We start from the raw sequence: 72,089 nt of genomic DNA, 5'->3' as shown, positions 1-72,089 counted from the left end.
CTCCTTATTGCGTACAAATTAAAGACATCGAACTAAGAGAGGTGTTAAACTTGCCCAAGAGACATACCTGCAGTCAGGTGGTGGTTTATCTTTCTCCCAGAGCTTCCCCCATCTCCTTCGTTGGATGCTTTCACTCATGCCTGAAGTTCGGGCCTCAGCCTCTTTGGGGATGGAGGGCTTTCGTTTGCATGCCTCAAACATTTCTGGGTAGGGTAAAATTTAGAAGTAACTAACTATCATGGTTTTAGCCAGGTTTCGCTTTGAATCGCTGGCTTACCTCAAAGCAAAACTGAGAAAAAGCCTTGGGCTAACTCTCATGATCTTAAACCTCGGACTATTGCACATCTTCACTTATTGCTAGAGTGAAATTATTCAGAGCCGATGCCAACAGCTATCGCTCCCATTAGAAACCAGACGAAACACCCTCGATTTCAGCAATGAAACTGAGAGCAGGATTTGTTTTTAGTGGCTACCCCCATATTTAGCTGGCGGAAATGCTGGTAGCAATCACCACCGACATCGAGCAAACCCACTCTCGCTTTTCACACCAGCACCCTCTGCCAAGCCGACGCTCTCACGATGCTGCTCTTTGGGGAAGACCTGGACCTGAAGCCCTGCGTGAGACAGGGAAATGCCACATGTTGAGGAGGATGGGGGCAGTTTTGGCCGGTGGAAGGCGATGTACGGTGGTGTACGGCGCCAGGGAGCCCGGTCAGCATGGCACGGCCGAGGCTGGCACTCAAAACACCTTTCCCCGTGAACGCCAAGCTGCTGCGGGGCTGTGAGGGGGTCACCCTCAGGAGCTCTTGCTGTGAAATTTCCTACAGAAAAATGCGTTTTTCTCATGCTGCAAATACTTGGCAGCACTGGTTTGCCTCAATGCTGTCACCGCATGTGGATACCATAACACTGGTAGGCAGGTTTGGGACAGGCAAATCTTTCCTCTCTGCAGCTCGTAAAACAGCGCTACCTCTTTTATCACACCTCAAAGGCCCCAACTGTTTTATTTTACAAATGAGTCTCACTTTCACTAGGGAAAGTTTAATGCACCTGCAGGACCAGGTAGTCACCCAGCTCCTGGTTTGCAGCCGCTCTCTCAGCTGCCAAGGGCTTGCAGGAGATGGAGGAGGTGGTCCAGGGCCCTGCAGCACGGGAGACTTGGCCAGGAGAATGCTGCTGTGCAGAGTACAGAGTCTCCCACTCTGAACCCCAGGGGCTAGCAGGCGTTTCCATGTCCCCAAAGCGTTATCACGAGCTTTGCAGGCACATCATAACAACCTGTGTTTGTACAGGCAGTCCCAGGGACTTCTGCAGCCAACTGGCTGCCCGGCACCTCCTGGGTCATGGCGGGAGGTGGGGGAGTGAATCATAGAATCAGAGAATCATAGAATCATAGAATGCTTTGGGTTGGAAGGGATCTTGAGAGATCATCGAGCCCAACCCCCCTGCAGTAAGCAGGGATTGAACCTGTGAATTTGGCATTACTAGCACCATGCTCTAACCAACTGAGCTAACCCGGCTGGTCTGAATGTTGCTTCCTGGTAAACAAAAAGGCACTGGTGCGCATGCTCTGGTTTAATTTCTTGTCAGAGACAGTCCTCGTTATACAGGGCCAGCTGTGGGGGCTGGGAGGAGGAGGGAGGAAAGAAGCCAACAGGAGGCGGCACACCACCCTGAAGGCAGCGGGACCCTCATTTCCGGAGGACACCCACGGGTGTCACGGCATTTAAAGGTGTCATCTGGCATTAGGGCCCGCATGGCGTGGGAAAGCCCCAGACCTCACGCCCAGAGTCAACGCTGACGCCTTGCCCAAAGCGCGGAGGAGATCTCGGCAGATGGGGAACGTAAAGCCAAGGGAGGCGAAGGTCCCGCGAGTCGCGGCCACCTCAAGCGTGGGACCGCGCTTTCCTCCCCTTGTAAGGAAATCGACACAGGCTGCGGAGAATCAATAAGAAACTCTTGATAATAAACACTGCGGTTCATCAGACTGAAATTATTGAAAGCCAGTGCAGCTTTACTGCGGTTTATGTCCATTTAATAAAATCTGCTTTTCATCTCCCTCCAAAGGCACGTGACCCCAGTGATTGAAAGCAGGCCAGGAGAAGCCCAAATGAAAAACCCGCCGTAGGTATGGGACAAAGCCCAGTGCAGGCAAGTTAGGTGCTGATTAGAGACCATAAACACTTGAATAGAAATAACAGGGCAAGGCAAGGTGCTAGAAAAGACTCCTGTGCTCGTAGGAGCCATAGGAGAAGGTGAACTGCAAACTGGTACAAGGCTCCGTCCGGCACCGGGTGGCCGTCGCAGGCTCCTTCACGTACCATTTGAGATGGAGGGAGGTCTGGGGTGTTCTTAAGGAACAAGCAAGGATCTCGATGCATTTCAGCTTTCCATCACTTCTGACTGCTCTGTTGACAACCGGTGTGGCAGGATCAAAGCAAGGCAGAGACGAGAAGATGGCCCAGATCCTCATTTTTGTTATTCAGGCATTACATGGAAATTTGGAAGACCTACTTGTACCCAGGAAGCAGGTACTTTCGAGAAACTTTGAAATGACAAGCTAGTTAGAGAAAATACGTACAGTAAGATGGTTCTGGACACCCAAGCTAACAAATGGTTCCCATAAGTGCTGTCTTTACAGATTACATACAACATCCAAGAAATAAAAGCAATGGATCCATATTCTTTTTTAATTTGGTGATCAAATGGTCAGGCTTTACTAATATTACCAATGGCATGTTGGGAAAGAGCTGCTGGTAAGATCCCTTCCAGCCTTGCCTAACTTTTGATAAGAGTTAGCGAACAACATTCATTGATTGGTAGAATTCAATTAATTAGAGGCAGGTTTTAAAGATCACAGACTTGCCTTTAACAGGGAAGTTAATCTTAGTTAACGCCTTTATCAATCTCAAAAATGAAGCGTCAGAGAGAAATGACAGCTCCTCCCAGAAATCCCCCAAATGCTTTAAATTCTTCTGCTTGCAGAGATGTAAATGGCCTCAGCATTTCGGGGTTTTGAATCTACTCAGGAAAATTAAATTTATGATATTTTGACAGACTGTGGATATTTTGAATATAAAAGTACGACATGAATATTTCTTGAATGAAATCATTGTGTTTGTGTGGGTGAGATTCAGGATCTCTGGATTCACCCACCTACACTGAGATGTCTGTAACGCAGGTGTATTCACGTGAGAAAAATATTTCAATTCTAATATTGAGACCAGCCAGCGGAGCTGAGGAAAGATAAACCTCTGGAATTTCAGGTGGAGAAAAAAGTAGGAAAAAGTTACAATCTGGTAGCCTGGACAGTGAACTTAAAAAGAGCACAGCTCCATTTGCTGTTATTTCTCAGATTTGGGACATAATCCTGCTCTGATTTAAGTCAATGGGAGTTTTGCTATTGACTTCAGAGGGACCAGAATCAAGCACTTTGTCTGCTCCAGACCTGACTGTTTCATTTGGAAATATAACTTTTTTAAAACACATACTTTTCTCTTAAAATGTTACAAAGTAGAGCAAGTAATTACGTTAGGCTCTACCTGAAGCTCCAGAGAATTAATACAAAGGCTGCTTGGCTCTTGCCAACTTTCACTATTACAATTTTACTAGCACCATATGCAGCACTACCTTACCTGCTTGTTTTACTTAGTGAACTCACTGGGGGTTTGTGTTTTTTTAAAGAAGCATGCAATATACACAGACAAAAGCTCCAGGGAGTGGGGACCAGCTCAGTGGCCCATATGGTCTTAGCAGCAAAGAAATCAGAGATGGAGCAGGTCTGTTTGCTTAGCAACTCCGTTCTTTTTGCAAACGTGTGAGAGTTAGCTCAGGAAAAAATGCTCTTTTGGCTGGTTTCTGTTGCTTGCTGTCATGCAAGAAATTGTGAAGTGAGATTTCCGGTGTTATTTTGAGCACCCTTGTGGCCAAAAAGGAAAGGAGCTGCAAGGTAAGGAGAGGACTAGTTGTGTCAGCTTCGAGACCGTGGAAAAGTTGGGGACAGTTTTCTGAGGGCAGCTGAGAAACAGTTTCTGTAGAGGAGAGTTTTCACCAGAAAAAGCTAATTCTGTGATTCTTATGTGACTAATTCCAATGCAGGAGAAGAACCGAATACAAATTATACATACAAGGCTTCACAAAAAGACCAAAATGGAGAATATCCTCCAACAGTTAGCTTTGCTAAGGCAGAGTAAAAGTTGACGAGGAATTTGTCACCACTGGACTTGAAAATAAGGTGACATCTTGCTGGAAGATGGGGTTTGAAGACCAAAGACTCTTGCAGCTCCCTCAGGCTTGCCCAGAAGGGACGTTCTGGTTGAGTTGGGTCCTCCCCTACCTCTGTGCATGGTAAATGGACAAGAACCTGGTGTGCCTCCCTTGAGCTGCCCAGTGGTGTCAGCTGTGCAAAGGGCAGCCCATGAGGTTTTTTAGCCCTCAGGATTGCCAGCCATGAGATGGGCAATGAGAGGGTCTGGGACTCCAACGGGTGTTAGGAGGAAGCAGTGTTAGATGGAGCAGGGAGGTAGGGAGCAGAAAAGGGAAGAAAGGGCTGGAAAAGGAAGGCAAAGGTGGTAAACTCAAGGAAGTTTCAAGTTGCTTCTCCAAGATGGGTTTCGTGATTGAGTACAGTGTATGGATAACTTCTGCCCACTAAACAGAAGATTTACTGTATCAAAGGGCTCCATCATTGGCTCCAGCTTAGTTCAGGCTGTTGTAAAACAAGGTTTTGTCTTCAGAAGACAACTTTCGTTGGCTACTTCTAGAGTCAGAGAGAAAAATCAAAGTATTTGTGAGGAAAGGTTAAAGGTTTTAAATTGAAGGGGTAGCTTTCAGCCTCATTTGGAGTCTCCTATGGCTTAGTCCACGATGAGATTGGAGGGGGGGAGGGTGGGGGGGTGGTTACTGCCAGTAGGCTACCTTGTGATGCACAAGTACATTGAGCCGTGACTGCTACAAGGCACAACCATGTAGGGAGTCAGACACTGGAGGCTTTAAGACACTGGCTAGCTAAGGCTGAATGGTTTTGTTGCAAACTTGTTTCTGAACCCCAGCATAGTCTAATGCACACTTATGCGTAAGAGCTAGGCTGGCACCAGCTCTCAGGAGCCAGGATCTGGCAGAGCTGCCCGCTCTCTCTCTGACTGGGTGAACTGGCTGATGGACGTGCTTCTCCCTCGTTCTGGGGAAAAGGACCACAGAAGCACAGAAATGTTGGTTGGATGGGACTGCTGGAGGTCACCTAGTCCAATCTCCCATCAAAGCAGGACTACCACCAACATTATACCATTAGGTCAGCTGTGCCTTTATCTAGCCAAGTCATAAAAAGCTGCCAAGGAAGCAGCTGCCACCACCTCTCTGGAGCACCTGCTGGAGAAGGTTTTCCTAATGGCCAGCCTGAACCTCCCCATCTGCCCTGTGTGGCCATTGCCCATTGTTACGTCCTCTGGCACCACCAAGAGGAGTTTGGCTCTGTCATCTTTGTACCTGCTCTTCAGGCAGCCGCAGGCTGCTGGTCCATCACTCTTCCGGCTCCTCTTCACCAGGCAAAATGAGCCCAGCTCCCTCCACCTCTCTCACAGCACACCTGTGCTCCAGACCCCGGACCGTGGTGGCAGCCCTCAACCCTGACCTCTCCAGTTTTTCCACATCCCCCTTGAAGCAGGGGTCCCTAAAGAGGACGCTGTACTAGAGCTGTGGATGCACCAGCGCTGGGAAAGGGAAGTGCATGGTGCCAGCTCTTTCAGCCACAGCCTCATTTTGTGGGCCAGTGCATGGTGCAGGCACCACCGTGCCTCCACCCATGTCCCCACCACTGGCTGTCAAAGGGGTCTAAATGGTTGATATAAACTAGGAGAAACAGGGCAGTTTCAGTTACAGGTAAAGCTTTGGTACCAAAGCACCAGAGAGCCCTCTCCTTGGGATCTGCATATAATTAGCCATGTTTATTCAGTAAATCAGAGCAGCGCCCAACTTACGTCCTCTTGTTCCTCAAGTTCGTGTTTCAGTCTAAGACTTACCAAAACATAGTTTTATATGCTAATTTCCTTATAGTAAACCCCTTACTGTATGTCATTCATCAATACCAAGCGGTGTACATGTAAGAGTAGGCTAATATTCTGTGTATATTACCAACTTTATGAGTTCAAGAATTACAATGTGCTTGCTTTATTTAGGTGGTAAACTTTTTTAATGAGTCTGGAGGGTCCTTTACATAAAAGTAGTGACTCTAGCTTGGAATCTCTTTCCATGTTTATTAGAAATGTGTTTTACTTTACCGTGAAAAAAGCCAAGGAAACATGCAGCCTTAAAGTCTAATGAAGTAGTTACTCATGCAGTCAAAGTTCATAAATTTTAAATACATTTAATTTATAAATTGAAAACATAGCTTGCACTGGCTTTTTCAAGATTATTGCTTGCCACAGGGGTTTTAGGATAGTTGCTGGGCCATGCTTGTTACCTCTTTCCTTTCAAGGCCAAGACTGGATCTTCATGATTTGCTCATATTCATTCTGATTTTTTTATTAAAAAAAAAAAAAAAAAAAAAGTATTTTCAGAAAGGGAGCTCTTTAAAATATTAAAAGCTCTAACCCAGCCAGCAGCCTCTTTGTTCTCAACTCAGATAAGATTTGCTTTCGAACTGACACTTCAACAGTGAGCGCTTTCTTGTGGTGAGAAACCCTTTGTCCCTCTGGAGACCTCTTTTCCAAGCTAATTGCGGAGCGCAGTCCCTGCAGTGGCAGTCTGAGCCAGATTCCAGTCTCACACCAATAAAACCTCAGTGCCAGCCTGGGTTAGGAGCCCAGCTCCCAGGAAAAGGGAATTTAGGGATGTGGGGGAAACGAAGATGCCAGCTGCCCACTTTTGCCCTCTGCAGTCCTGAAGTTGCTCATCTATCCCTTCTTAGCAACTCCGGCTGCACAAGCTCTGCCATAATTTGTCCTACTTGCAAAGCAGTCTCGGGTACAAAACATGCCATAGGGATGCCTGGCACTCGGCAGTGCTCTGCCTGCATCAGGAGGAGGCAAGAGGAGGGCACCAGCCTTATGCCAGACGGGATTTCCACTAGGCACCTCGCTGGGCACCCTGCCTCATGCCAGTGCCGCTGCAATGTGAGCGAGCAGCTAGCCGATGACTGCAGGATTGCTGCTTGTTGACCCAGCGCCACAGGAGGTCAGTTCTGGAGCTTCAAATAACTTTACGTGGATGTTATAGAAATGGGAATGTGCCTATGATAAGGGAAAGCATCAAGCCCACAAGACCTAGAATAGTGGCGTTGGTATTTAGCTGTTGTATCTTTAGATTTATATGGACAATCCCCTCAAGCTTCTTTTAGCAATACAGCAATGCAGCTGAATTAAAAAAGAGTAGCAGGGCTTGCCCTCCCTGTTTCCACGCCCCCAAAACAGTCAATTATACCCAAGCCATTTCAGAAAGGTATTTCTATCACCTGGCCTCCAGTTGCAGACATGCCACAACATCCTTCACCCAGGTACTCGCCGAGTCCCTGTCCTAACACTTAGAAAGATTTTTCCTACAGGTAACTCACATAAGGGCCACTTCTGCGTGGTTCATCCGGACAACCCCATCCTCAGGCGTGCAGGCACCTCCAAGGACTTCTGCAAAAGGCAGCTGCGAGATGATGCCCTCCCAGTGACTGATGCACGTCCCTGCTCTGCCCCACTGCTTCTCCGTCTCCTCCCTCCCCAAGCCCCACAGCCCCCACGTCCTTGCCCAGACGACGGCACACGCCAGGCCCAGCCAGCACGGGGAGCGGGGCCGGTAATTGGAAAGGGGAACTGCAAAGCACCAAAGCTTATCAACAGGCAGCAGGGGAGAGTTCAGCAGCCGTCCTCGGGGGCCCGGCCCGAGGTCTGGAGCAGGTTGGCAGCCTTTTGTTCGGCAGCGCGGGGCGGACACGCGTGGCTGCTCCACTCGGAGTGGGCACCGCTGCAGCTGAAGTGGGGACCGCTCGCCGGCCGGTACAGCCTCCTCTTTCTGCCGGGGCCAGCGAGGATGCGGAGAGCAACATGGAAGCAGGAAACTGGCACAGCTCAGGGTGCCCACGCTCCCCGAGTGTTTTCAGGGTAGCCTTAGGTATGGCTTCTTGGCCTCTGAAGTGCCACCAAGTGCCGTCACTACGCACACAGAAGTAGCAGCTATTTTCTCACATATCTTTTATTCATTAACCGAATAATCTAAATATAGCCCCAACTAGCACTAGCAAGAGATGGTGGGTGCCCTCTGTGGTCGGGTCTTCGCTGCCTGCCTACCTGCAGTGCTGGTTTTCTGCACCAGATCCTTCACTTTGCCAGTGCCACGTCAGGTGTTCTCTGCTCTCAGCCCTGGGGCGGACGGATAATTTACATTACAGGTTCCTACCACGGGTGCAGGAAAAGCATACAGCTTCAGGAATGGAGCCAACTCCTCCCGCGCTCCTGCCAGCCCGCCATGCCCTGTGCAGTCCTGCCCTCCATCCCTGCACCGACTCCTGACCAGATGATATCGCTCCTGTCTGGCTGTTTAGACAAACCAGGCTCTTGGTGCAGCCAGCATGGGTAAAACTCAGGAGTTCAAAGCCTGGCTCCTTTTGCAGGAGTTGTCCTCACTCATTACACAGGATGGGCCCATCAGGAGCTCCCCAGTCCCAGCAGGGGACAATTTAATCTTACCAGGGAGGTAAAATGGAAAGTATTGCCTTTTCTGGGGGCTAGAAAACTTTCAGGACATATCAGGAATATCTGATATGTTCATAGTCTGTGTTCCTGACTTCAGCCTCGGCTTGATGCCAGGTAGTAGTATCTCCACACCTGCCAATCAATATTATTGATTTCATTTTTTGTCCATTCCTAACAAATAGGCTTTCCAGTGCAGTGAAAATTCTAGATAGTCTCCAAAGCTCCTCAGAGGAACAGCCTACCATGAGACTTTGCAGTCTGTCTACAGGAATTCCTCAGCTCATCTGTCTCAGTGCGATTTCCTTGGAGTAAATGGAAGACCACACTTCCCTATGGCTTGAATTCCTTCTATTATGATACCTGAGGCAGCACAGCATTTTACAGAGAGATAAAAGCTTGTAAGTGGCATGATATCCTCATCAGAAGTAATGTGCCTTTTAGTGAATGGCCTCACATCCATCCTCCCCTGCCCACAGATCATTTTTCTCAGTAGCTGGAAATCTAACTCTCCATTTCTTCTCTTGGGATAACAGTATGAGAAAAAAAAAGATGTCAGTGAGCAAATATTTGGTGGCAAAGCCAAAGGAATCACATTCTTTTGGGACAAAACTCTCTTTACTTACAGCTGAGTAGACAGAGATTAAGTTATAAGGAATCCGGGCTCCTTGCCAATTCAGCCCCATCCGCTTGTCAAGAACAAATGCTTCGTTATTTGGCTTGGTGAGGGCGCAAAGAGCAGGAGAAAGGGCAGTGGGCCATGGCCATGCCCTCCCGCAGGTGATTCCCCACCCACAGGAGCTGCTTTTTGCCTGGGACCTCCAGCACTAATGCTCCATGTTAGTGACAGAGGCAGGGCCAGGGTTGGCCTGCCAGCAGTTGGTGGGCACCATTCAGGGAAAAACACCTGGATAGAAGAGAAATGAATGAAGATGGATATGTGAAGCTTAAGAAAAACAAAGGCAGGTGTGGAAAATCAAGAAAGCCAAGAAGAAGAAAAGATCTTTTCAGTGTCCCTGCAAGACCAAGGCGTGTGGTGTCACAGAGGTACGGGCTGAGAGACTACTGGGGGCTGTGACCAACTGAAAGAGTTAGCAGATCCTGGAGCTGTGTTACTGCATCACCAGTATACTGTGAAAAATTACAAGAGCAAGCCCAAGAACCAGCTAGCCTTACCACAGCAACAACATCAGCTGTTTCTGTGTCTTGTCCCATGTATCAGAAGGCAAGCCAAAATGAGAAAGAGCCTTGAGTGAGTGGCAGACCACTGCATGACACCTACGTTTGGGAACTGAGGAAGTCTGGGCTGAACATCTGTTGGATGGTCCGATGCCTGTTAGGTGACTTGACAATTCCTTGGGCCATGGAGCTTGAAGGACAGTGATCAACATCTTGATGTCCAGTTGGCAGCTACTAACAAGCAGAGTGCCCCAGGGGTTGATACTGGTGCCAGTATCCTTCCTTATTCTCATCAAAGACCTGAATGAGGAGGCAGAATGCAAATCCGTAAATGTATCATCTTCAAACAAATCTGCAGATGGTACTAAAGGCGTGGCTGACAAGCTGAATGTTAGAGCGTCAATAGACCCCAAAAACCTAAGCACTGCACCAGCAGAAAGCCCATGAAGTTCAACAAGGAGACGTGAAAAGTTCTGTGACTGGGACCCCAAGCTGAGAAGAGCGAGCTCTGCTGAAAAGGCCCTGGGGGTTATGGTGGGTGACAAGAGGAATACGGGACTACAGTAGGATCCCATTGCAAGTAACTGCAAACTGCATGCTCAGCAGTGCTGGGAGGAAGGTGGCAGGTGGCCAGCAGATTGAACTGGACTCCTGCATGGCATTGGTAGGTCTGTGCCTGGAGTACAGCATCCTGTTTTGGGACCCCTGCTTCAAGGGGGATGTGGAAAAACTGGAGAGGTCAGGGTTGAGGGCTGCCACCACGGTCCGGGGTCTGGAGCACAGGTGTGCTGTGAGAGAGGTGGAGGGAGCTGGGCTCATTTTGCCTGGTGAAGAGGAGCCGGAAGGGTGGTGGACCAGCAGCCTGCGGCTGCCTGAAGAGCAGGTACAAAGATGACAGAGCCAAACTCCTCTTGGTGGTGCCAGAGGACGTAACAATGGGCAATGGCCACACAGGGCAGATGGGGAGGTTCAGGCTGGCCATTAGGAAAACCTTCTCCAGCAGGTGCTCCAGAGAGGTGGTGGCAGCTGCTTCCTTGGCAGCTTTTTATGACTTGGCTAGATAAAGGCACAGCTGACCTAATGGTATAATGTTGGTGGTAGTCCTGTTTCAAGTCAGGTGATCTCCAGGTCCCATCCAACCAACATTTCTGTGATTCTGTGATCTCATTTCTTTATGTAAAATCCATCAATTTAGGCACTGGCCTACTTCACTAGCATGGATGAAATTTCAGAGAAGTTGCAAACAATCAACGCAATGCTACATAGATGACTAGACATATAACTTGCTGCAATCCAAACACAGCACCCAACTCAGAGCACTGAATGCACAGGTCACATATTCAGCTGCAGGTATTTTCCATTCAGCCAGATCATACAAATATATAAGAATGTCCTTTATGAAGCCTTCCCACTGCACCAGAGGTGCCGAGGCACTATCAGACTCAGCTGTTGATTGTCTGTAATGGCTTCCAGATTCACCATTCTTGGCAGGCCAAGCCACCACGGATTGCTCTTTTATTTTGGCTTGCAAAAGTCCTAGAGCACGCAACATGCTCCAATCACAAATACAGCACTAAGAGGCACTACGGTCCATATGAATCCATAGACTGTACTGCCATATGCATTGCCAGCCTGCCAGACTACCACTCTGCACTCACTCACCTATATCAAGGGGCAACAGTATAGAAACTCATCCACATACCCTGTGAAACATCCACATACCATACACTGGCCAGTGCATCCAGTTTGAGTATCTGTGAATACAGCACAGCACCATGTAATGTCAGAACAGTAATCACCCTTTCCACAGTTAAATTTTCTATTATTTTAGTTTAGGATGACAAGTGTTCTGCACATGACAAAGTCATACTCTTTAGGAGACCACCTAATCTGAAAAAAAAAAAAAAAAAAAAGCTGACTTGCCAAAATCTTGGCCTTGGCAGATTTTGGGTTGTGTTACCTTTCCATTTTCTCAGCAGCATTGCACTGTATTCCTTCTCATGCAAATCCGAGAGCGGCAAATGAATGCCTCTTTCTGAGCAGTGCAAAGTAACCTTTGCAGACCTACTCACCATGTAGAAGTCTTTATAGATTATTTTCATTTTAAGTATCCTGAGATTCACGTTGTTAGCAAACTAACAGATCAGGTGAGATCTTTTCACTACAGCCTCTATTTTCTGCTCCTGCATTTATATATAGCACGGCAAGTGATTCTCCCAGGAAAAGTACTGTAATTTCCAGAGAGAAAAGGTCACCGAGAGAGCCATCATCTTTTCACCAGAACCTCCCAAGCATTTCTGTCTCTTGTCTATGTAAATAACATGCACAGATTTTTTCATATCTGATCAACCTTCCTCCCACCAGTCATAAATCAAAGAGGCAATTTTGTGTTTATCTGTAATCTGCGTGATCTTATTATCTTTGGTGGGGTGTGAGAGACATAAATCAGAATGTGATTTGAAATTTCCAGAATTCCTCTAGGTTACAATGAATTTACAGCACAGAATAACAGAGATAATAATTCTCCTAGCTGATGTTTTATATCAATTTTTGACATCCTAATCCCATTGATTGTTACTTTGATTAAGTTTTAGAGTAACCTCCGTCCTGTTACTGATTGGGACATATTGACAAAAATTTCTAGAGCATGTGAAGTAATGGCTGGGACAGGTTCTCAAAGGAGATCTCATACAAAAATCAATAGAAGGACCCCTCGCTCCTGCTGCACTCCTTCCCCTGAATTATCTAAGCACACCTAAGAAATCACCTTGCAAAGGGCAACCTAAGAAAGAAGTTTAGTTGCAAATGAGGGCAAATAACATTATTAAACCAGTTTGTGGGTGGGAGCTGGCAAAACTGCCTATTGTAGTCTACCCATTAGAAAAATGCACCTCTTGATTTTTTTGTTAATCATTCAAATTTGGGTACTTAAGAGACCCCACCCTCTGGAATATAAAAGGAAACTTCATTATGGGAGGAGTTGCAGTGGGTTTGCTTGCTTTTCTCCCTCATTTGAGAAAACAAAAATCTTCATGCAAAGGATCTTAATATTTTTGTCGGCATAGGGCAGGTTTGTATTTACTGATCTGGCAAATCAGGTTCTATTTAGTCGCACACCATTGCTATGAATACAAAGGCATTTGCATGAAACTGCAACACTAGATGTGTAATATTGTGTTTGGGTTTTTTATTTTGGACCTTTTTTTGTTATTTGCAGAGGAAAAAAGGTTACCCCATTTTGTGCCGCCTTCCCTCTCCACACCTCTTTCTTCCTCTTCTGTCTTCCACAGGCTTGCCTGATCCCTTGCCTCCTTTTTACCCCACTTTACAGTAGTTTAATGAAGACCACATGTCCCTAGTTTGCCCGTGAGAGTTTCATACGGGACAGCGTTAGGTTTCCTTGTACCGCCTGGCTGCAAGCCACCTTTTACACCATCTTTTTGACTTTCAGGTCATCCTCCTAGGTAGCCACAATGGCCTCTCCCCATTCTTGCTGCGAGCCTCCTGCATCAGGGTGGTTTTTCATCGCATCTTCGGTGCCTCTTTTAGGAGCCGACAGTTCTCCCGGGCTCCCTTTCCCATTAAAATTCCTTTCCACAAGACTGCATTTACCAATTCTTTGAGCGGGTTGAAGTCTTCTGGCTTAAGTTCATTAGTCCATTGCTTTTGCTCCCTCCTCTCCTGAAACTTGAGAGCTCTGCTGATTTGTGATCTTTTCCACCCAGATCGCCTTCCTCCAGCAGCAGCGTCTCAACCAGTTTTCCCACGTTAACCAGCAGCAAACCACCTGCCACCAGGTACAGCTGCGTACGCCTCACGTCACTGAAACAAAAAGCCACTCTTTATCCCCAAAACTTCAGGGACGGGCTACACGGTGCAGTCGGCTCCCGAACACGTATCTAGGACAGAGTTTCTGCTGCTGTCGGATGTATCCTACAGGAGGTACAGGCATCACTTCCCCGTGTCCCCTGCTGCACGCAGGGACCTGGCTCAAGGTATCAGCTCACCGCAGCTGAATCACGATGCTTGCGGCTCTGCAATCAGCCTCCTAGTCACCATGCAAGCAATTCCCCTAGGAGCCGGGAACCAGCTCAAACGCTTCGGCTCTGTGCTGTCCTCCACTCCCGTAAGCCCTAGGATGTAACTGGCTGGAAAGAGATGGGTCTGTGACCTTTAAAGCTGCGTCGACGTCGTCATTCCTGAATCAACGGGCTTCTTTCTCCAGTAACAGGCAGTCAGACGTTCACATGCGGTTACTGATTTTGCACGGTTCTCATCTTGGATGCTGAATTTCGCTCTGAAGTCAAGGGAAGTGTCATCAGGCACCCAGCAACACTGAAAGTCACACGCAGGTTGTCTTAAGAAAGGGCAACCAGAAAAAAAAACCAAAACAACCAAACCCCACAAAAATCCAGGCATATAAATCTGAAATGCAGACTTTAGAAAAACAGGAAAAAATAATTTTTGCCTAGATTTCTCCCAGAAACAGCCACTATAATTCTGTTAGGCTGAAGATAAAGAAAAATATCTTTTAGTTTTACCCACATCATTTTACATAGTATTTTAAACATAATATTATTCACCGTAATTTTTCACTTCTAATTGTAAAGTTCTTTTACTTCTAAGTGTAGAGCTTAAAAGCTCTTTTCAGTGTCAAATGCCCCCAGAATTAGAGTGCTGGGTGCACTGAATTACCATTACCATTTAACACACATGCCTCTTCTTGCTGCTCTCTGTCCTGTTTTTGCTTTTCTCTGTCCATTTACTACCTTCTTTTCCTTCCCCACTTTCTATTTCAGGCTGTCAAGGAGAGAGCAGAGTCCGACTCCCACAATGAAATGCTTCACCTGGGAAGCCTGCTGAGAGCAAAATTGATAAAGGACAGCACCAGCCCAGGCAATTTCACTCACAGCGGGCACTTGCAGGTGAAGCACTACCATAAAATGGAGCAAGGTTACTCGCCCGCTGCCTCCCAGCACAAGTCACTAGCTGATAGCCACTTCTTTCATGATCTTTTCACCCGTCTCCTGCCAGGCAGCACTTGCTCTGACCCCAGCACGAGAGGCAGGAATCGGCCACGTGGACTAGCGTTTGCTCGCGGGTGGATGAGCCCAGGTAAGTGCTCCAAACATTAAATGCTCAGCTGAAGCGTGGCCCGGCCGCAGGACCGCTGGAGGCCTTCCTCAGGCCACCTTCCCACTGGTGGCATCCCGGGGAGGATGCCCAAGGACCCACCTACCTCACCGGGTACAACAGCCGTCCCATAGAGCTGTGCCCGCTGCAGCTGCCTGATGGGGCAAAGGTGACTTGTAGCTGTTTCTGTAGCATCTGAGAAGGGTACCAGCTTGATGCTCGGTGCAGTTTAGGACAACCCATACATCATTTGAGCTGGTGGTTCCCACGGATCTACTTCAGCATGGGTTAGGGCCCAAGGGGTAGGGACACTGTAACTCCAGCATCGCTTTGTCCCAGTCCTGCTTTCTCTGCTATTTGAAAACCTTGTGTATTAGAGGATGCCTCTTCACCAGCTCAGGATATTTTTTATTTTGATAGGAATAGTCCTCGGAGCTTGATTGACACTGGGGCTGAGATTTTTCCCTCAGACAGGTTAGCATAAGGAGTAGTCATGAGAGATGCCTGGTGATGCAGAGTGGGGAAACTGGGCTCTGCCATCTACCCCCTTCTTCAACACTGGGAGTAGGGGATGAAACTTAAAAGCTCCAGATTTGAAACAAAGAAAGAGATTTCTCTTACATAATTCATAACTTGTTTATCAAGCGAAGATACACTATGTCATAACTGAGACCAAAGTATTTTGAAATCTAAAAAGCCTTAAGCCTTTAAGAGGAACAGTCATGGTTGCAAGTTAGATCACATTGATAAAGTAGGACAAAAAGTTACAACAGATAACCTTTCTCATGCTTCAGGGCATAAAATTCCAGGAACTGAAGGGATTCTTGAGAAACTCCCTTTCTGAACAGTGCTTCTTACGGAGCGCTCTGTAGTTGTTGTTAGAGACTTGAATACCAGGCAGTGCCAGATATCTGGTAGAGCAGTTCCTGCAGTACTGGGGGGCAGGGGGGGGTGTCATTACAACAAATACTCTTTCTATGTGTCAAAAAATACCCATCATACCATTTACAAAATTCAAGGACTGAAATTAAAACCTAAGAAGCACAGTGCAAACCCAGTGTACATGAACACTCGGCTCCTAATTTGGCACATAATTCCCAATTGAAATTAGTGGAAAAATAGGAGTCTCAAAAGGATTTAACTGCCTCATTACCATCATGGTTCTTGTCTAGATTTCCAGCAGCCACATCCCAAATCAGCTCTGCAGCCTTCACCGCATTGTTCCAGAAGGCTTCCCATAATCTCAATTTCATAAATGTGATTTGCTTTACAATGGTGCAAAGTTCACCACCAGGAACTGGACTCGGGGAAAGGTCTTTATCAATTAATGTGGCTGATTGCATGCGTTAATACATCACGCCACAGAAGGATACAGGGCAAGGACAGAATACTTGAGAAATGTGACCATTAGGTTAACTGCTAATAACCAGATGGTGTCTCTTCTGTGTGTGTCTGTGTGTCCCCGCTTACATTTTGAATCATTTTGATATAGATTATTACACAATTTTTTTCTTTTTTTTTCCTCCCAAAATCTAGTTTAAACTCTTGTCAAAGATCCTGAACAGTCTCTTCTTGAAGGAGAAAAGAAAAAATACAGATTCTTCTTTTCCCAGTTGATAGAAAACAGTGATCAGCAAGAGTGATATTTAAGTTTGGAAACTTGGATAAGCTTGGATATTTAAGCTTACAGTGAAACTATTAATTACTGACCATGCTCACTGCTGAACAAGTAACCAGCTCAATTGATTTGGAGCTCATAGAGCTATAAAAAAGAAAGCATTCCCCTTTGTTTTATCCACAAACATATTCCTGTACAAAGGTTTGTTTCTTCCCAATGCCTATAATTGGTACTAATGTGAACAGCAATTATATCACTACACACTGAGGGCTGAACAAATTGGTGCAGCCTGAACCAGACCCGCTCCAAACATGGCAGACATGGGCCAGGCAGGCAGCAATCTTCCCACACTTTCTTTTGTGCTGGTTTAAAATTCACCAGGGACCTCACAGAAACCTTACCTATAGCAAGTGCTGAAGAGAGTCATAAATGCAGCTGCTGCCCAGGCCGTCAGTGCTCAGACCGCAGTAGCTGGGGCCACGTGCCCCCTCTCCCTCCTGGAGGGAGTCTGGTTTGCATTTGCTGCAAGGCATTGGCAGGTCCCTCTTGGCACACTCATTTCTCCAAAGGCTCTGCCCCATTGCCTAGGCAAAGGAGTCAGCTGAGCTGAATTTAGCCTTAAATATATAGTGATGGCTGTATAATCATCTCAGCATTTTCTTTTGAGATGTAATTCAGTAGTGGTTTTTAACTTACAGAGCTCTTCTCTGCCTGTTTTATTCAGTCAGTCCTTTCTCTTTTTAGTTTGGGCAGTCAGGTATCAGACTGATTGCACATTTCTAGCACCACATGAAGTAGTGGGGAAAAGGAGATAGGCCTCTATACTACACCAAGAGCCTGAAAGGATTTGTGTTAAATATTAATTTGAAGCTGGTCATAAAGTCATGGGAGGCGCTGGATCTAATGTCTGAACAAAGATTAAAAAGAACAAAAGCCCCAAAACCAAACAGACTTGCAAGTCATAAAACCAAAGATACCAACAGCACAACCACATGAGTTTCTACATGCTGTGTGACTATTCCAAACGCTGCACTGTTTACTTAGGTAGTGAACTGGCTTTTGTTCAAAAGGATATACTTTTCCTGGAACACTGCAGCTCTACTCTGACCCAGAGGAGAAGCACACCTCACATGCCACCAAGCCCCGCAGAGTATTCGCAGGTTGCAACACGACTCCTGCTATGGGCCTGAGCTGCAGGAGGCCAACACCTACCCACCGGAGGACTGTGCCTTGGGAAAGAGGGAAGGAGACCAGCAGGATCTCTGCCCGGGTGCTTCACAGACAGTGCTGCCATCCATCTGCGTGGGCTGGGGGGTGCTCACGCCATGCCTCCACTCCCACCAGTCCCACAGGTAACGTGGTCAATAACACATTGCTATTGCCAAGGAAGCTTTGGATCCACAAAAGGACTGGGGCACTTGATGTACTCGATTTCCACTTGAGGCACAGAGCTGTAACCCTGCTCTGCTGTCATCTCAGGTACACAGCCCCCTCTGTTTTCAGGCTCAAAGTTCCCTAAAGGTTGTCTTCTGATCACTCGCAAAAGTACCTTATGCTTACCAGGACTGCACTGCTCAAATCTCCTCAGGCCAAAGCAGCATCAGCCTTCACAAACCATAATCCTTCACCTGTTTCATCTGTGAGAAGTTCTCAGACACACTTGATGCACCTGCTGGGTGGAAATTGTTACCAGCAATCATCCTTAGTACAGCCAACTGGGACTTTAATTCAACTTCCACCTCCACCTGATGAGGTCCTCACCCATACTTCTTGCTTTCTAGAAAAATGACCAAACTACCAGTCTAGGAGCTGCTCAACAGCAGGGGATTTCCCCCCAAGAATGAAATCTGTCATTAAGTTACTGGTGCCAATTGTCTTGGGAGAGAAAAAGAGCACACTCATTTACAAAACTCTGTATTTTAGTTGTTAGGGGAACGCATCTGCAAGAAGGGAGATTTGGGTTCCAGGCTGCAAACATATAGTTTATATTAAACATTAAAAAAAAAAATTAATTACTATTAGCAGTAAAGTGGATGTTAGATGTATCCAGTTAGCACCCTAAATGTTATGCAGCAGAGTATTCTTCTGCTCTTCTGGTACTAAAATCACAGCCACTGAATTGTAACCTGTGGCTGTAAAACCTGTAGCGGGGGAATCAATGGTGTGCTTGCATCTTCCACAGCAAGGAGTATTTATCTGTTCCACAGCAAGTGGAACAGCCCCACAGCTCAGCTGCTAAGGCACTATAGTGACAAAAGTGGGTTTCAGTGCCCTTGGGCAAAGGAGGGAATGTGCTGGGAGAAGGCACTAGTCACTGAGCTGGAGTATACAAGGGGCATTTAAGAGTTTGTTTCTGAAATGAAGAACTAAACTATGAGAGCTGTGAATCCCCAAATGAAGGAGGCACCCCTCACAGCCCAGACGTGAGTACCAAAAGTTGAGAACCACTACAGAAATAGCAAAAGTTATTCACAAGTTTCTGATAAAAAGAACAGTAATTTTTTTCAAGGAGTGACACTTATTTTCCCAGCAGTTTCTGACCACTCTATATTCTTATCTTTGTATTTTCTTATCACAAAAATTTCTTGGGAAAAAACCCCAGGCTTTTGTTCTTTTGCTTTGGCTTGTGTTGGTTCATTACTCTCTGAAACATTGTTTTCCTATGTTTTATTTCACAGTCCTGCATAACCTTGAAATTTCTGATGATAAAACCTGTGGTACTTGTTCTTCTGGTACTAAAACCACACCCCCTGAATTGTAACCTATGGCTGTAAAACCCGTAGGGGGGGAATCTAAGATGAGAAATTATCAAGCAAATTCCCACTGAAGTTCTCATTAAATTAGAGGAGGTGGGTTTTGCCCAGGCTTAAATTGGATCTCAAGGACCATGGCCATTCCTGGGATTATAACCCATGGTTATAGTTGCTATATTGAATTAATAACACAGCCTAAAAAATGTTTTTCCATGTCATCTTTGTAGAGCAGAGAGGAGAGGGCATCATAGCATACGGCATCACATCCACCAAAATGCTCTTTGCACCAACTGGCAGAGCACCCCTTAAAATCGCGCTGAGTCAGCAGGTTTTGTAGTCACAAAGGCAGAGTAAGATGAGGGACTTTGACAGATCACAAAGGACACCGCAACTCCTACGCATCGTGAGGCTTTTGGAGCATTCTCAAGGAAGATGAGGATTAAATGGGCAAAGGCTTTTAAATATTCTCTCATGCAAAGGAAAGGAATTAGGCCCACAGAAGTAATTTGCTTGGAATATTAACCTGGGAAATGGGAGGTATGTTTGAACTCCCTTGTGGCAGAAGAGAAACTGAACTTGGGTCATTTACTACCTGATTACCCTAACCATGAGCAATTTTAAATAAAAAGAGGGAACTGGGAATTCTTCTCCAGCTGCGCTTGTCACAGTGCTTGATCTTATAATTGTGCTCTTAGGATACCTACAGGATGAGACAAGTAGGAATTAGACCTAGGAACGAGAAAGGTAGATGAACAACTTAAATGTTAAATATAGAGAGTTCAAAAAATTAACATGTATATATATAAAACTAAGAATGGCTTATGTAATGTAGAAAATATACAAAAATATTATTCAAATAACCTTACCTAAGGATTACATTATGTGGCCCAGGCGCTTAGATGCTCAACACTGCATCCGGTCAGGCGCCACGTGAATTAACCCGCCTGGAGCTCCACACTGCCATGGACAGGCCGGCCACTGTAGCCAGGAATACTCATTTATTGCTTTCTCGGGCACCTGGATGTTGCATGACAGGACAGAGAGCAGACGTCCCTTTGGACAGCCCTGCTCATTCCTTACCAACTGTACTGTCAATACCTAAAGACCTGGGCTGTGGGTAGGATTGTGTGAACAACAGATGTATCCCCCGAACCCTGTAATAAATAGAAGAAAGGAAATAAAAGACATGTGAATCAAGGAAATTAGCGGAAACACTGCAACATTTATAAATTGGTTTTCATAAGAGGCTGTTATTTGGAGTTTCTAAAGCTGCACAAACCCAAACTGATGGAAAACATTAGGAAGTAGAGAAAAGTAAAATAAGAATCTGAGCAATGTCCTCTCCTACATTACCAAAACAACAGACTTTTTATGCCTGCCCTTTCTATAGGAGGGGTTTTTTTGGTGGGATTTTTTTTCAGTAAATGGTGCCGCACGACGGCAGCCACCAGCGACACTGAGGGAACACGGCCCCGGGTTGAACCCGGATGTTGAACCCGGAATGTTGAGCTGTAAGGAATATCCAGCACGGCCAACATCTGTCTGTCTGTCTGTCTCCTCCCCGGCTCCATTCAGCCGGCGGTAGGTCTCACCCCAAGCTCAGTTTGAAACCGGGGAGAGTTGTCCATAGCGAAACCCTTGAGAATTTAAAAAAAAAAAAAAGAAAGAAAGAAAGCAAACTATGTTTAAAAAGGAGCAATGAATGTTGAACAGCCGTGAAGCCCAGGGCAGCCTGACCGGGAGCGGGACCAGGCCTCGCTGGGACAACCGGGCGGGGGTCCCAAAAGGCTGCTGGGCGCCGCTCCCACCGCCCGTGGACGTTCTCCCGTCGTTCCTGGGCGGCCGGGGCCGGAGGGGAGGGGAAGGGAAGGGAGGGCCGGGGCCGGGGCCGGGGCTCGCCGCTGCGGGCGGAGGGCGCCGCGCTGCCATGGCAACCGGGGCAGGCCGGGCGCTACCCCGGAAGCGAACGGGCAAGCCTCGGCCTCGGCCTCGGCCTCGGCCGGTCGCGTGCGCCGGCCCCGCCCCCTCGCCCTACGCCAGGCGGGCCGCGAGGGGTGACGTGTCGCGCGCGCGGGCAAGCCGGAAGTGGCGGCCGTCAGGGCGGGGGGAGGCGAAGCCGCGACCGGAGCCCGGAGGAGCCCAGAGGCGCCCAGGGACCCCCGTCCCCCCCCGCCCCCGTCCCCCGGCAGGCCGCCGCCGTTCCTCCGCGCCCCCGTCGCCCCGCCATGGCTCTGCGGCGGCTCCTCGTCGCCGCGGCTCTGGCGGCGGCCGCCGCGCCCCCCGCCGCCGCCTTCTACCTGCCGGGCCTGGCGCCCGTCAACTTCTGCGAGGCCGGCAAGGAGAAGCCCGAGTGCAAGGTGAGCGGCGGGGCCGCGGCGGACCCTGAGGCGGGCCGGGACCCGCCGCGCTGAGGGGAGGCCTCTCGCAGCCCCTGCGGCCCGGGTTGCTGCGCGGCCTGAGTTTTATCCTTCTGCTGTGGGAGGTTGCGTGTGGGTTGTTTGGGGTTTTGCTGGGGTTTTTTGTTGGGGTTTTGGGGTTTTTTTTTTTAATTCCCCCAGGGGGGGTTTGTCGCTGCTTCATTGTAACGTAGCAAACGTCCCCGGTGGCGCGGGACTGTTGTTGCGGGGATTTTGAGCGTGTTTCGGTTCCCGCTGTAAGCGGTGACGGGGAAGGGGGAAAGGGCTATCGGCTCATCTCGTGAGCTGCGGTCAGGCTGCGGAAGTAGGAAGCCGCGGCCGCTTATCTCTCGGGCCGGTGTAAGTCCGCGTTGGAAAGCTGCGGAAAGTTAAGAATCGCCTTGACAGGTCGTGGCCGGGCTGTGTGTGTGTGATTCTTTGCAGGAGCGAGCAGCCGATGGCTGCAAGCAGACATAAAATCAAGGCAGCTTTTCCGTGCTGTGTCTTCCTGGCCGCAAGAATCTGAAGCGTAGGGGCTTCCTGGCCCCAGAGTCCCACATGAAGCTTAAACTTAACTTTCACACCTACATAAGTGACAAGCAAAGTTTGCATAACCAAATTACTTATTTGTAAGGGTGTCGGCTGGTAGGGGGTCTGTACTCAGAATACTCTTTGCTCCTTTGGGTGAGCTTTAGAAGTTGTTTGCTGCTGCTGTGATGGAAATTCTGCCAGACCGTGCATTGAGATTTGAATGAGAAAGTTCAAGACCAGTAACTTTTATGATCAGTTCCCTCCCTATTGTTGAAAGTGGCTCTCACACTTTGTGATCTCTCGGCTTCTGTATTGCATGAAACACTGGTCCGTGATTCTTCAGAATAAGAGTCTATTTAAACTGTATGCTTTTGGTAAATACCTTGCACTGACTTTATCCATTTGCTGTCATGAATCAGTAGAGCAGGTAATAAGCCAAACTGATCAGCGGGTAATGAAAGTGTAGTTGCAGTAAATGTCTTTTCCCTTCTTTAAGTATATTGTTCCATTTAGACCAGCCAAATCTTGCACCTAACATAGCTGTGGATTTTTTCACTCTTGTTTCTGTGCTGTTTCTGTTGTAGTACTGAAACGTTCTGTGGACATTCTTTTATAGGACCATAGAAATGGTGTTTGGAAGTGACCTCAGGAGGCCACATAGTCCAACCTCATGCTTGAAGCAAGGCTGTTGCCAACAGTAGATCAGCTCAGCTCTACCTTTGTTTAAACAAGCCTTGAAAACATCCAAGCATGGAGCATCTGTCACCTCCCTGGGTGACCTGTTACAGTGTTGCACTACCCTCCTAAGGAATTTTTTTTGTTCAAGTACCGGCTAAGACCTTTAAGCTGCAGTTTGTAGTTTTTCCCAACATCCCTGAAAAATATTGCTATGTTTGAATTATTCCTGTTTTAAGCTAAGATTATGGCAGAAAGATTGGTTTGGTTTTTTTTAAATCAAGTAAACCAGGTTGCCTACTGTCTTTTGTAACCAACCTGAGACACTTATGGGGTCATCTTTCTCGGATGTCTCTCTATTTTTTTTTTTCTCATATAACATGTACAAAATGTTTGTCTCCTTATCCTGAGAATTTATCATTTTGTAAATGTGAAGTGAGGTCCTTAAGTAATGTGGCTAGCCAAACATTTTAGGATAACCTCAACAGGTGTATTATTGCAAAAATCTCTTTCTGAAATTAGCCATCTCTTACATTCCTCTACCTCGTGCCAGCCATTTACGTACTAAGTGAGACATAGGCATGTGGAGAAGCCTAAATCACTCTTCATGTCTAGGTCTCTCCATGTAGTCAGCAACTGAATGTAGTCTGGTTCCTGGTGAGGAGAAACAATATGTTATCAGATAATTGCTACATCTTAATATTTACGTAAGTGGGTAAAACTAAGCTTCCCTGGACAACCTTAATTTTTTACATGTTCTTGCTGAGTTCTTACAATTGGCACTGATTATGATGTCAGTAATAATATTGAGTTTTCCTCTGCCCTGAGGATTTAGATCCACAGACCGGATCTCTAAATGGTACTGTTTGTCTGTTTTAACCTCTGTGGCTCTCCAGTCCTCTTGGTGAGATGGGATGGGATGTTGTTAGTGGGCCATGTAGCACAAGAATGATGAAACTCATGACTTTCCCCCTTCCTCCAAGCTGTCTACTAATCTGTTTGGGCAGACTCAGCTTGCCTACTTTTCCTGTTTCTGGTTGGAGTATCATCGGAAATGGGATGTGATCTATGCAGACTTTAACAGTAACTCTTGCCTGAACATTAAGAATCCTTACTGAGTTTAAAAAAATACTGATGGCTCCAAAGGGGCCTTGCCATTGTATGGGAGATTGTTTATCAGAGATGCTGATGTGCAGTAACGCATATGCTTGTTATGGAAAATTGAAGCATTCAAGTAAATCTCCTCCTCCAATGAAAAATAGCTAATCTAAGGCCATGGTTCTGTGACCAGCTGAGGCAGTCTAATTCCTTGCTGCTGGAAGGGAGAGATTTCATTCCTGTCTTCCTCGGGGTAATGTGTTCCTGTCCTCTGCATCATCCCAGCTGTGTTACTTGTTAAACCCTTTTTTGAGCTTATTAACAGGGCAGGAAACTATCCAACTTCTTGCCAGACTAGTTTTTTGCTGTGTTAGTGAGTTGAAGCGGCTTACAGAATTATGACAAGTGTGCACTACCCAGAGGTCAGCAGCAGGTCTGCATGGCTTAGGGCACAGGAAAGAGGAGCAGTAAGGTGTCTTCACTTAATGAGTCAATTTAACATCTCACAGGTGCCTACTGCTCGTGGAACTGCATCCTGACTCACACGTGGACAACTACAGTATCTCTGTAAAAGCATACCACCTGACTGAAGTATCTGAGCTCCAGACACATGTGAACAATTCCATCTTTTAATTTTTTTCCCTCCAGAATTTCTTGGTTTGGCTAAACTTGAGTGAATTTTCATAGGGAGGAAAAGCTCTCTTGTTGATTCCTGGTGAGAAAATAGATGCCTTGCTGTTGAAAGGGAGAGGTCTTATTCCTGAAAGCACTCACCTTCCTTTTGCTCTCTCCAGCTCTTGTCTGATTGCACAGTATGACAGTTCAGCTTGCTATGCTGCTGAAAACTTGTCTTTAAAATTTTTGGGGGGTAAGTCTTTTGCTGGTTTAGCCAGTTGAATTGGTTTACTGTGCAAGCAGATAACTGCCAAAAACAGGGTAAGGTGAACAGTTGAAACATATTGGGACCGCGGGACTAGAATAAGGGAAGGGATTTTGAGACTGAGAGGGAAGAGTGAGAGACCTCTGCCTTTCCATAGCAGCAGGCTACCCCATCTGTAATTAATGCGTATAGACCAAACTAGTCTGAAACCACAGCAGACTGAATTTCAGGTTCTTACTTGAGAGTTGCGAGAGTTATTGATAAACTTTTATAAGAAAGTAAATGTGGATATCCTTGCCTTCTCTTTGGAAAGGGCTTCTGTTCAAACTTAAACCACTGAATGTCTGAATACATTGTTTAAATCCTCATAGTTCAGTTTTCAGTTGCGACACAGATAAAATTGTGGAGCCGCGTAATTATAGGGAGAAGTACTGATCTCATCTGTACTTTCATTCATGTTAAGACTTTTATTACACAAAAGCTGTGGTTATGACTAATAGGGCTCTAACTTGGTACCTTAAAGTAAAACACTGGCAACTCTGGTAATTGTATTATTCTTGTGCATGATTTCTTGCTGTCTTGTAGTTTGAATGGTTATGTTAGCTTTAAAGTGGTTTTGTCATGTGGTTGCTGTTTTTGTGATGATTAGATAGCGTTTTTACTTATGCTCTCAGCAGATACAGTTCATTACACAAGATTCTACATTTCAAGATGTATAATTACACAAAGCTTACATTTTCAGCTTTCCTTTACCTTATTCACACAAATCTATATATATATATATATCTGTCAGAATCGAAGAAGTGCTTTAATATAACTGCTGATTATCTCCACTCTTTCAGTCTGGAATCGAGCTATTTGTGAACAGGCTTGACTCTGTAGAGTCTGTCCTTCCCTACGAATATACTGCGTAAGTATATTATACTGTTTGTGTCATTTTAGTTGTCAGTTCTTCCAAAAAGATGAATTTAATTAATCTTAAGTATTATCTACACCTTGCTACAGCAGTTTGCCAGTGAGAAATATCTGTTTATTTTGCTAACGCAAGTTTGCAAATACAGAATTTTCAACGAGCAGATGGATGCATACATTGCTTCCTTCTCAGTTGTTTTTGCTCGTACTTTAGAAGTAGCGCATGGATTCATAGGCCCTCATGTAGGTCGAATCACTGCTTTAGAGTAACTTGAAGTTAAAATGTGTGTGTTTAAGTAATATTCACTCTTCTGCATTAGTTGTCATTTTAGAGATCAAAGTATTACTGCTGTCTTTAGTAGCCTATAGCCAGATGAGTTAAAGTGGTAATGAGGTGTGAAATTCCCATCAATTATCTTAATGAGGTGTTAAGTGTTGTCTTGGTACACATCATAGGAGTGCACAAAATGTATCAGTGCCTGGCACAACTATGTAAAGTTGTTGCTTCAAAGAATATTTTGACTGTTAATATTGAAGAGGTTAAGCACTAGTTACGTCTACACTTTAATGAACACAAATGTGATATAGTTGAAATTAGGCTGGAAAAACTTGGAGGATGTACTGTTAAGTGTATTGGTGAATAAAACTGCAATAACCTGTTTGTTTAATAGTGCTTATTGTAAAGGAGCTCTGTGTGTGTGTATGGTGGGCTTTTTGGTGGTGGGGTCTTTTTGGTTTTTTGGTTTTTTTTCTTTTATTATCCCCCCTCGCCCAAGAACTGGCCTGCATGGTTTTCTCTCAGAGCTGTCATGAAACAATATGTGAAGTGTGTGAAGGTTTAATTCTTGGCTAAAATCCCTGTTCAGACAGGAAACTTTTATGCTACCATGTTTAATATAAACTAAGCTCTGAAATAGCTGATAAAGAGATTTGATTGTTGGTTTTATTTTGTTTTTTTCAAAATGGGACTGTGATTTTCACACTTTGCTTTGCAGGTTCAAGGAATAAACTGTTGTCTAGAAGGAAAGCTGTGTAGTTCCTTTGCTTGTGATGGTGTTGATTTGGGAGCACTGTTTGAGGTCTAATATTTGCAGCTGAGAATATTTTATTAACTTTTGTATTTTTTTCTCTAATTCAGGTTTGATTTTTGTCAAGCGGAAGGAAAGAAGCGTCCCTCTGAAAACCTTGGCCAAGTATTGTTTGGAGAGAGGATAGAACCGTCTCCTTACAGGGTTTGTTCTCTGACAAGGGGTGTTCGGTAATACGTATATTCAAATGTAACCAAAGGGGGTCAGAATCTTGAAGAGCCTCTTCACAAGGCCTTTATCTCAAAGAGCTTCAAAATCTGAAATTCCACATAACAGAAATCTGTCAATTTAACCTAATTGTAGCTATGCACTTTGCATCATGAAGCTGTAGCTTGAAATGCTGTGGAGGTTGTCTTCTCTCTTTGGAACCTGCCGAAACCTGATTCTTGCTCCTCAGCTGTCCCCTTGTTAGAGGGAATTGAGTACTCCTATTTCTTGGAACCAGATCTGAAAATATGGCAGTTGTAAAATGGAAGAATTGGAAATAGTGTTAGCCAGCTTGTCTTTTCTGCTGACTAAACTACATGTAGTAGGAGAGAAAGTTATCAACTGAATCTGCCTGGGACAGCATTGCTGCTGTGAGGTCAAATGACTTGTCTGGTAAATCATTGCAGAAAAGAGGTTTTAATCAGTAACAAGGAGCTCTTAGTGTAGGACTCCTACAATGAGCACAGGAGGGTTTTATAGCATGCACCAATATAAAAACCTCCACTGGACGGTGAATGTTGGTAATTTGTTAGGTGTTTTTATTATAATAGTATAAGCAATTATAAATGCATAGAGGAAACTTGTTAAATACTGAAATGACGCAAAGTTTGTTACAACCTTTTTGCTTATACGTCTTTTCATTTTTCTTAGTTCACATTCAAGAATCCGGAGACGTGTAAAACTGTTTGTACAAAAACATATGATACCACAAAGCCTGAAGATAAACAGAAATTAGACTTTTTGAAAAAAAGTATGCTCCTGAATTATCAACATCATTGGTAAGTTGATATCAAAATTCATAGATTGGTTAGTCTAGTATGTTGGTCATAATTTCGTTTATCATTTTGTATTTGCAGGCTAATACAGATTGAACACTAGGTGTTTGCACCAAATCTATTACCCTTCTGTTCTTGCAAAAGATGTTATATTGCTTGTTGTCTTCATAAAAAAATTTCCTTCACTTGAAGGATAAGCACCAGGTATAATGGAAGCAAGCCTGCTTCCAAACATAAAGCTTTGTGTAGTTTTTGTGCTGCCTCTGTGTTTACTGTAAGATACTGCTATTTCTTTGCACCTGTAAATGTAGAAGTTAATCCTGCCCTAGCTTGAGAAAAGTCTTAAGGGACCTTCATTCTGTTGCTGTATTGCCTGTGTTTTCCTCAAGAGCCTTTGCACTCCCCTTCACATGTTGTGTCCAGGAGATAGGATCAATGGTTCCGAGAGAGTTTTATACAAAGCTTGTTTCTCTTACAGGATATGAAAGTGAAAGGTGGCCAATGAAAATTAAGTAATGAAATAATTTAGAGGAACGCAGAAACACGTGCTCCTTTCCTATTCTCTGAGTCATCTTGGAGCACGCTGGGGTTCTGTTTCTGCTTGGACATTGAGGTCCTCTTCCAATGGGCATTAAGGGTGGGGCAAGGCTGAATGCATATGCTGAATCTCATGCTGATTTTCAGTTAGGATCTAGCCATGCACTGCACCCACATCCAAAAGCTGGGAAATGTTTATCAGCAGGTTCTGTCTTGACCTTGGAAATACCTAGCAATACCTACCTGTATTGTATAGTGTAGTGCTCTGTATGTTGATATGCCATGCTAACAGCAGCTTTTGGGTGCAAGGGTGGAACAACTTTGGCATGAAGTTGTCAGAGTTCCTGTGGCATGTCTTCGCAAGTAATACATGAGCATAATTAACTGATGTTGTCTGATTCCAGATATGTGCTCCCTGCTTCACAGAAACAAAGGTTTCAGTCTTCATATAATTAGATAAAAACTTTCATGATACATTAGTAAAAATACGGGTGAAATGTTGAATGTTGCCATTGTCATTAAATGTTTTTCTGTAATGTCACATTCCGTTCTTCAGTTTTGAAACAGCCACCCATGCTGGAAAGGCAGTGAGTGCTTTTTCTACTGTTCTTGGGAATCAGTATAGGATATCCTTTTTTAGGGATAAACTGTGGCTTGCTGATGTAAGTCTTTGTGGGAGCATCTTGAAAATTAGTGTCATTAGAAGTTGGTAGATTAGGTCAGAAGGGTTCATAGGCAATAACCATATGTTTATGTAAGTGAACCAGGAAGTGATAAAGAAACCCTGAAAGGTACAGCTACTTTTACTAGGATTTGGAGTGTATATGCCTAATGCTGAAATAAGTGGAGCTGCAAACGTGCTGGATTTGATTATATTCCTATTAAATACTGCATATATTTATAATATTTATACCACTTTGAATTTCAGTGATGCATGTTGGTGTGGCATAAAGCTTCAGCTTTAAAAGTTCCTGTATGTTTTGGTGTATAAATGAAAAATAGTTTCCCAAGGCTATGGCCCTGTCACTCTTTTTGAAAGAGATTCAGCTTTTTTAGGAAGGCCCAAAACTTAAGCTGACCACTGATACAGAAACTTAAACAGAACTGTGTAAAACTAATCACACAGGAAAGTACTTTAGACTGGTTTTTTCCCCTTAGATGAAATTGTTTTATAAATACACTTAGCATGTTTAAGTTTTTTTCTTTTTGCCTGTACAGCTAATTGATAGGACTGTTCAGATTTTAGTAAGATGTAGTTCTATTTTCAGTGTGAAAACTTCCCTTTAAATTTAGGTCACTCTATACATATTCCTGTATTCTTAGGTCTTTTAACAGCACTTTCACTATTTGTTTTTTGCTAGGCCCACTGCCTGTTGTGGTTTAACCTGGCAGGCAGCTAAACACCACACAGCTATTCGCTTACTATCCCCCTCCCCAGTGGGATGGGGGAGAGAATTGGAAAAAAAAAAAAAGTAAAATTCGTGGGTTGAGATAAAGACAGCTTAATAGGACAGAAAAGGAAGGGAAAATATTAATAATATATAAAGCAAGTGATGCACAATGCAATTGCTCACCACCCGCTGACTGATACCCGGACAGTTCCTGAGCAGCAATTGCTGCCCCCTGGCCAACTCCCTCCGGTTTATATACTGAGCATGACGTCATGTGGTATGGAATAGCCCTTTGGTCAGTTTGGATCAACTATCCTGGCTGTGCCCCCTCCCAGTTTCTTGTGCACCTGGCAGAGCATGGGAAGCTGAAAAGTCCTTGACTAGTGTAAGCAGTACTTAGCAACAGCTAAACCATCAGCATGTTACCAACATTATTCTCAAACTAAATCCAAAACACAGCACTACACCAGCTACTAGGGAGAAAATTAACTCTATCCGAGCTGAAACCAGGACAGTATCCACCCCTTATCCTGTGCTATCTGCATCTTGCCCAGGTCTCTACCCTTTCCAATAAATTCCGATTTAATCACCACCACTTTTCCTGTCTTTTGATATATACACAGATATCATTCCCTTAGTCTGTGGGCTATCCCTCTAAAATGTCCATTGAGTTCATTTAGTCCATGACTTTGGGCTCCATCTGTCATAAGTCTTTCGGGGCAGGAGAAATGGTGTGTGATATTGGATTGTTGCATGTTGAAACCAGTTCTGGTTCCATCACTGCTGCACTTTGCTTGGTTTTATTAAATTTCATTCTTCATTAATCTGGATGATTCTTGCTGTAATACTGCTGATAGGGCATATAGCAATCATAAAAGTGAAGCCATGCAGTATTATATAGCAATTAACATCATACAATTCCATTCATTGGCTATTTTCACCCAAAATCAAATCCCCTTGAGGTACACATCAGACTTCCCCATCCTTCTGCATTACCCACCAAGTGTACCCAGGTCCTTGAGCAAAAGCAATCCCACGAATGGGTTTGCCTTTGCCCGAGGCAGGAATAACCCAGACTGTCTTCCTCAGCATATTACTTACAGGCACTACAGGGACTTTATCTCCTTCTACGGTATATAAAAGTTTTAATTGGGCAGGGCCAGCTCGATTGGCAAATCCCCTAGTGTTGACTAACCAGGTGGCTTTTGCTAAATGTGTGTGCTAATGTTTGAATGTCCCACCACCCATTGCTTTCAGGGTAGTCTTTAACAGTCCATCCTATCATTTGATTTTCCTGGAGGCTGGTGCATGGTAAGGGATGTGATATACCTGCTCAATGCCATGCTCTTTGGCCCAAGTGTCTGTGAGGTTGTTTCGGAAATGAGTTCCATTGTCTGACTCGATTCTTTCTGGGGTGCCATGTCACCATAACACTTGCTTTTCAAGGCCCAGGATAGTGTTCCAGGCAGTGGCATGGGGCACAGGATATGTTTCTAGCCATCCAGTGGTTGCTTCCACCATGGTGAGCACATAGCGCTTGCCTTGGTGGGTTTGTGGGAGAGTGATAGAATCAATCTGCCAGGCCTCCCCATATTTATATTTCAGCCATTGTTCTCCGTATCAGAGAAGCTTTAACCACTTGGCCTGTTCGATCGCAGCACATGTTTCATATTCATGAATAAGGCAGCTCAAAGGCAGCTATACCAAAAGCCCACTTTACCCTTTTGGGTCCTTGAAATACCTTTTTCTGAGGTAGTCTGTGCCAAGGATGCGTGGAGCCTCTGGGCCAGTCACAATGGGGTGCTTCTGCCACTCATTCCCATTTAGGCTCACTTCGGCCGCCAGTACAGTTAGCTGTGGGGATCCCCCTGTCACTCCAGAAATACAGATGGGTTCTGCCCCTCTATAGCTTGATGGCATTAGGGTACACTGTGCACTGGTGTCCACTAGAGCCTTACACTCCTGTGTGTCTGATGTGCCAGGCCATCAAATCCACACAGTCCAGTAAACCTGGTTGTCCCTTTCCTCCACCTGGCTGGAGGCAGGGCCCCTCTAGTCCTGATCGTAGTATTTGTTGTTCACTTCTTGTGAATACGAATCAGAGTCACTTTATTGAGATCGGGGTAAGATCAGCCCTTCTACTCTGCAGAATTGCCCACTGGAGACTCGACCAGCAGTTTTCCTGGAAGAACCCTCCTTTTTGTTTTTCTTTGCAACTCACGTAGCCATGCCTCTAGGGCCGAGGTAGATTTCCCATCCTACTTCCTCATGTCTTCTCCATGGTCACGCAGGTAAAACCACAGGGTGACCCATGGTGTGTATCCACTGTGTCCTCTCTCTTGGGTAGAGGGATGCTTACTCCTAATGGCTGAGATACTGGCCCATACAGGTGGGGAGTAGGACATACCCTCTTTATGTTGCTGGAATTCTCGGGACAGTTTTTCAGACAGTCTTTCCACAGCCGAGACACAGGCCCATAGGGAAGAAGAGAGACTTTCTGCATATTGCGAGAGTTGGCCGGCCAATTCATCCACTGCTGGTTCCTCTCTGTCTTTCTATGTCATTACTGCCAATGAGTTTGGAGCGCACCATCGTCACATGCATACAAACTTCCACCACATGGGTCATGCGCATCTGACTTCATCTGGATCTTCGGATAACTGCTCGTTGTTCACGTCGTTAAATCATCTCTAGCGTAGCTAATTCCCTCAGGTACTGGATACATCTCTCCATGGTGGTCCACTTGCCTGGGCGATATATAACATCTTCCTTGAAGGGATACCTTCCCTTCACACCTGACAGGAGTTGTCTCCAGAGGCTGAGGGCTTGTGCCCCTTTTCCAATTGCTTTGTCAATGCCCCCTTCCCCAGAAAGGGATCCCAGCTGCTTGGCTTCCCTGTCCTCTAATTCCAGGATACTGGCCCTGTTATCCCAGCATCAGAGCAGCTGGGTGATGATGTGCTCACCTGGATGATGACTGAAATCTTTTTGCATATCTCACAGCTCACTCGGGGACAGAGATCAGGTGGTTATCATCTCATTTGTGGGTTCTGCCTCTTATTCCTCTTCTCGTGATGGCCCCGGTTCATCTTCATCCCTTGCTAAATGAGCTGATCTTCTTGTGTATTTCTTCTTGTGTATAGGGGCGACTGATACTGGCATGGATTGATTCTCTAGTTCAGCCGCAGTGTTTGTCACTGCGGGTTAGAGTCACTGCAGCACCTGTCAATGGGGTTTGAGTAGCTGCATTGTGTATTTTGGGAGTTGGAGTGGCCGCAGCGCCTGTCGCAGGGGTTGATCTATGGATCATATTCTTAAATAGTTGTTTAACCCTAAACAAGACCTGAACTGCATTCAGGAGACATAGCAGCAGGAAGATGCTGGTTTGAATGTCCCAAGGATATTAAAAATTCTCAAGAGCTGTTGTAACTAGCCTGAAGGAGAAAGGGATGGTGAAGGAGCTGGGGAAAGCCTCCCCTTCTGTGTCCCCCATAGATTGGCTCTCCGAGGAGAAGAGGTAAAAAGTGTAATTATTAATAGTTTCTGAGAGATGGCTCCTGAAGTACAGGAATGACGGCAGTGCTGAGTACAATCTCTGATAACTTTCATCATACCATAATAAATGACTGATAACTTTCATCATACCATAAACCAGTGTTACATAGTACAGCAAAGCGGTAACTTTCATCCAGCTCCCAGAAGTGATAAACAGCAGCACAGGGAGTGCATACAGCAAGTAAGGTGTTACAACTCTGAGAACAAGCACAACTACCCTGAGAGCAAATAAATCAACATTGTGACCGGTGACTATTAAATTAATATAATGAATGCTTATCACAAAGTTGTTTTAACACACTCTGGTCAGATATGTCGTTATCCTGAACCCTTTGTGCCCCATGTTGGGTGCCAAAAAGGACTGTTGTGGTTTAACCTGGCAGGCAGCTAAACACCACACAGCCATTCGCTTAGTCTCCCCCTCCCCAGTGGGATGGGAGAGAGAATTGGGAGGGGGGGGAAGAAAAAAAAAGGTAAAATTCGTGGGTTGAGATAAAGACAGTTTAATAGGACAGAAAAGGAAGGGAGAAGAATAATAATAATATACAAAATAAGTGATGCACAATGCAATTGCTCACCACCCGCTGACTGATACCCAGCCACTTCCTGAGCAGCGATCGCAGCTTCCTGGCCAACTCCCCTCAGTTTATATACTGAGCATGACGTCATATGGTATGGATGGAATAGCCCTTTGGTCAGTTTGGATCGACTATCTTGCCTGTGCCCCCTCCCAGTTTCTTGTGCACCTGGCAGAGCATGGGAAGCTGAAAAGTCCTTGACCTAGTGTAAGCAGTACTTAGAAACAGCTAAACCATCAGCGTGTTACCAACATTATTCTCAAACTAAATCCAAAACACAGCACTACACCAGCTACTAGGGAGAAAATGAACTCTATCCCAGCCAAAACCAGGACACTGCCCTAAAACCTTAGAACCAGTGGCATGAAGAATCCCTGTTTATGTCTGTTATGGTAATGACAGTCCCCCTCAGCCACAGCTTCACAAAGTGGAAGTGGCTGGGCTCTGTGATGAATGATGCATGGTTTAGGAGTATGTTGTACAGGGATCAGCAAGGTAGCATAAGTGGGGATTTAATAGAGGTTTATCATCCAGCTTCAATTTATCATAAAATTCCTGGGGAACACAGATGGTGCAAAGTACTTCTAAGGTTTTAAAAGCCACTTAATAAGATTAGGGATTGACATACTGAATTGGACTCAACAGCTATACTGATATCTTGGCTGACAGTGTTCATCACCAGATGTTCTTGAGAGACATATAAGAACAGTGTTGTATAGCACATTTGCCCCACATGTATAATCTCTTCAAGTCATTTTAAATTTGAAGATTAACTGTGAAAAATTACTTGCTGCTTAAACTATCAATTTGTTCCAGCATTGCTGCTTGAAGGCAGCTCAGTATGTCTTTGCTGTAGAAGATGCAAGGGAAAGCCTTTATCCCAACTGAACCCTTTAGCAGTAGGTTAGTGCTTTACCTGGTTTTGATTATGGAATGAAAATACTAACAAAAGCAAGAGCTATCTTTAGCGTATGTTATGGAGCTAAAATTCCAAATATGGTCCAAGTGTAATAAATCTGCATCCAGAATAGCTCCTAATCAGCAGCTTAATTGTGCCTCATAGTAGCATGGTGAAATGAGTAGGATTTGGTTGGTGCTACTGCTGTTCGCAACTCTGTGATAGTCTTTGGAATCTCCCGAGAACCTGGAAACTGTGTTTTTGGAGGGCCTGTCTTCAACTCTTCCACTGTGTCAGTATGAGCTGTGAACATTGCTAGTTATTTCTGTCCAGGAGCTAACAGTAGGGATAATGCAGATCTCCTTACATTTTGTGAAAAAAGGTGCCATGTACCACTCTTTTTACCCCCATGTATTGATGTGCTTTAAAAAATAGTGCTACCTCAGAGATTGTTACAATACACAACAAACTAAATAATGCTTTGTTGTTGTCTGAAGTTGTAATTCCTGTGTTTTATTAGGTATTGAAAAGTACCTGATGAGGTATTATCAGGTATGAGGTATTTGTTAACGTTAATAGCCTAGTGGTTGTAATGATGAGACATTTCGTTGTAAAGGCTATTTAGTAGCTTGATAAGTTTCACAAAAATGTGTTAAGTTTCAGTGGGATGTCCTTCTTTTGGTCTAGTGATGCACAAAAAGTGGCAGTTGTCTTCATGTGTGAAGTTTATTAATAGACCTTTAAAAACATACCTTGGAGCAATTAATGTTTCCCAAAGGGCAGCTACTGAATTTTAAGTCTTCTTTGAATGACTTTCTTTTGGGATTTATCTTCTGGCTAGTTAAAACACTTCATAACATAAAGAAACAGGTTTGTTGGTTTTTAGTAGTTCCTTTTACAAAGGGACAGGTGACCATGTTTGGTAACTTTCTTTATGTTTGAAAGTATATTTTTGTTTTTGACATTTGTACTGTTTGTAGCATGTTGGATACTGTTTGTATCTTACTGTCTTATTTTCCACAACTCATGGGGGTTTGGGATTCTGCTACAAATTTTTCATTGAAACTGAGCTATAAACCTACTGGGCTCAGGACTTTTAGGTAATATGAATATAAATCTTGTGAGGCAATAATGTAAAGGCAGCAGGTAAATAATGGAGGGAGGTTTGAAAGTGATTACTTTCCCAAATGTGGCTTACAATTTTTTGCTCATGTAAACGATCTAGTTAAAATATTCCGTACTCTCAGGGAACTGCAACTGAGGTTGATGGTTAGGAATTCACTTAAGTAGCAAAAAAACCACCCCAGCAAACTTGCATGTTAGCTTTAGTGCAAAACAAAAGTTTAAAGAGTGCCATGAAAAATGTATTTTCTAATGGAAGAGCAATGAGGAAGCTGGAGAATTAATATGTATGTGTGTGTAGGCAAAATTTTTCATTTTGTGACAAAATAATGAAATGTTAAGTTGTTATCACTTTGGAGTGGGAGAGTCTTATGTATTGGACTATATTTGTAACGGGAGTTCAGAAACTAGTCCAGTGAATAGAATGTTTTGGTAGTTACAGAGTAAGCCTCCTATTTCCAAGCCACCTTCTGAAGAAATAGACTGATTTTTTTAAATACTGTTTTTCTAAAAAAGGAAGTTTCAGTTGAAGAGCTAGATGCTTATATCTCATTTGGAAATTGGATTGGCAGTTGGTGCAATTCCATGGGTTAAGATCTGAAAGAAGTATTATTCTTGTAGTTAATCTTCCAATAATGAATGTAGCAAAGTTAGATTAATAATAATCTGGTTTTGTTTCCATTACACTGTGTATTTCAAAAGATTGTGGAATGTCACTGTGCCATTTACAGGATTGTAGACAACATGCCTGTGACCTGGTGTTATGATGTTGAAGATAGCCAGAGGTTCTGCAATCCTGGTTTTCCTATTGGCTGCTATATTACAGAAGATGGCCGTCCAAAAGATGCCTGTGTTATTAATGTATGTTTATGTAATTATTTTTTTTTACTATCCCCTTTTTACTAAAGACTAGCATTTCTCCTATGTCCTGTTTCTATGATGGGTCCTCACTATCTTAAGAACCCTCATTGCCTAAAACTAGGTATGTGTTTTGATATCTCTGCCAGTACCACAATTTGTAAGCCTCATCTAAGCCTAAGAACTTTGTCTCTTCTGTTGCGTAATACAGAAGGGCTCTAAAAAATAGAGGGATGAGATGAACATGCATAACATTTAGTACCTGCAAAAGGTGAAGCAGAAGAAAACCATGTCATCCTTCATTGCCTAAGAAGTCTAAACTTTCAAAGGCTTGGACTCCACGTTTTTGTGGGATAGAAGTATTTTCATGGAAGCAAGTTTGCATAGACATGTTTGTACCTCTGTGTGGAAATTAACACTTCTTGAAGGATTGCTTTCCCTAAAACTGTGTGGGCTAGTGAAAGAAGGCAGAATATAAGATTTCTGAGTGAACAAAGCTTCTCTGGTGAGAGACAGACCTATTGGATTAACTGGTGGAGGTCCAGATAAATGCACTGTAAGTATTATGGAGATAAGAATGCAATAGAAAATCCAGGATGTTTTTAGATTACCGCAGACCTCTTCCATGGAGAGGTCACTGAGAACCTGGAATAGGTTTTTGGTTTTACCAGAATGGTTGGTTTTACTTAATAGAACTTACCAAAGATGACAGTTTCTGCAGTTTCTAATTTTGTTTCCTTTCCTCCATAATGAATTGATTTCAGAGGCTCCATATGAATGGATGCTGGAAACACATTTATGATCAAATATGTAATCTGGCAATATTCTTTTAATCTTGTTTAAATACTTGTTTTTAATAAAAGGAAAATAACCTTTGAAGGAGTAACTGAAGGACTGTAGAAGAACACTTTGTTTATATAACTATTTTTATAATTAGGGTGCTTTGTAGAAAGGGGTGGGGATAGAACCCTGAAGAAGTACTAATTAAACTTCAGTAGACCTAATGCTTGTGATTTAACGACCTCTTTAACTGACTAAATTCCAAGCTGATGTTTCCCTTCACCTGAGATTTATATTCAGCATTCTTGCCTGCTGCTTGCAGTTCATCCCTGTGCATATTTGGTTTCAAATGTCAAGATGATTCTGTCACAGAGAGCAATTATTTGCATTGTCTGTCTTGGGAGGTTCTGTTTAATCAATGAAAAATATATACATTGTTTTAAAATAGGTGATGTTTATGAAACGCTTCTGATATGAAAGTTGTCACAGTTATCTATACAGTTCGCTACTTCAATTAAATAAAATGGGACATCTTCAGTTCCTGAGATATTTTAATAAATACTTATATTTATAAATAAATTTTATATGTAAATAAGCTTTTCTACTTTTCAACTGTAGTAGACAGTTCTTAGCATCGTATTTTCTAGTTTGTCTTTTTAATGCAAGGCTTTAATGTAAAGACTTTACTGTCTTTGTCTTCCCAGAATCCCGCATTCATCTCATAGGAGAACTTCTTGACAGAAAAACTGTACACAGTCTAAAATTCTGTTATGTAAGCTTCTGCCTAAGGCCTTTAGATGTCTTTGTCTTTTTGATTGTTTCACACCATCTTTTATCATTGCAGTCAGAATTTCACGAAAAAGATACTTTTTATATCTTCAACCATGTTGAAATAAAAATATATTACCATGTTGTGGAAAATGAAGCTCTGGGAGCAAGACTAGTTGCTGCTAAACTTGAACCAAAAAGGTTAGTACTTGAACCAAAAAGGTTAGTACTTGGAAATAACTTGTCATCAAACAGTGGTCCATCCTAAGATACTTAGAATCATAGAATAGAATTGTTTAGGTTGGAAAAGACCTTTAAGCTCATCCAGTCCAACCATTAACCTAACATTACCAAGTCCACCACTAAACCAATTAAGGGTAGAGTAATAATTTCATGTTTCCTGGCTTGGTGGCTGGATTATTTTTTAATGAAAGTAAAAACTAGGAATCATTAAGGTTGGAAAGGACCTCTAAGATCATCAGTCCAACCATCAACCCAACACCACCATGCCCACTAAACCATGTCCCAAAGTGCCACATCTACCCGTTTTTTTTAATACTTCCAGGGATGGTGACTCCACCACCTCTCTGGGCAGCCTCTTCCAATGCTTGACTACCCTTTCCGTCAAGAAATTTTTCCTAATATCCAACCTAAACCTCCCCTGGCACAGCTTGAGCCCATTTCCTCTCATCCTATCACTTGTTACTTGGCAGAAGAGCCCAACACCCACCTCGCTATAACCTCCTTTCAGGTAGTTATAGAGAGCAATAAGGTCTCCCCTCAGCCTCCTCTTCTCTAGGCTAAACAACCCCAGTTCCCTCAGCCACTCCTCATAAGGCCTGTGCTCCAGACCCTTCACCAGCTTTGTTGCCCTTCTCTGAACACGCTCCAGCACCTCAATGTCTTTCTTGTATTGAGGGGCCCAAAACCAAACACAGTATTCCAGGTGTGGCCTCACCAGCGCCAAGTACAGGGAAACAATCACCTCCCTGCTCCTGCTGGCCACACCATTCCTGATACAGGCCAGGATGCTGTTGGCCACCTTGGCCACCTGGGCACACTGCTGGCTCATGTTCAGCCGGCTGTCTACCAACACCCCCAGGTCCTTTTCGGCCAGGCAGCTTTCCAGCCACTCCTCCCCAAGCCTGTAGCGTTGCATGGGGTTGTTGTGACCCAAGTGCAGGACCCAGCACTTGGCCTTGTTGAACCTCATCCAGTTGGCCTCGGCCCATCGGTCCAGCCTGTCCAGGTCCCTCTGCAGGGCCATCCTACCCTCCAGCAGATCGACACTCCCACCCAGTTTGGTGTCGTCTGCAAACTTACTGAGGGTGCACTCAATCCCCTCATCCAGATCGTTGATAAAGATATTAAACAAGGCTGGCCCCAAAACAGAGCCCTGAGGAACACCGCTTGTGACTGGTAAGAAAGATACTTGCTTAGATCTGGGGACCTGTTGCTAGTCAGAAATGTTTTCAGATATGTGACCTGTAGATTAGCTTTCTTGTTGATTTGTGTGATCATGATTGTGTGATCATGCAGGCTAGTCTAAAATAATTTTGTTCTGAATTCGATAGATCTTTGTGCACTATTTCCTATTTGGGCCAAAAAAAAAAAAAACCCAAAAAAACCTGGAAGTGGTATGTGTTCAGTGAAGCAACCCTCATTTCCCTACTAGGGAACATTTTGTCTTCTGATGGAATAGGCTACCAGTGCCTGAGGTAGGAGTAACCAGTGCAACATTTGATGTCTTCAGCAATCAGGATTTGAATGGAATGATTTCACAAATACACTCGTCAGTTGTTCTGGTGTCTATGTGGCTTTTGCACAGCTGATGTAGGTTTTATTATTTCTTAGCATCTTGTCTTTCCTTTCTTTTGTATTCTTGGTATAACTGAGCTTGTTGCATTGTTGGTCCAGCATCATAATGAAAGTATTTTTTTCTGACAAAAGTTAGTAACTCTGTTGTAACTTTCTGAGTGTTTTGGAGGTTCATAGCAGTACTCAGACTTCTTCAGTTTTTGGTGCTTAGCTTTAGAGACTGTGCTCTCCGTGTTTTTCTTTTTAGAAGAGACAACTATTGTTGAACATGTTCAATTATCAGAAATTCCTGTGCTTATGCTACATTTTGTATGAGTTCTGAAATTTATGAGGCATTAAGAACAGTTTTTATATTTAAAGGAAGAATCTTGGATTAAACTGATGCTTGTGTAAGATCAATGAATTCTTTGAGTGGTGTTAGTTGAAGCAGCGTTCATTCTGTGGTTTTTCTTCCTGCAGTTACAAGCATACTCATCCGGACAAGCCCGATTGCTCAGGAGTACCTATGGATATAAGTAATAAGGCTAATGGAGAAGTCAAAATTGCTTACACATACTCGGTTTCTTTTGAAGTGAGTACTAAGCTTTCTGTGGTAGTTACCTCTTAAAATCATGCATTAATACTCTGAATTATAAAGATGGACAACTAAAATTATCTCAGAATATTAAATTTGTTATTTTAAACCTTAATTTGAACTGGAATGTCAGAGGTGGCTTGGGATTTAACCGCACGCTTTACAATTTTGCATACCACCCCACACACGCTGAATGTGAAATGCGTATGTGGGTTTTTTTAAAGAATCACACTTTCCATTTTTACCTAGGTTGTCTGATAGATTATTTTTCAATCCAAGCTCTAAGTCTGAGAAATTGTGTGTTTCAGCAAATTGGTGTTGTAGGTAGGTTGAAGCTGGTCATTTTCTGGTCTCCTGCTGCAAAAGCTTTCTTTTCTTCAAGGTCTTCCTCCCATGGAAATTTGCAAAAGAGTAGGAAGCTGGTATTCTTTGTTCTGCTACTCTCTATTTAAAGACAGAGGAGCAGTATATCAGGCAGCTATAGGGAGCGGGGATGCTTGAATATGTCTCATTCTGGTGAGAAGCAAGAGGTTTTGGGGTTCTTTTTAATGGAGTTTGCTGGAGGAACTGTTTCCTAAAGTTTCCCACTCTTTCCCAAATTGTTTATGTATTAGTCTAAGGCCTCAAATTGCAAGGGACTCTCTAAAAAGAGTGCAGATTATAACTAACTGAATTTCTTGACTCTCTATGTACTGAAGGGATAGCTCACACACAGCAGTTCGTATTTTCAACCTCGACAATTCTGTGATTCTTCTGGATATGAAGGAGTCTACGCCTTCCTTTTTGTTGTTGTTGTTATGGACTTTAATCAGAATCTTGGCAATTAATAGATTTAAAAATAGCAATAGGGCAATTTTTAATTTTGTTTAACATTTTTCTTGTTCTGATTGCAAGGCCAGTGGTGTCTTTCAAAATGATAGGCCATTGTCATATCAAGGTTGTTCATATATCTATCTTGATTCTAGATTTATAGCCTGCTGTAGGATGCAGTTCAGCTGTGGTGAAATGGAGACTACATAGTTGATCTTTAAAGTTAGTTGGGGGTAGTGTTGAGTTAGGGTGTGGGATCCACTGCTGCTGTCATAAAAAGTACGCGGTAAAGCACTGGTCTTACAATATTGTTATATCACCATGCTGTCTTAGGGATGAACCCCTTTTATCTCTTTGTCCTGGTTTAGCCCTGGCCAGCAACTAAGCACCACACAGCCACTCGCTCACTCCCCCTACCCCGATGGGATGGGGGAGAGAATCGGAGGAGTAAGAGTGAGAAACACTCCTGGGTTGAGATAAGAACAGTTTAATAATTGAAACAAAGTAAAATAGTAATGATAATAATAACAATATAATAATGATAATAATAATAACAATATACAAAGCAAGTGATGCACAATGCAATAACTCACTACCCGCCAACCGATACCCAGACAGTTCCCGAGCAGTGATTGCTGCCCCCCAGCCAACCCCCCCCAGTTTATATACTGAGCATGACATCATATGGTATGGAATAGCCCTTTGGTCAGTTTGGATCAACTATCCTGGCTGTGCCCCCTCCCAGTTTCTTGTGCACCTGGCAGAGCATGGGAAGCTGAAAAGTCCTTGACTAGCATAAGCAGTACTTAGCAACAACTAAAAACATCAGCGTGTTATCAACATTCTTCTCCTACTAAATCCAAAACACAGCACTATACCAGCCACTTGGAAGAAAATTAACTCTATCCCAGCTGAAACCAGGACAACTATTTTGAAATCTACCATGTAATCCAGTACATTACTAGAGTAAAGAATTGTAATTCTTCAAATTTTTCATGGTAATTCTTCAAACACCGCTCTAACAGCTTATAAGAGTGTCCTGGTTTCGGCTGGGATAGAGTTAATTTTCTTCCTAGTAGCTGGTATAGTGCTGTGAAACCAGGACAACAGTGTAAATAATATAAGGAAAATAGTCAGAAGGGGCTATGTTACATATGATTAATAATTATATTTTGAGAAATTATATCAGTTATGATGCTGAGATTAATTTGTATACTGAAAAGCAAGTACTTCTGGAAACATGTGAGAAGTTAGTATTTAAGAATGACCTTAGCTTCATGTTACTATATTGTTTATCTTAAAAAACAAACAAAAAACCAAAAAGTGACATGCCCAGCTGTGTGTGTGTTACTGTGCTGTGCACAATGTTACATGACTTAGAGGTCATTTTCCGAAATTCCTTTGGGTTGGCAGATCAGGTCATCTCAGGAAGACAGAAAAAAGGCAGTGTAGGTATGGGGAAAAATGCGATTATGTGCTAGAATTGTTGATACTGGTTTAGAAACTTGTTGCTTGCATTGAGACCTAGTTTTATTACCTCAGCTAACTAGATATTTGATCTTGGCTAAATTTTGTAACCCACTGTCTTTTATATTTTCAAAAACTGGCTTTACTGGAAAGCATTCGTGCTCTCATACGTTATAAATTACTAAAATAACACCCTGTTAAAAAAACACCTAGCCATTTTTATTAATTGATGCTAGTGTTTATGGTTTGTTTAATAGCCATCTTCAGGTTGATCAGCACTGTTTATTCCTTTTTTTCATGTTTATTCTGCAAAATAAAACAAAGAAATGCTCTTTGAAGTGTTTCTTATCAATGAATGTTCAGTCTGAATAAGTATAATCAGCTGAAATGCATGAAGGAATAATTTGCTTCCTTCTACTAACATGTAAGTTTTGTAGTATTGTCTCCCCACCTGTCTGGGAGTGTAAGCTGAATGTAATTGGATTGGTGGTTGGTACTGAAACAAGGTTGTATCAAAGCAAAGGATAATTTGGACAGAGCACTATCTAAACAGTGGAACATTATGCTGGAGACTATATAGCAGTGTTGAGTTTTTCGGTGTCCGTGATATTGATGTACATACGCTAAAAATGCATACGCTAAAAATGCATATTCTTTGTTACTCTGCTTGTCATTTGAATTCCAGATGAATTAGTGTAATTCTTGAAGGGAGGAAGCACAATTAAATTAATTTGATATGCCTTTACGTCCAAAGAAGACACGGGTGCTCAGTACTATTCAGAAAATATTTTTGTTTAGATTCTATGGTCAAATATTAGGTTTGTTTTAGGTAGTTGTTATTAAACTACTCCCTTTAAGGCATGCAAAATTAAATTTTGTTTGTCATGAAATTTAAGATTGCTTTGCATGAACATCAACTTGTAAATTTAAGTTGGATACTGAGTGTATCTGAAACTGATGTGTTTACTCTTTCAGGAAGAAAAAAATATAAGGTGGGCATCAAGGTGGGATTATATTTTGGAATCCATGCCTCACACTCACATTCAATGGTTTAGGTGAGAAGACAGTTTGTCTTTAAGTGTACTGTACTGAAGTGTTTACATGGCAATTTGAATGATGATTTTTTAAATTTTTTTTTTTTTTAATTCAGTATTATGAATTCCTTGGTGATTGTCCTCTTTCTGTCTGGAATGGTAGCTATGATTATGTTGAGGACACTGCATAAAGACATTGCGAGATACAATCAGATGGATTCCACAGTAAGTCTGAAATGTACCTCCTAAAATTTATTTGGAGTGTAATTTTTTTAGCTAAATGTATTTCCGTAACAGGCTATTTAAATGGCAATCTACTGTACTAAAATAGGTGTATTTTCCTTTACAGGAAGATGCTCAAGAAGAATTTGGCTGGAAGCTGGTTCATGGTGATATTTTCAGGCCCCCAAGAAAAGGAATGCTGTTGTCTGTTTTTCTAGGCTCTGGCACACAGATCTTAATAATGACTTTTGTAACCCTGTGTAAGTAATAAAGTGGGGAGGAGTTAGTTGAGTATAGATGATCTTTCATTGCTAATCACAAGGTATTAGTAAAAACAGCAGTATAGATTTTGTCTAGAAATTTCTTAAGTCTAAGATTAGAAACAGCTGAGCTGATACAGTAGACATGCAACTTAGTATACACAGATTTTAAGATAACTGATATACTGGCTTTAAGTCAAATATATAATTACTTTCCAAATTTTGCATCTCTGCTTCATAGTTTTTGCTTGCCTGGGATTTTTGTCACCTGCTAACCGGGGAGCTCTAATGACCTGTGCTGTAGTTTTGTGGGTACTGCTTGGAACTCCAGCCGGTTATGTTGCTGCCAGATTCTACAAATGTGAGTAAAAGTTATTTAAAATGACAGGGCTTGAGTTCATTAAAGTAAATTATCATCACAGAACTGATTTTTATTTTCCAGTACTGTTTGTAGTTTCCCTCAGGGCAAGATGGAGAAATGTACTTACCGTTACAACAGAAAATACATATAGAACACTGACGTGGTTACATCGGGTTTGATGCGATCATGCCTAAAGACCCTGAATTGCTCTTGCTACTATGTATTTATGGAATTGGAAAGCAAATTCCATTTTACTAATACTAAGCTCATTACATCAGACAGTTTTGTACTTCTGTTTCCTACAGTTGGGGGTTGGATGTTAACTTGCATTTAGTTTTAGCCATCAGTGTTGCTTGGTAGCATTTTTTTTTTGTTTTCCTCCCCAAATCATGACCCTCTATTCTTGCATGCCTGAGATTTGTCACCTATTTTTAGCTAGTTCCTAGGTCTTTGGGAGAATGGTGCTTACCAGACTGTGGCAGGGGCACAGGAAGAAGGATTTTTAGGTGTTCTGTAGTTGTAGAAATCAACCCAGTGGTGTTTCAGCACCTGACAGTAGTTAGTTGACACTGTTTTCCTTAACTGATCCCAGCTAGCCATTGTTTCAAGGCTTGTTTACCAACCTTAAATGGTTTGCCCTTCTACCCTCTGGTTTATTTTAAGGTGAAGCATGCCATTCCGCATACAGCTTGTTTTAATTACCTTACTCAAGGTACAAGACTCTTTATGACTGAGCTGGGTCTTTTGGACTATTTCAGTTCTGAACATACAGATCTATAGGAGTTTGTTTCTGAACTTCAACCTGGCAGTAGGCATTGGAGTTCGTTCTTCCAACCATTTTGTAATTTTCATGTGAGGAGAACCACTGGGGCTGTATTTTGTAGGGATTTTTTCCACAACGGTAGTGATCTGGTAGTGAGCTATTCCTTGTCCTTCTCTTCAAGCCAGTTAGACTTAAATGGAAGGAGACTTTAGGACTAAGAGCATAATTGAGGACAGAATTATTGTTCATATCATGGTGTATAGTACGTGTTTTGAAGGATATTTTGAAGTGTATTGATGGTAAATTGAATCTAGTATCTTTGGTGGAGATATAGCTAATAATAATTACATTTCATATTATACTTATTGGGAATCATTTAGTTGATACTTGAATATTGTGTTTAACTACTAAGACAGTGAGTGACTGATCTAGAGATACTCTTGTTATAACACAAGGTGGCTCCCTGTATAGAGCATGTAAACATGAATGTTTCTCCTTATGGTATACAAATAAAGTAATGTGAGACGTAAACCAAAATGCAACTGAAATGGATATCCAGTTTTAAAAGTGGGGGTTTTTTCAACATTGCATTTAAAAAGTGAAACCTGAGTTGAAACTAAATGGTTAACCTTAATAACTGGTGCCATGTTCTACCAAGATTTTATAAAGAAATAGAAACTTAATTAAAATCACTCTAACCATAATCACTTCTGACTCTTGAAGTAAAGAAGCATGTCATTATGGCAATGCTCAGATGAAATTGTCAGCTTCACTGAATTCCAGCAGGATATTTTAATTTGAAAGTATACTGACTATAATTTTTATCAGTGTAGTGCAAATTCATAAAGATTTTCTTAATAAAGCTATCTTTGGTCTTTTGGTATCAGCACTGCTTAATGCTGTTAAGACTCAAGAGAGCATCACTACTTTCTGTAAGCATGTTAGTCCTGACTTTCTTGTAAGATTCTTAGACAAGAATTATTTCAAGAAAACTGTTAAGCTTGCTTTTCACTTTTTTTTTTCCCCACCTACTGAAACCGGCAGTCAAATGCTGGAAAGGTTAAACTTCTTAATCACTCCAGGTTTAAACTGTTTTTTAAAGACTTAAAAGTACTGCAAATCTGCTTCCTCCTTTTAACAGCTGAAGTGGTCAGAGACCCGGTTTATTGAGTTGGGATAGTTTTCTTGACCTTGGTCTGAGGCTTTGCTTTGAAGCTCTGTGATTAAGCAATGTGAGAAGGGAGTTCAGTTTTATTACTAAAGATTTAGTTTACTCTTTCAAACTTGGGCATGGTAGCACATTATTTGAGTATTTGCAATCTAAGTATAACAGGTAAATGGACTGGAAAATTAATCGTTGTGAGCTTAATGCATGTTTTGATGACTGTCAAATGTTTTAATACAGCATTTGGAGGTGAGAAATGGAAAACGAATGTCCTGCTGACATCATTCCTTTGTCCTGGGTAAGTTGAGAATATCACCATGATTAAAAGAATTAAATTGTGCTTCTCTGACACGCATAGCTAATTTAAGTTTCAGCTATACAAGTAAGTCGTCATCCCTTTATTCCAGAAGCTACAAGAATATCATGGTGCTTTTGACAAAGATGAATATGTTAATGGCATATCATCCTTAGAATTTTTTTTTTTCATTAAGCATTTGTTTACTCTTACCACATGAAAAGGTTGATTAAGAAAGAGCATTATGATAGTAGTTAAGTTTTAGACAGGCAGACTTTTTCATTGCTTTCTTTTACTGTCTAGACTGTTTCTCTAACCACACTGTAGTTGGTCTTACATAGTGTCATATACTGTATAACCACTGTGATAAATTTTTCTACTTAATCACAGCAAGCAGTCTTACCCTGAAGTGTAGTTAAGACAAGCATGTATTTGAAATTGCTTAGCTGGAACGTCAGCTCCTGCTGGAGTCCAATCCCACTAGATTAACAAAGAATTGCTTGTTTGACCTCTTGATTTTGGTATTTTGTGTGTGGCGTTTCATTTTAAGAAAGATTTTCACTAAAATCTTAATACAGTGCTGTTGTTTGCTAACGTTAAATATTAAGGAGCATTTCTGTGCTTTAAGTGTGTTATGTATTTTTCAGAATTGTATTTGCAGATTTTTTTATCATGAACCTCATTCTCTGGGGAGAAGGCTCTTCAGCAGCTATTCCGTTCGGTACTTTGGTTGCTATTTTGGCACTCTGGTTTTGCATATCTGTACCGCTGACGTTTATTGGTGCCTATTTTGGTTTTAAGAAAAACGTAAGTGTTTTTGAGAAATTGTTTTGTAAGTGTGTGTATACGCATATACACGTGCATAGACGTGCATATTTTTCACTGTATAGACTATGACTGAGGTAGCAGCTAAGCTAGTTGCATTGTCAGCTTCAGTCCTGTTCAGTTACTTTAGAGCTGCATTAGATAGCCGATCTTGGGATTCCAAGACTTTGATATTCAGTTGGTTGGTGGTGATAATTCTCCACAACAGTTAGAGTTATCATTGTATTTAATTGAGTGATTGCACCAGGTAAAGCAGTGATCTGGGCATTCTTTATTTTAATTAGCATCTCTTCCATTACTAAAAAAATCAGTTGGCCCAGCCAAGCATAAGGGAAAGCAAGTTACGCATTTCTGGTTTTCTCCCAGAGTTCCAGCTCTCTAGCTCTCACGGAATACCTTCAGAGAATATATAAGTATCTTAGAAGGCACTTTTAAAGTTGATTGTAGTTATCCAGTTTTTCTTAACCAGAATTCAGCGGGTTTTTTCTGATAACCAGCTTGAAATTCCAGCAACCCCCCCTGCATTGTACAGAGGTAGTTCCTTTAAGAAAGGAGGATTTGATAAACTGTAAGGCAGTGTGACAGGTGTCACAAATACATTAAAATCAAATCAGAAAGCAAGTACCTAGCAAGTATGTATTGATGCTTTTGATGTAATCTTACGAAAGGAGAAAGATGGCAAAATATGCATTTATCTGCCTTAAATTTTTTTCTCCCGCCATGCTGATCTATGTATGCGTCTTCAGTTAGGATTTAATTGCCAGATTGAATCCTCTCAGTTCTTAAGTTTACCCTAATGTGCTTCTTGGAGTAAATCCTGAAAAACAATACACAGGGATTTTTAGAAGGGGAAAGCAAGAGTCTGTACTACCACTATCCCCCACCTGAAAAGTGAGAAATCAGCTCAGGCTCTGTAACAGGTCATAGATAGGTAATCATAAAAAGGGAAGTCCAAAATATCTGTTGCTATGTCTTCAATAAGAGCTGTCTTTTAGCTTGTTTGCCTAGCAAATGTTGGTAGCTAGGGTGGTAGTGAAAGCAAATGTAGTGGTAGCTGGGTATGCATGTGCTCAAAACAAATAGTAGACTTTTGCCACCATTCATTTCAAAAAGAAAGCAAAAAGGTGGTGCTGCAGTTTGACATGTTACTTATTTAGCAATTTCTTATTGTCGTTTAAAGGCTATTGAACACCCTGTTCGCACAAATCAAATTCCTCGTCAGATTCCCGAGCAATCATTCTATACAAAGCCGTTACCTGGCATTATCATGGGAGGGATTCTGCCTTTTGGATGTATCTTTATACAGTTGTTCTTTATTCTCAATAGTATTTGGTAAGTTAACCACAATCTATTTGAATTTTCTCTGTCATAAAATGTGGTAATTTCTTTGTAAAAGTTTTTCTTCAAGATATTTTGACTGATTTTTGGTGATGCAGGGTTACCAGGTACTGGTTCAATCAAAAGTTAAATGTTAACATCTTTTTAATATTTTGTGATTTAGAAGACACTCAGTGCCTGTTTTGCTTGTCGAGGTGTGTAGAGAAGTGGCTGTGATACACTTAGCAATTTACCGCTGACCTACAGTATTCAAATAGCTCGGTTTTGCATGATACTCCTCTGACTTCATGTGGAAGTGGCTCTGAAGCTGACATAGGGCATATAATTTTAACATACTTACTACTCTCAAGTTGATTTGAGGTTTAGTTGTAGAGCTAGGGAAGTATTACTACTCTTGGGAGAAAAAGGAAACAAGAACAAATTTTGTGAAAACTTTAGAGAGGCAACAGGGAGTAATTCTTTTAAAAAATAAAGCACCAAAGACTAGTCCAGTGTAAGTGAATTCTGATGTGAGCTCATAGCACACTGACAAACTAATCTACTGTGAGGGATTTGTCTTCCTTCTGGCACAATTTAGTTACTGGATCTTGTTAAACTGTTTCTGAACCTTGAATAGGTGCCTCTACCCAACATAGACAGCTACAGCATTTGACATTTCTTGTTATTTTGAAGCTCTGCCCCTTTGATTGAAATGTGAGGTGAAATCCAAGTTCTGCTGAAGTCAGTGGAAGAGGTCATGCTGACTTCACTGGAACTGTAATTTTACTCATTATGTCTAACCAGTTCTTTCCCTAAAATCCCAACCGGGACCATGCTTTGGGCTTGTTTTCTCTCTGTTTTCAGACTGAGCTGCCGAGGCTCCTATTCTTCAGTTAGAAAACAAATCACCCAGTTGTATGGCCACACAACTGACAGTACCTCAGTAGCAAGGGGAATACTTAAGGCGAAGGTGATACTACTGTGTATGAAGAAATAATATTAGCACAGTGTCCATCTTAAATTTTTTTTTTTAACTCCCCTTTATAGGTCTCACCAGATGTATTACATGTTTGGCTTCCTGTTTCTGGTATTCATTATTTTGGTTATTACATGTTCTGAGGCCACAATATTGCTCTGCTACTTCCATCTATGTGCAGAGGTAAGAAGTATTCTTCAGTATTCATACTTGATATGCTTCCAAAAAATGTTAAGGCTTTTGTAATTGGAAATAAGTATTCCAGAATTCCGTTACAAGAACACCGTTACAAGATGTCCTTAAATCATGTCTTTAGAAAGTGAAGCAGGCTGCTTTTGGCAAAGCTTGTAACAAATACTAAAAACCTACACTGAGTACCACTCAGTCAGATATCTCATCTTTAGAGTCTTAACTCCCTGTTTTCTTGCAGATGCTAAACTAATCCATTAACTTTGTTCAGTCAAAGTGCATTTTTGCACATGCTCAACCTTGAGAGCGGGGGGGGAAATCTCTGTGGCTGGCAGTAATAGGTCTGGCTTATTTGGATTTTTAGATTTTTGCCTATTTGATATTGATCTTTAGGTTTCTAATTGTTAATCTCTAATTGTTAATGGTGTAGTTAACGCAGTATTGATTTTATATAGTTTTTTTCCTGTAGATAAAAACTATAAAAACTCACTTTTTGATAAAGTAATAATAGAAAAAGTAGCTATGCATTGAGTAATAGGATCAGTGTGTTAGAGGTATATGGAATATTACTCATACATATTTTCTTTTCCCACCCCGTCTAGGACTATCACTGGCAGTGGCGTTCATTTCTCACTAGTGGTTTCACTGCAGTTTATTTCCTGATATATGCAATACATTATTTTTTTTCTAAACTGCAAATCACAGGAACAGCTAGCACCATTTTATATTTTGGTTATACCATGATTATGGTTTTGATCTTCTTCCTTTTCACAGGTAAGTGTATTGAGCCTTAATTTTAAATGTTGAGTCTACCTTTAGCTTTGCACAGTAGAATCCTTGGCAAAACTTATCTTGATACAGGATTATAAATTTATGTATGTCTTTGATTTTTTTCCAGTTAGTTGTGTAGCATTTTGCAAGTCTCTGATCACAAATTCTAGTGAGAGATTAAGTGAGGATGAGGCAAAACTAATGCTAATTTGAGGTGTGGCCTATAATTAGATCTTCAAATACGATGCCTTTAAATGTGATAAATACATCTCAGGATTTAATTCCTATGTTAGTCATGTGACAAACTAATTTTTTTTAATCAGTTGTCTTTGGAGAAACACACTTCAAATTGCACACAGTCAAGTCTAAAGTTATGGTATCAATTAAGGAAAAAAATGCAGCTTTTGTGGAATAGGAGGAAGGAAGAGAGAGGAGTAAAAGTTGACAGAGAATACTCCCCTTCCCCCCACTCCCCCTCATTTGCTCTCTTCTGGAACTTTTTTACCTTCTTTCCCAATTGCGTTGAAGTGGCAGGGGAAGCAGACAGAACTACTTAACCATTTTTTGATGCAGTCGTGTCAGAACCTTGTCATCTTTATTGTGAGCTTTTGGAAAAGCATCTGAATTAGGTGCTGCACTTCAATTTCTTCTTCAATAAGTGAGATGAGGTGACAAAATCTTCCTGTCATCTTCAGTACTAGAAAGGAATCTACGGTCAGACACACTTATCCCTTGTTTGGGGTGGAGGAATGGCAGCAAAAGATGCAAGAAGGCAGCAGCCACCAACTCCCCAAAAGTCTTAAAAACACTAAATTCTGTCCCAGCAGAATGTAATCGGTCTTTGTGGACTGTACCCTACAGAGCAGTATTTTTGAAAGTATTTTGAACTGATTGATGCTTTAAATAATTTCAAGCTGCACGTTTATGAAGAAGTTTAATGATTCCTAAGGCTTTGATAGGGATTTATGTATACAGCTATAAAGGCTATATTTTGAGGCCTGTTAGAACACAAATGGCTTGTCATCAGAGCTTTCAATACAGATCTTACTATAACTGTAAGTAGAATTTTCATTTCCACTTAACGTAGGAGAACAAAAAAAATGTAGTAGGAAAAGAACTGACATTTGAGAATGGTGTTCATTTTAAGCGTAAGTGAATATTAATTTCAAAGACGTTGCCACTTCAGCTTACGAAATATTGAAGCAGTTTGTGCACCGCAACTGAATGCAGATGATGATGAACAGGAGCAAGAGTCTGCAAGGAGTTTCTTGGGTCATTGCCTGTTAAAAGGAGGGAATGGGACTTAAGTGCATTATATAATCTCTTTGAAAAGTGATCAAGCTGTGTTCCAAAAGTGGTTAGTTCTATCTTCCATTCTTTTTAAGTCAGTCTAATGTGTCTTGGCATTGCTTGCGGATGTTTTGTAAGTTGCACATCATCTCTACTTTTATTTATATTTTGTGTACTGCTTAGCAAGTAATTCTGAGTGTGTCGATCAGAGATTCTGCCTCCCTTTCTTGCTCTGTCTTATTTCTTGCCCTGCCTTTCTCTTAACCTTTATTTGTGATCTGGGTTTACTAATGGTCTAATTGAACTGAAGAACTTAAGAATGCATGGTTGTTCCACTAGCAATGAATGTGTACTGCTGTATGTAGATCTATTCTAAATGCGGTGCAAACTTAGAAAGTAGCATGAAAAAATAATTAGGCCTTACATAAGTGTAAGGTCAATTAATTTAGTTTCACTAGCTTTTCCAATGGATATTCAGCATGTCTGCCTTTAATAGTAAACAGTCTTGGCCAAAACCAGAATTGTGTTTACCCTGTCTCCCTTGTTCAGTCTGTTTACTTTGGATGCATGTAGTATTTCTGGAGTGCACACATTCAAAATAAAGGGCATATACAGTACATTTCCTATGCTGAGACTTGGCTTAGTTGCCTTTCAGCACTTAAGGTACCCATATAATTTCCATCTTTTGCCCTTATTCTTTCAAGTCAGTCATGTCACACGACATCATCTAGAGGCATTAAGATGTGTCCAGTGCATCTTCCTTTTTCTTTGCTCACAAGTTCACTCTCAATTGATCAGTTGGCTGTGCAGCGCCTGCCAACAAATCTGGGGAGTCCTTTTCAGGGTAGGTTCACAAGCATGGAAAGAAGAGGTGATTTACTGTCAGACCCCTTGAGATGCTTTCTGTGTGGTAGTCATTTGTATGTAATTGGGACAGTGGAGATGTGAGTTATGCTCTGCAACTTGAACTAAGCTTTCAGAGTTTGTATGCTTTTGTTTTTTGAAATTTTCGGTTTCTGTATTGAAATTAGCAGAGAATATATGTGAGGTTAACCAAACGGTTAGAACTTTGAAACATCATATGCTTAGCAATATTTTTTTTAATCTACTTCCCACAAAATTAACTGCAAATTATCCTTTAATTTGAGGGAATAGTCCTATTTCTTAAGATTTAAGAATTATTTTGTCCATTTAGGTTGATATGCATTCAAAGGTGGATGTGTTCAGTTCTCTGAGATTTACTGAACTGCTTTGAGATAAGGTTTTACAGAAAAAGTTAGAGGCAGGGTAAGGGGACAGGCAGTTCTCCAGTTTCATAAACAAAAAACTGTATTAGCAATTTAGCAAAAACGGCTCCTAAAGGCAACTGGCTTCCTGTGTCAGGATAATAAAAAAGCTAAAAAGAGAAAATGATAATTGTTGTATCAAAACTATTCTGCTGCTGCTTACTCATCTGTTAAAAATCGTCAGTATCAGGAAGGGGTTTGACGGTGCCCTGCTGCTATGTCAGTGTAACACATGCTTCAGGCACTTGCATCCATACTGCATTCCAGGTCATTGATCAGACTCAGCAGGCAAAATACCGGGAGCTACATGACAAATCTTTGATTCACAGCTGGGACCACAACTACGTATCATAGTAAATGAGTCAGTTAAACATCAGTAGTTTAGCAAGCGTGAAGGAAGGGGGGGAAAAAAAAAATTACCGTGGTATCATTCATGGTTCCTTCCAAGCTCGTATAGTGAATGAGTTGGCACACAACTTTTGTTGTGCCTCTTATCAGATCTAAAATAAAGGTGATTTTTTTTCTTTGAAAGAACTGACTTGGCTCTTGCATAACTTAAGGCTATGATTTTAGAAGAGGTACTCAGGCAAAAATCAAATAATCTTCAGGGCTTTTTTCCTGTCCTGTTTTTTGTGGGAAATGAAGGTTACTGTAACAGGTGTTCTGAGCTGCTGTTTAGTCCATTATCTTTCTGACTGAGGCTGCATTTTTAAGTAATCCAGTTAAATTAACAAAGCCCAACTATATTAACTGCTTTGCATTCAAAAGAATATTTTTGTTAAAAACTTCTGTTGGACTTTTACAAAGAGAAAGGATGCAGGTATTTTTGTTCAGCTAAAAGGATTATAAGTTATCAGGGAAACAGTCTTTGTCCTAAATTTCAGTTCAAGTTTGCTTATACCTTTTGACTGCCTTAAGTATTTCAGAAGTGTTTATTTTTAAGGTATGTAACACATGTTTTCAATAGGAAGTACAAGTTGTGTAGTAACTACACTATGGTTCGACATTTGTATTAACTTGATTTACTCAAAAATGAAGGTAGTGCTCTAATTTTCCAAGACCTTGAAGTATAACTAAGAAATGGGAACTCCTTTTGATGCTGTCAATGTAATTGGTTTATTAAATGTAATGCAAATATTCTGACCAGCTGAGCAGATCAGGTAAAGCGTGTGTGGCTAGTCACTGAAGCAATGTGAAGGAGTTGGACTGGGGAATAATGAAACAACAAAGAACAAATATGTACGAAGGGAAATGACACAGAAACATCTTAAGACGAGTGTCTTCCACGTGATCAGCTCTATGATTGTGAAAATGAGATACTTTAGATAGTAGTTGATGCCTATAAAGACCAGGTACTGTCTGTAACTTTCTGTTATATGATATGATGGATGCACTGAAGACTAAAGATAGCAGATTGCATATACGTATGTCCTGATTTATGAACTCTACAGACAGAAATTGATGCCTCCTGTGTCAGTTTTCCTAAGTGTAACTTTTTTGTTTGTTTGTATTTTTAGGGACAATTGGATTCTTTGCATGCTTTTGGTTTGTAACCAAAATATACAGCGTGGTGAAAGTTGACTGAAGAAACCAATGTAAAGAATTAACACAGAAGAGGTTTAATCTTCATTAATGTAACTTAAAGACCTGGTCTAGTTGACGAACTTGAGCTTTATCAGAAGTATTGGCTTCCTATTCTTTGAGAATGATACTGAATATGCAGCTACTTTTTCCACTAACACATTTGTATTGTGACTTAACCTGTTTTCATTCAGATCGCAATGAAGATCAGAGTTACAATATTTATGCATTTGTAAATACAACTATACTTTAAAGGAAATGTTAAATTCTAATGGCAGAGTAGAAGTGGCTGTATTACACAACTTAATGATACTTCTGATCAAAGTACAACTGTAAATAGGTTTTTCTAGCTTGGTAGGTGGGATGAATTATTTTTCTTTGAGGGAAATGAGAACTTTTTATTATGCTAACTTTGAAGGATGACTCTCAAGTGTTGCTTTTAGTTTGGATGTGATTTTTATTTTTTACTGGTGTTACGTCCATAAATACTCTGATTTCTGTGACTTCATTAGTTTGGTGTTCTTGGCCTTTTAAACTATGTGCCTCCGAGTCCTTGAATTTATAAATTCATAATCTAATAAATATTGTAAAAATGTCTTCAGTGGCTTATTACATATTATAAGTTCATAAAAAAATGTAAATACAATTATAATGAAGATGGATGCTTAAAGATTGCATAGAGTATTTTATGGCATTTTCTATGGTTTAATGTATATTGACACACGCCAAGATCTGCAAGAAATGTTACTTGTGCTACATGGCTATAACACAGAAATGTGATTGTGGCGCATGAGAATTAAATTATACACTCATTTAACAAAACCACTCTGCAGCATTAATCCAGTCCTTCACCCAGATACGTTTTCAGAGATTGCTATGGAATTGTCAGTATGTTGACAAGATCTTATAATGCATGAGTCAGCATTCTCTGCTGATCTTGCTTTTAGATCTCGATGATGCATATTCTATACGGCAACTATGGCTGATTGTATGTATGTAGGTTAAAAAATAAAAGAAAATTACTATTTTTGCCTTATATTAAGAGACTAATGTCGATTTTGGATGACTAGCATTAAACCTACGTTTGCGTTTTTTTTGAAAATGGAGTATTTTGTGCATATCTTGTTCGGTAATTTTAGACTCGTAACACAATTGGGCTTTTGGCATGTTTTCACAAGCCTGATAAAATTTTATTTAAAATTAAACTTCATGTACCAATTGCCATTCATAAGGTTGGGACTTCTTATTTTTACCGGTTTACTTTTCTAAAAGACCTTAACCTAATGATGCTTGAATACTGAACCCAATAAAAATATCTTTGGTTAAGGTAACTTGTCGTTATTAACCTCCTAAAAGTTGGCTTCAGGTGACATTTCCTCAATTGCTGTGCTCCATAACTCCTCCCAGATGAACCACATCACTCTCGTGCTCCGCCTGTCTCCAACCACAGCTTTGTTCAGATGTTGTGGACAGGTTTGTTCTTGTGCCCCTCCCTACACGCAGTCACTAGGAAATGCTGATTTCAGATAAATCTTCCATGTTTTATGTTCAAAACAGGAAAAGGGTGAGCATGGTAAGCGTTTTGTTCTTTACTGATGCAGTCAGCTGTAGTGTGACTCTTGATTTAAATTTTAAAAAGTATAAAATTGACTTTTCTTAATATCCCTGGTTTTGTGATCAGCTACTGTAGGTATAGTCACTGCTCAAAATCATCAATAGTTATTACACAAATGGGAATGCTTAGTTTGAGAAACACGAATCAGTTGTCTGTTACTGAAATATGAATATAATATAGGTGCTCAAGAATTTCAGTATAGTCATATGAAAACAGATTTTTGTGATGCATTTACAACTGCTGTTTCAAAATCAGATTAATAGAAGTGAGATGGAGCTATGTGGTACATACATGGGTTTGAAACTGATGGGCGTATATCCCTTTGGTTTTTCTACAGACTAGTTGACAGGTCATGGCAGCTTCTCAGGTATCTTATTTTCACTTTTAAAGGCAGTTTGTGAAGTGTGTTATTGTCTTCTGGAATTTAAACCTACTGCATACACAATTTTTTAAGCAGCTTTGCCTTGTAATAATTGCAGCTGTTTTGGAATTTGAAACGGTTAGGTTTCAGTGTGCAGTACTTGAGACAATCTAGAAAGTTTAATATATCACAGATTTTACAGAAATGCTATTCTGAAGTTGTCTCCTCCCTTGAAACCCATTATTGCCTCAGATAATTTTAAAAGTTTTTCTAGCATTTAGGCTTCTGGAGCATTTTAGGGCATCCAAATGTTCTACTGTCTACTGTATCTGTTCTTCAGATCTCTTGGGAGGTCTGGGGTTTTGTCTAAACTTTCAAAATACCAGCCTCTTCCAAAATTTTTTTTACTGCCAGATATTTTCTTAAATGCACTTACTGCATGGATATCTGAGGAAATGTAAATTAGCAGGAAGGTTAAGAGGTAGGAACAGATTACTGAGCTGCATGAAGACACAGCAAATTTAGACAAAATGTAACACTTCAGTGTCAGTTGTTTGGTGGCTGGTAAATAATTTAAAATCTGGTTCTTAAGAGTCTGAAAAAAGGGACCATCATTGCCAAATTTAGTCTGAAAGTAATCCTCAGTCCAAATTGTCATTTGAAAACATGATATGAGAGTTAGTGGTGTGGTTTGGTTCTCTTTCTCTAAGAAAGAAGAAATAAAAAAGCAGCTTTACAGCAAGCTGCATCTCATGGCAAGCTACCTGGTCCATCTTTAGCCTGGTAGCTTCACTTCTTACAGAAACGCTTAGCTGTGTTTGAATAGCCCTAAGAGTTCTTAGAATTTTGCCATCATACAGATTGCGTGTGCCCTCAGCTGCTTTTCTGGAGTCTTGCAACTGTATTGCAAATATTAGTTGGCTGTGAGCTAGTCGTGGACAATATCTTCATGGGTTTTGTGCCATTTTCAGGTAAAAGGCAGTGAGGGATGATTGGGAAAGGCTGAGGTCGTTAGTGCAATCTCCTGCTTGCTGCTTACCTTACTCCCATTTTGCAGTGTTGTGTTAGGATTGCTTGAAAACAGATTTCCTCATGTTTCAACCCTCTGTCTTTCCTGTGAGTGCAAAGAGCAACAATTACCCTACCTAGCTCTTGCAAATAGCACAATCCTTTTGTATTTGAAAACTCAGCTACCCAGAATACGTGTGGTAACAGGTATGATGCAGTTGTAGCAACAAGCACAAAGGTGTAGACAGCACTGTGCAACCTGTAGGTGTATTCCCGCGTTTCTGTAATGCCACTTACTGTCCCTTTGGGGCTTGAGACGTTCAGAGCGATGGTGTCGCACAGAGGTCCATCGATATTTGCGGATGGAGGAGAAAGCCTGTCCTGTGTGGGGTGGTGAGAAGAGGTAGGTCAGCTGTCTGGTTGTTGGTTACTGAGGTGGAAAGAAGGTAACAAGAGCTTCTCTGTGATTGCCTGAAAAATGCTTTAAGTGGGTACTTTAGTCCGGTCGTGGGTGGTACCTGTATTTTCTTCAGGAAAAGTAACTCTGGAAGAGGGGGCGGAACAGAATTCAGGCAGGCATCCGAGGCACTCGGGAGTTACACTGACCCAAATAACCTGTTTGAAGGGACAGGAAACACAAATCGAGTCCTGTTTGAACTGACACACAAATCAAAAATGTGAAATGTTGTGGATGAGAAACACCATTTTACTAATGCTAGTGAAGGCAAAAATAGCAATCTCTAAATTAAGAGAAGTAGGCTGGACAACATCTGTACTTCAGGCGAGGTAGGGGAGGAGTGAGAGACCTTGAAAGGAGGGAGCAGTGGGGTTTTGGTGTCTGACTTTGGCCAGTAGAGTTTGAAATTGTGGCCAAGTATTTCTGCAAAACTTTGTGGGATTGCTGGGGAGCGGGTGCTGTAGCCAGTCCTGACTACATTAGCAGTACACAATAAATAAAAACTGAGGTTGCTTGGTGAATTATTGTTACATAGCTGATACAGATCTTGACTTTTACAGGTAAGGAAGGAGTCACACGAAACTATGGTAAGTCCTTAACAGCTGGGAGAAGTTTTTATATTTGATGGTTGACAGAAGTTGTCTGTTGTTGTTATAATTGAATGTTACTGCAGCGCTGGATTTGGTTTCCCTGCTACAGCTACCCCAAAAGTCAAATTGTATGAGCTAGAACTTTGATAAAGCTTAGCTGGTGTGGGATACACGAGACCATGACTTCATGCCATGAAGTTACATGCTGTCCTCGTTCTGTGCCTTACCAGTTTGGGCAACAGCTTCATTTCTGGGGGCAGCTGTATCTCCTCTTCATAATTTTTCTTTAAAGTTATTGCTTCTGAAATTATCTGTTCATCCAAGATAGCGCTCTCTCAAATCCCTGCTTGCTCCCTTGGATTAATTACTAATCATCAAGAAAGTGATGCATATTCTGCAAAGAACAATTCCCCTCTGCGTTTACATCCCTTTTTTCCTTTCAATTACTGTTCCTCCAAAAGCTCTCGCTTCTGATAATAGTACCAACTCTTGCTCTTGGACCTCATCACAACCAAGTATTTTCTTACAGGAAAGAAGATTACTTGTGCAGAGGTGTTCTAGTCTTCTCCCAAATATAGTTTCCTACAATTCACCTCTAATTTAATTTTTTATTCTCAGTATCCCGCTGTTTCTCCTTATGCCAGACAGTTAATGGCAGTTTACTTATCTCCATAAAGCTGACTCCTGAAATATTTTTCCTATTACCTCATATATGGACTTTGGGTACATGTGCATACACAAGAGTAGGACGCTTCAGACTAAAGCAGAAATCTTCAGGGACCGAGACTTAATTTATCAGTTGATTATCACAGAGCTGCCACCGTGCATTTTCTTTCTTCTTATTTGAAACATCTGGAACTCACTGTTGATGAGAGGAGTTAACTGCTTGTAAATTAGATGTGCCAGAAGATTACAGATGAAGCCTGTCACGTTCGGGTGATGGCACATTCTTGCTGCTTCTCAGGATTCCAGCACTTTCAATGGGAATTGCAGTTTAAATTCTGCCTGCCCTCAGAGGTATTTTAGCATCACCTGCTGGCCACGGCACGCATAAACTTACAAAGCGCAGGAGCAGAGTTAAGGGGATGATGGGAAGAGTTACCAAAGCACACTACTAGGGGGGCTTACCCTTAACATTATATCTTTAAATATGTATGCTACTGTTAAAGCTTCTGGGAGTAGGCAGCCAAAAATCAAGGCGAAAACCAGTAACAGTAATCATACGAAGAATTTATCTGTGAAGATGTTAAAAATGTGTCTCCTGTGTCTAGCACGGGCAGACGGCTAGCAAGGGGTCTTTAGAACGAGTTGTAATTCAGCCAGCTGTGCTTTGTAAGGATGAATTGTTCTCGCTCGGGCACCCACTCTGACACCTTCAAACAGTTTTTCCTAAGGTCACTAAAAAAGTGATGCTTCAGAGGGGGCCCCACGGAGTGTCCTGAAAGGCTGGCCAGCCCAGGTGCTGAGGCAGGCCGAATGCCATTTCCCAGCTTCATACTTGAAATAGTGTCAAGTCCTCATTTTTGAACAGTTCAGCACGAACATTGCTTTGCTACTGCTGGTGTGAGATTTACTTTGGCTTGGTTATTTTTTTGGGGGGGGTGGATTTTGGTTTGGGGTTTGGGTGGTTTTGGGTTGGTTTGTTTTTTTTTTTCATTGATCTTATCAAGTCAAGAAGACAGTAGATTGATTTTTAGTTTTCTCCTCTATTTTGGAGAAATTATTAAGGTAGAGAAAACATTCTTCCTGATATTCCCCCAACTTCCCATGACTATCTTTTGATTTGTTCACGACTGCTATTCAGTTGAGGTATGTAAAAACGGTAGAATAAACTGACTCGGCTACAACTACGTGAGGAAGACGGGGTGCATGTGGTGACCTCCCGAGATGACAGGCGCAGGCAGGCACGCAGCCCGGCCTCTGCTTGCCCTCGGCGCTGCTGAAGAGGAGCGAGCTCCTCGTTCACCGGAGGTCGGCAGGTGGGCCGTGCTCTGCTCCCGCCCGTTGCGTGCGCTGGGAATGAGCGGCTCTGGGACATGACCGAGGAAGTCGGTGGGCTGGCGGGGAGGTCCGTTCTCCCCCTTCGTGGCCCAAGGATACAAGAAGCAGTAGGGTTGAGGCGTTTCTTCTCCAGCCTTGCTTAGGAGCTACAAAGCGGAGCACTTGGGAGGTCAGACCTGTTTCCTACTTTTTTCCTGCAGGTTCTCACAAGGAGTCCTAACCACTCTTCGCTTGGAAACTGCTTGTCTCTGCCCATTGCAGCAAGGCTAGCGAGACAGCTGAGAAGAAATGGATGTTTTGTTCTGTCGCCCTTTTCCTGCTGTCTGCAGGCCGTAGCGACAGCAGCAGAGCGAAGTCACGCAATCATGCACGTTCTCCTGCTGCATAATGTCGGATCAGTGCAGCCCCGAGGCAGGTGGAGGGCAAGGCAAAGGGAAGCAGCGGGTGGCCTTAAATTTACTGTTTATCCCAGAAAGCAGGGTGACCGTAGTAACTCTGGACAAAAATTGCAGAGAGAAAGAAAGAAGCTTCCCTCCCTTCGAGAAGGACAATATCCAAACCCAGGGGGGGCAAAGCCCAAACAAAGGATTGATTAACGTACCAGGAAAATGCTGGTTTATTAAATCCAAGTCTTCTCTTACCAGTTTCAAGTGGGGGTTTTTGCTGGAGGAGGCATCTTAGATCCAGAACAGAATTTCTGAAGAGAGCAAGACAAGCAGACAAATTTAGGCAGATTAAGAACGTGATTCTAAATCCCCAGAGATCTTCTTGACCAGTGGATTATTTTACGGTTAATATGTCTTTCGAAATGGCTTTACAGACAGAGGTTCATGAAGACAATTGCTGCACAGAATGGGACAGAAGTTGCAATCTCAGTGTTTTGCTGGACAGGACACCGTCTCCTGTCCCACTCACCCATGACACTTCAGAGTATTGCTGGTAAAATAACCTCAGCAAGCTGTCTGCCTTGTAATTTGATGCAGAAGTATACTTCTGTGTGCTGTAAGATGAGTCCCGGTACACAATGTCCAAAGAAACAAGTATCTGGCAGAGAGAGTCTGATGGGCCATCTCTGTGCAGGACCGGGAAGGGAAAATTGTAGTCTTGGAGTCCTCAATGAAAACACTGCCAAAGATAAAGAGGATAAAAGGGAAATGGAAATTGCATGAGAAATGTTAGAGTTCTAGGGCTGCAAATAGATGACAGCAATGACAAATACTCCCTCTTGCACTTTTAATCAATTTTGAATCCTACAGCCTGAGCACATAGGGAGAAAGCTGCAACACTACTAGTTCATATATGGTATATAGCAGACAGGCATCTAAGTCAGGGCTAATCACACCAAAAGAAGTTCATGGAAGGATGAATAAATACGCTCTTAGAAAGTTTACAGGAGTCAATAAAAGAGCTCTATTTACCGCAGTTAATCTCCAAAGGAAAATCTGAGTTGACTGGAATGAAAGGGAAAAGGAACTGGGGTAATTTCAAGACTTAAGATGATGCAGAGTTTAAATTGTATTAAAATGATTTTATTGGTGCAAAGGATTTATTGAATGTTTTTGTTGGGTTTTGGTAAATTTGTTGGGAATATCAAGGAATTATGCATTTCTGGAAAGTCATGATGCAGAAGCTGATGTTAAGGAAGCTTGTTCTTGTTAATGGGATCAAAAGCATAGGACAGAGTGTAAGAAGAAAAGGGCTGTCATAACCCAACTTGGGCAAGACCGCTGTGCAGCGCTGACCCTCCAGTGCCTCCAGTCACAGGCACGCTGTTACACAGCTCTGTTGCCTCCTTGAATTACAAATCCTTGGAGACAATAAAGAACCTGAGATCATCCCCTCAGCCCTACCAAGCTCTGCTCTTCTGTGAGGCTGTGATCTGATAACGTTTCAGGCTTTCAGAGCTCCCAGTTTGGTATGGATGTGTTCTAGCCCTTCACATTTATTTGCGTGGGTGCAAACATGTATCTTCCTTTTACTTTTTAACACAGCTTCAAGGTGGTAGCTGCATATTGATGAGTGGAGGCATATAAAGAAGCAGGCGTTTGCCGCCACATCTTGCTGGCAGTGGCAACATCGACAGCAGAGGTAAAAGAGAGTGGATAGGGCTAACAAATTAGAGAGTACTAATTATTACCCACCCCTTTCACTATAACTTCAGGCAATTTTTTTCCATTGTTTCACTGCCTGCCCTGAGAGCAGGTTGGGGGGGTGGGCATTGGGGTTTTTTTCCCCTCCCTGTTAGCTGATGCTCATTATCACAGAAACTCCCAGAGCTGCCTACCAAAATTTTGGTTAAAACCTGCAGGTCGGTGTTACTAATTAACATCTAGTGGTCTTTGGGAAGCAGCATGGAAGTCTGTAGTAAAGGATCATGGATTGGTGTCATCCAGTTACCCTTTGGCATTTTTGAGGGGCCAGGTTTACCCCTGTAGATGAACACTGACAAGATTTTTACACGTGGAAGAGATCAAATTCATACTATGGCCACCAAGTGTAGCAGTCTCATTTTCAACTATTCTGTTAAAAACCGAGCAACTAAAGGCTACTCCTAAATATCCCAGAGCCATGATGGTTAATCAGGCCCATGGTTGTTATCTGGGAGAAATACAGGTGGCTGTCACAGTAGCTGTCACTCACAGCAGCACTGAGTATAAATCACAGCATTAAAATAACAAACAGAAGAGGAAAGCTGGGCTGCAGAAGGATTATCCTGGGTCCCGTCCGTATTGAAAACACCACACAACCTTCTTCACGAAACGGTAGTCAAAGAAAATCACCTGGTTGCATAGCAGTGCGCGTTCCCCTGCTGACCTGGCAGTGTTAGGTTTACAGTTGGACTCAATGATCTTAAAGGTCTTTTCCAACCTAAATGATTCTATGAAACTCTGGAAGGCAAGGCAGCCTCTTCTCAATAGTCCTGCTGGAGATTCTTCTTGTACGCTTAGCGCACAGATTTCTCTTGGAAGTTTATTTCAGTACTTCTGATGATGATGATCTTTTTTTTGAAGACTGTGTGCTTCCATTATGAATGATAATGGCTTTCGTGTGGTATACGGTATATATCTACTGGCCAAAATTATTTGTAATTTTTACTTTCAGTTTAACTTAGGTTTAATTGTCTCGATTTAAGCCTCTTGCGCTAACACTAAGCTGCTTTTGTTTTTACTTTGGATCCAATAATTTTAATGTTTCCTCCATATGGCAGTGGGTTTTCAAAGGAAAAAAACAAGGTCTGAGATGGAGTTATGTGAATGGATTGAAATTAGGAAAGTGAAACTAAAAACAGAAATAGGAAATATCAGGCTAATGTGACATATCTAGAGGGACCTCCTGCATGATATAAACATATTCAAAAATTTTTCACGTCTTATGTTCAGCCCTTCTGTATCTACAATGGATTCTCTAAGCAGCAGCTGGATAAGCAGCACAACTACTCCTCTGGGGTGAATGCCAGAGAACAACAGTTATAAAATACATTTCAGTGAATTCTAAACAATGAAATCCTTGTCAAAAGTATTTTTGTCAAGCTTAACTGGGCAGTGGGCTTATTCTGTGGGTGTGATGTACTTTGTTAGCCAAGTTTCCTTTATAGTCAGTTAGATTATTAGCACAGGGAGAAATACAAGTCTGCCAATCCAGTTTTTCAGTCCAATAGGTATATTGGTAAATATTCTCCCTTTAAGACTATTTGACCATTTGTTAAATTGGTAAAACCAATGTTTCTTTACCTGGAGACTGAAATCTGGGTCCTCTTCCGGTTGTGGTTGTGTCCTGTGAGGCCAGGCTGTGGGGCGGCACTCCCAAAGGTGGTACGTCAGAGACTGTATTCCTGTTAGATCTGCAGGCGGAGATGTTCATGACACCACCCTGAAATCATTTCAGTTCAAACACGGTAGGTTAGGCAAGATCTCCTCCTTAAACCAGTTGATTTCAACTAAAGATCTTTTGGGAGCAATCGTATGATCCTTTCTCTCAAGTCACCAGGCAGTTCAGGAGGTGCTGCAGGCAGCACTAGGTCATTTATAACCACAACTGATGCGAATCCACCTGAAACCAAGTCTCTACATTGCTTTAGTTAAAGCATGACTCTCTTTTCCCTGTAAAGAAGATGTGAGTTACGGGAGGTGGCAGGTGGCTAGCTGGCATGTTTCTTGATCTGCTAGCACCCCTCTACTTGCATTTAAGTTGTAGGTCGCTCTCCACAGCTGGACTGTAAGGTGGGAAGTTTTTCAGTCATTGGCTGATCCAAAAGTAGCCTAAATTGTTAAAGAACAAATTTCCTGCCATGTGATAGCCATATGGCAATCTCTGTGAAATGATTGATGATTCTGGTCTAGTTGGTAGCAGAAAATGTTTCCATGTCATTAAAATTGTTGCGACAGCTACTACTTTTCATGCCACCTCAGTCACAAATCTGAAGGTTAAATGGCAAGCGTATTTCCAATATACACCTCTAACACTGGTCTCTGTGAGGCTACTGAGATGCAGGGGCTGTGTGTACCTGTTGGGCGCGATGAATGTGGATGACAAAGTCAGCAGACCCTTCAATTCGGGATCTGGGACCAGCACTAAATTGACATCTGCCTTGTCCACACGGAGGTCTTGGGAGAACTCCCAGCTTGATTCTGCTGTGGTGCGCGGCACTGAGCAGAAATGAATCAGTGAGGGGGCTACTTGGCATTTTTACCTCTCCAGCCCACCAAAATGAACACAAAAAAAACCCCAATTCTAGTTCATGCAAAGAGAGGAAAGGAAAATTCAGTCTTTAAAATCCTAGCCAAGACAGAACACAGCGTGCAAAGTGCTTCTGCTCATTTGCAGGTTTTCCCAGGGGCTGGAGCCCACTTCAGCGCCTGCGTGGAGCCTGAGGGAGTTCTGCTGCCACCGGTAACAGTCTGTGCTTGAGGACAGGGGTATAACGTAATTATGTCCCACTGTTCATCTGATGAAAAGTCTGTTTCTTGCTGGGATGCGTGGATACGCGGATTATTTGAGGAAAGCAAAATCATTTCACTTGGTGTTTTTCACATTGAAAACATTCACAAAATCTTACCACACTTGCCAAATCCTTCTGTTCCCTTTGTAAAAGTAAGAAAATTGCCTCACTGAAGTGATGGGAGACATTAACCTTTGTATGCTTAATGGTCTTTGGAAAACTATTTTCTTTTGAGATACGCTGCTTTCTGACATGACAGAAAGCAGTAGCATCTAAATGATGCTTCAGAGACTATAAACAGAATTACATATTCAGAGTATCTGCTATATTCAGAACATGCATTCTTACCTTCTTGATCTTTGCAAATTTACTGGATTAAAAAATTCGTACTAGAAATCAGTCAAAGTTCTGTTTTCTGGTTTTCTTTTTCTATTATTTTTTTTTCCTTTCGGCATTAAAAGATAACGGACTACTGTCTTTTACATAAAGACTTTAGAAAGGTAAAAAATGATGGAAAGTTTCTTAGAGTGGTAGGTAGGCAGGCTAGACTTAACTTCTCTAAGACTTCTTTAAAGAAGTTGGACTGGGTGATCTTAAAGGTCTTTTCCAACCTAAACGATTCTATGATTCTAAATGTTTCTTCATTTACTTTTATGTCAAAGCAGAGTGTAACTTCTGAGGCTAGCAGCAACCTAATCCAAACTGCTAGTACCACAAGGCTAAGTAATAAAAGACTTTTTAACTAATGAGAAGTAAAAGCTAAGTTGTACAAACCTTTAGTTTAGGGTTAGAGGAAAATTGGGCAGTCCTTAAACGTTGCCTCACAGACAGCTGAGCGAGGAAATCAACTCATCAAAGGCCACCAGCTTTTTTCTAGATATTTTCCCCTCCAGTTTCCCAGTGCCAATTCCCCAGTTCTTTGGCCACAACTGTGGCAGCTCTTTCAGAGCTGCATTGAAAGACCGCCAAAAGTCTGTCTTTTCTTTCACGCTGATTCAAGTGACACTTTTTAGAATATGAAGGTTTCCCAGTGCCCGCTGCACTACCCTGGGCATGAGCATCATTGCCTATAAGTACAGTAGTCTTCCCTACACGCCACTCACGCACGTTCCCAAAGCGAAGTCTTGTGGCTGCCTTGTGCCGACTCCATTTGCTGCACCCTTCTGCATGGGGTTTTATAAGCTTCTTACAAACCACAGCTTCATATGTCCAGGGGCTGTACAGGTGAAGGAAGTGGACCTGAAAAATAACAGATACAATCAGCTGACGGATAGTCCGTGGAAGAGAAATCTCCAGCACAGGCACACTTGCAGGAGTTTTATTTGCTTGATGTGGAAGTGTCTGAACCTCCATTCAGAAATAATCCAAACTCTTCTGTAAAGTACAATAGGGACCTGGACTATTAACAACAGGATTTAAAAAAAAAAAAAAATCCTAAAACTGGGATTATAAACAATTTTTTAAATATGACTTGCAGTAGAACTGAAATTTGGTACTGACATGTTCCACCTTGGAAAAAACCAGCTCTGTTCTACTTACAGTAAATATCACACAACTTTTATAAACAATTGTTTTCTTTTCATGTTGGCACTTTGCTACTGAGATTTTATTTTGCCTACTAGTTCACTTGAAAACAAGTGTCAACCAGAGTTCAGCTCTGCAGTATACAGAGCGAGCTTTAAAGACAATGATCTGTGGCAGGCACACAACAAATCCAAGGGTGTCTGCCTTTTAAACAAACCCCATTTCCCTCCCCCTTCCACCCAGTAAACAGCTTCTGGCTGCAGATTTGGTCCTTTATAGAAGAGATTTTTTAAGATGTCAGCTGACCTGTCGAGCAGCCTGGTAATCCTCACATCATCTGCTCGCCATGCTCATGTGGAGATGTCACCAAAAAGGCTTGTTGACAACCTTCTGTTGCATTAAAGATAAAGTCTGTAAAACTGCCACTATCTTACCCAATTCAACTTTACCACACTGTTCAATAAAACTTCCCTTTCTGACAAATTCAGAAAGACTGTTGACAGAAGAAAATTGTATGGAAAAATACTTCTGGTTTCCAGCTCGCTTTGGGTTAGATTAAATTGACACTGATCTGTATAACAGCTTGTGAACACTTTTTAAAAAAAAGAGATTGGCAAGTTATTATTTCAGAAGTCTGAATGTCCTTTCCACGCTTATCCTCATACAATGCATTTTAAACCACCTAAATCAATATTTTACATTAGTATGAAGTCAAAATATTTTAATTAATAACAGATTTATGTCAGTTACTCAGTTTTTACCTTTTCACACAGAGCGATTATTTTATTCTCAGGTCTTAACAAGAACTCATATGGCAAAAAGACAGTAATTTAGTGATCAAACACAAACTGTGATACTATCAGCATCTATGAACCCTTCAATCAATTTTTGCATTGAGTAATAAATACTAATCTCAGCTAAACTGTTTTGTTACATATACAGCATGCTCTGATCCCAAACAACTCCTTAATCCACTATTTTAATAATAGTCTACGGATTAAGGGATCTATACTGTATACCGACACAATGTATTGAGTTCAGGTTCTATAGATGAACATTTCTGTGATTCATTTTAATGGCATAGAAACCATCGTCATATTATGGTGTCAACAGCCTGCAGATTATCTACTGGCTTTCAAAGCATCCTGCAGCAAAGCGAGTTTAATGAACCTCCATAAAGGTGAAAACACTACCAAATGTATGGGGAGAGAGGACTTGGAAATAAAAGCGTAGAGTATATAAATACCAACAAGTGTTTATATGTAATCAGCTATAAGATATACAGAACTTTTTGAGTTTTGAAATCTGTCAAAATAACAATGTTAAGAAGGGCAGTCTGCTTTCTTGGCCCCCTCCTCATCTGCACATGCACCACACTTTTCTCCTAGCATCCTCATTTCCCTCTCACAGCTTGATGGTATTTCATGTAGGAAACCCATCTTGATGGATTTTTTTTTTTTTTTAAAAGAGCATTTGCTCCAAATAGCTTTGTATCTCTTATATTCCAGATTCTGAACTATAGCATCGCCTGCCTCTCATTAAGTAAAACCACCAGCACGCTGGCAGCAGAGGCTCTCCAGCACCACATAAGGTAGGGAGGTGTCCCCAACACCCACCTTCACCTGGCACCCACACTTACTGTTTAAGGTTATTTTCCCCGAGCTGTGCCTGTAGTCAGGGAAGGGACACCCTCCTGCAGATGGCAGTTCAGGAAGGAGTCATCATCACTCTGAGCTGCCCTCTTCTCCTTGAGCATGGAAGGTGTCTAATGGGATGAGCCTCGGCAAGCTGGAGTCAGTGCCCATACACAGCACCGCATCCCCCGGGAGCGGCACCGGCACTGCTCGCAGGCCCTGCTCCAGGGGAGAGCACTGGGACTCCCTCTCCCCAGCGGCAGAGTGGGCACCACGTGAGCAAGCCCAAGGTAACGCACATCGCGGAGAACATCTTGAACCATTCCCGTGCATCGTTCATCACTAAGCAACCGACTAATGCTCAGGTAACAGCCCCACTCCAGTCCAGTGAAAATATCTGCTCAACGTATAGCACCAAATAAAACATGGGGATGTATAAGGAGTGAAGAAGAAAAACAGTGCTGAAACCACACCACTTTTTGTAATAGATCACCTGCTCCCAGCTGGAGGACTGGCAAGCACATCTCTCAGCTTCAAACCCTCTTACAAACTGTCTCCCAGTTGTTTCCCCTTTTTCTCCCTGCTGTAATTTCTCCCAGCCAGTGGATAGGGCACATGGGGTGTGTGCCGCTTCCCAGCATGAAAATATTTTGACTTTCCTGAATTCCAGTGATGCCATGCAGACACTTCTCAGTAATCTTCTCCCAGAGTTGCGCAGTATGTAACAGCGTCCGAATTGGATGGCAACAAGCATTCAGTGTAATGTCCTCCTGATGTCTGAAAACAGGCCTCCCGTACTTGATAGCACTTAGCGAGCGTTTTCTGTGATTTACGGCTGGACCTGTTCTTGTAGTTTCAACTCCCTGCAGCTTCACCTCAGCTACTGACCCTTCATTTTTTCCAGATGTTTCTCCCTTTTTTGACTTTCCTGTTCCTCCTCTTGGTGATGCTCGCCAACAGCTCACCTGGGGAACGGAAGGGTTTGATTTCAGAGGAGGAGAACTGGACTTGGACAAGCAACTTCTAAAGATCATCTCTGGTGAGGAGGCTGGGATGGGCAAGGGGTATTTACCTTTCCTGAGGAGTTTCCTGTCATCTGGGGAGGATCCACATGCACAAGGCTGAGGATTTCCCCTGGTTCAATAGGATGGTGGTAGCAGGGGCTCTCTGCCCTCTCCAGGAGGAGGAAGCAGCTGGCCGCGCTGTGCTTTTGAGGTGGTTGAGAAAGGGAAGCTGGGGTGCTCCAGGCCCTTCAAGACTGCAGAGAGAGCTTTTCTTGGCAAAATGATCCTGTCTCGATATACCAGGGCTATTCAATCCATTTTCACCAAAATCCACTTTCCATCACACTAAATGCATAGGCTCCAGATGACATACTCTACGTGGATTTATAGAGGATTAAAACACTATGCACTGCTGGGATATGACATGCACTGCAATTCTGTTGAACATAACGGTGCAATGAAACACTGGAAAATTCATTTTTCACCCATGAAAGCTATTCAGTGTTTGCTGGCTTATTTCTATTCTTGTATCAGTACAGTTTTGGGGGAGGTTCCCCTAGATGTTCTTGTTGCTGGAAAGCAGGTTCTTCCTTGGGCTCTCCTTCTACAGGAGGAGCCAAATTGTCTCAGCAGCTCCCCAGGTCCAGCTGCGTCCCTGCACATGGGCACACTGTTGGCTCTGGGTGGAAAAGCAGGCCAGGACAGTTCTCCCAGGAGATGGGTGCACCTGAGACAGCCAGGAGCTGCAGGCAACATTAGGCTGAGCACACGTGGCCCTGGCACCTCTTCCACCGGGGAGCCAGGTGCTACCATGTACCTCACAGCCTCAGCGGCGGTGGAGGACGGGGGTCCTGCCTGGCATGGGAACACAGAGCCCAGCTCAGCTTTCCAGACTGCCGGTAAGAAATACAAGGTCTCAGGCAGGGAGGCTGGCAGTACCAGGGGCTCCATTTGGTGGCCTGCCCATAGGTGTCCAGTGCCACCTGAGATGCTCTTGGTGCATCTTGAACAGATGCTGGGGGTCAGGAAGGCTCTGAGTCCTGTGACGTATCTGCTGCCTGGTGCAGATGTCTCACATGGGACTTAAGGGCTTACATTCAAGTGGCTGGATTGAGCTCTCCGTGGATGTCACACCTTGTGTGAGGTCCAGGCATTATTTATGGTAGCCTGGCCCCAAGGAAGAGTTTGCTGTCTCAGGCTGTGTCTACACTCCCAGTAGGTCCAAAGCAGTAGTGTGGTTTCAAAGTGAAATCCACCACTGCACTTATTTGTGCCCTGGGTTGGTTCTCAAAGCATCTGTCAAGTTCAGGAATTGGGTATCTTTTGAAGGAAGCTAAGCTAGAAGCTGTGCTCCAGTGCCTGCTGGGGACCCCAGGGGCCAGGGTCTAGGGCAGGGGTGAGCTGCACCATCATGAGGTGTCCTAACACAGATGTGCCAACAGGACATGGCTCTCACACCATCAGGAACTCCCGGAGCATCCTGAAAGAGTTCTTGCACTGTATATGGGGCAAGTGTGCCTCCCTATTAACCCTTGACTGCTTGTCCT

General features: G+C 42.4%; 1 protein-coding gene across 1 annotated transcript; it reads left to right on the top strand.

Moving 5' to 3' along the window:
• The first annotated feature begins 21,580 nt into the window (after positions 1-21,580).
• Positions 21,581-56,641, top strand: TM9SF2 (transmembrane 9 superfamily member 2). The gene is made up of 17 exons (XM_075714053.1): positions 21,581-21,712; positions 25,778-25,845; positions 26,986-27,079; positions 27,794-27,921; positions 36,731-36,860; positions 38,482-38,606; positions 40,683-40,794; positions 44,050-44,129; positions 44,225-44,333; positions 44,458-44,590; positions 44,832-44,951; positions 47,120-47,177; positions 47,822-47,981; positions 49,180-49,331; positions 50,364-50,475; positions 51,084-51,255; positions 55,346-56,641. The coding sequence occupies exons 1-17, from the start codon at positions 21,581-21,583 to the stop codon at positions 55,411-55,413; spliced, it is 1,953 nt and encodes a 650-aa protein (XP_075570168.1). The 3' UTR covers positions 55,414-56,641.
• Positions 56,642-72,089: the final 15,448 nt, after the last annotated feature.

This window comes from Pelecanus crispus, chromosome 1 (genome assembly GCF_030463565.1).
Source record: "Pelecanus crispus isolate bPelCri1 chromosome 1, bPelCri1.pri, whole genome shotgun sequence".
NCBI classification, from domain to species: Eukaryota; Metazoa; Chordata; class Aves; order Pelecaniformes; family Pelecanidae; genus Pelecanus; species Pelecanus crispus.
This window is presented reverse-complemented; position numbering and strand designations above follow the sequence as displayed.

Excerpts from the sequence above, each read along its gene's own strand:
- TM9SF2 (XM_075714053.1), top strand. The coding sequence starts at position 21,581 with ATGGCTCTGCGGCGGCTCCTCGTCGCCGCGGCTCTGGCGGCGGCCGCC. Across the intron at positions 27,080-27,793 it reads TAGAACCGTCTCCTTACAGG|TTCACATTCAAGAATCCGGA; the intron begins GTTTGTTCTCTG and ends CATTTTTCTTAG. Across the intron at positions 27,922-36,730 it reads CTGAATTATCAACATCATTG|GATTGTAGACAACATGCCTG; the intron begins GTAAGTTGATAT and ends TGCCATTTACAG.